This window comes from Taudactylus pleione, unplaced genomic scaffold, assembly GCF_031769625.1.
Source record: "Taudactylus pleione unplaced genomic scaffold, aTauple2 ptg000069l, whole genome shotgun sequence".
In the NCBI taxonomy this organism is placed as follows: domain Eukaryota; kingdom Metazoa; phylum Chordata; class Amphibia; order Anura; family Myobatrachidae; genus Taudactylus; species Taudactylus pleione.
In genome coordinates, this window is record NW_028284471.1 from 8,440,693 (window position 1) to 8,512,781 (window position 72,089).

A 72,089-nucleotide genomic window follows, 5' to 3' on the forward strand; every position below is an offset into this window, starting at 1 on the left:
TGTATGGAATTGGTATGAAATACCATCGGCCGCATGGCCGGCAGTTCGATTCCCGTCAGCGGCAGCCCGACAGAAGCAGAGTGCGACGCAGCGGAAGCCCGACAGCGCTGGAAATCCCGATCGTGGATAGGTAAGTATCCACTAACCTAACCTAACCCCCCTAACCCTCCTTAGGGATGCCTAACCCTAACTTCCCCCCAAGTGCCTAACCCTAATCCCCCCTCTAAGTGCCTAACCCTAACCACCCCCTTCCCCGCTGCCTAAACCTAAGTCCCCCGGGGGGGTGCCTAACCCTAAGTCCCCCCCGGGGGTGCCTAACCCTAACCCTCCCTCCCCCTAGCCTAACCCTAACCCTCCCGGGGGTGCCTAACCCTAAGTCCCCCCCGGGAGCCCTACACCTAACCCTCCCCCCCCCCGTGGCTGTCCGCTCGTGGCGCCCGGCATAACTATGATCGTGATGCCGGGTGCCGGTCTCCCGGCGTCGGGGAAATGCGGGCGTCTACATCTAGACGCCCGGCATTTCACCCTTGCCGGGATAAGACAGTCGGGAAGCCGGCTGCCGGTATTTAGGCAGTCAGCTTCCCGATTGCCTCCCCTTTGTTTGATGCATGTTAAAGCTGGATAAGTGCTAATTATGCCCTCTTCATGGACTGGCCACACTCACTCTAAAATCAAGCATTTGGAAAGTCCCCCTCTAGAAATCCTGCGTTTGCCACTTATGTTCATCCTTGTTCCTGCTCTACCAGGTAACTGACCCACTAAGAATAACAATGTATAATTTGAGAGCATGGTCTGGAACCTGACATTAGAGGAGTGGGCGGGGCCCTTAGACAGTGGGGCCCTCCGGGAATTTCCCCTGTACCGACCTTGTTGTGAACCATCTCATTTTATACTCCCTTGTTCCTGTTTTATCTCCATTTTTACCTAACGTCAGTAAAATAAAATGGTATCAAAATATCATCAGTAAAAAAAAAAGGTTAACAAAAAAATTTAAAGTAGTAATCCAGCCATTATATAAAAACTTTTATAAGGGGGGCAGAGGTGTGGGCAGTGATGGTGGGGATTTAAATTTGAATGAGCTGAGGCAATCCAACTTGCAATATTATTTTGCAACCAAATATTAATATTTTTATGTGCTCAATCCTCCCATTTGTCTCATTGCTTGAACACAGCACAATGAACTTCTCCTACTGATCATCTTTACATAGCATTACAATGCTCTTCGGTATTCCAGCTGTCTGACGTGAAAGATTTCTTGGTCTCTATTAAAATAACAGTTACACCCAGAATCACCATGCAAACATGACTCAACAGACATAATCCAAACACATTCTCCAGAAATAAGCTTCACAAAAAGCCATTAATCTCTACTACTTTGCTGGGATGCAAGGGAATTGGTAAATCGTTTTTCAGTGGTATTCTGCATTTTAAGGGGGACTATTAAACCCTGGGTTAATTACAAGGTGAGCTATTTAAAAGCCAGACACATATGAGATGCAGAAGCTACCTGCCTGCAATTGTCATTATATAGTGTAATAATACTGTAATCAGCTTCTAGTTTTTCTACATAGCTGCAATAACCTGTATTACATTAACTAGCATTATATGCTATTTTAACATCAAATAACTAAGTGAATCAATGTTATTGAAAAATAAATGGAAAAAGCATAAGCAGACTAATATAACACTGGGATTTCCCCAATTGCCCCAAATGCAGTCCTGTGTATCTGGTTTAAATGAGTAGAACAGAAGTATACTAGCGCACTGAGACGGACGGGAACAGTGGAAAAAAGCAAGCTGCCGTATGGGATCGCTGACTCTGGCCCTGATTCAGAGCCGGACGTTCTGACAGAGCGCTCGCTGTGAATCAGGGCGGTCCTTCCTGATTTTAGAGCAGCCTCCTGACCGCTCGCATACACCCACAGCTATAGCGAGCGGCCAAAAAGATGGTCGTGATCAGGGGCGCCGAGAGGGGGGGGAGCAGGTACAAATTACCCGGGCCCAGGCTTGCTGGAGGGGCCTGGCGGGGGCCCTGGTCCGGCACCGCCCCCCCCCCCCCTACATCACAGCAGCTCAGCACACGCTGCTGTGTGCTGGGCTGCAGTGGGAGACTGCTCACAGCAGCTGGAGCAGTCTCCTATGCCTATGGGGGGAGTGATCATGCTGATCGTGACCCCCATTGGCTGTGCGCCAGGCAGAGGGGCTCACAGTGCCCCCCTCCCAGTGAAGCGGCGCTGGTCAAATGTTTTTTTTTTTCTGTTTTTTTTCCCAAGGGGACGTGGTCATGCCTCCCCTGATTAGGACACGCCCCGTCACCCGGGCCCGCCGCGGCTCTTGGCGGCCCTGGTCGTGATGGTCAAGACAATCGCGACCATCGGGCTTGCGACAAGACCCTTGTGGTATGGTCTCGTCTGCCGCAAGCCCTGGAGTGCTTTTGGCTCTATCAGAGCCAAAAGCACTCCCACTGATATCACTTGTGATGTCAGTGGGGCCGGCCCCAGACGGTAGGCGTTCCCATGGGAACGCCTACGTCTGGCCAGCCACGCCCCCAGCACGCCCACCAAAGGGGACGTGCTGTCACTCAACATCGACAGCACGCCCCCTTTGTAGCGAGACCCATAGTGACGGCTTGCCCGTCGCTATCCGGGTCTCGCGCATACGTACGACGGAGCCGGGTCACCATTGACCCGGTTGCAAGTGCTCAGCGCTTGCGACCAGGTCTGAATCAGGCCCTCTATCCCTAGGTCATGCACAAAAGAAATAGATATACTGCGCATATATACTGTATATGTATATACTGTACATATATAATAGAATACCTAACATGGAAAAAAATATATAAATATGTTTTTCCATATTAGGTATTCTATTATATAAATCCGAGTAAAACCGAGCCTGCACATCCCTATGTACAATATATTTATTAGTACCATTTCACCACAGCTACTGGTACTACCTATATATTTTTCTACTATATACTATTGCCGCCACCATATATATTCATAAACAGGACACATCTCATCTATAGCTGAGCGCAGTATATCTATTTCTTTTGTATCTGGTTTTAAATAACTGACCTAAAAACTCCAGTGTAATTGCTTCCTCCTAACCAACATCTGCAGAATGGAATGGATGCTGCTGTCACTAAAGCCTCTGTCTTTGTGTCATTTATGTAGTGGGTCTGAACAATCCTTAAAGGGGACCAAGAAGTCACTGGTAAGTCTGTACAAAATGTAAAAGTGGAGAATGATAAGGAATATAAATTCCCTCTAGCATGCAATGCTCAGAAATAGGGAGTTTCCTCTGTAAAGGTTAGCTACTTCTCAAATAATAAAAAAGGATACTTTACTTCAAATAAATATGGTCATTTGTCATTTCCCCCTGCTACTGTCTCTTTAACAAGTTTCAAGCATGAGACAGCAGGCGGATATAGCTATTGGTTGCTGTTGGGAAAGGTGCATGCTGCCCATTCTGAACCAGTAGAACTGGCTGGGGCACCAGGAGGAGTGGCATTGTGAGCAATTCATCTGGTCTCTCATTTCCTTTGCTTAGTGTGCTGATGGGGTGTGTGGCTACTGCATCTGAGGGCAGAGGACGTTGATACGCCCTTGCTTACACTGTACATGGTGATACACTACATTCTGCTGCACTGTCCCTGGAAGGGTAACCTGAGTCACTGCCTGCATCTCTCTGTTACCTGAGAGGGTGGGAGGACTACGTCAGCCAGCACGGTCTCTGCCACATCAGCTGCCCTATAACCTCCTGTACAATAGCTCTCTGTGCTGGGACTACCCCATCCCCGCTGATACAGGGCAATGGCTGCTGGCTGTGACACCCCTGGTTATGACCTCTCCGGTCCCTGCTGGGCGCTGTGACCGCTGTTGTGTGCATTATCCCGGGGATCAGCATGCTGCAGGCCATGGCGAGTAGCCGCTGTGTGCGGCTGATGGACAGGAACCGTCCGGTTTGGTACTTCGCCTTCCTCATGCTCAGCTACGTCCTATACCTGCTGGTAGGGGCTGCAGTGTTCTCCTCGGTGGAGCTGCCCTATGAAGACAAGCTCCGACAGGACTTAGTGGAGCTGAAGCGTCGCTTCCTCAGTGAGCATGAGTGTCTGTCCGAGCGGCAGCTGGAGGACTTTTTGGAACGTGTGCTAGAAGCCAACAACTACGGGGTCTCTATACTGAACAATGCGTCAACGAACTGGAACTGGGACTTCACCTCGTCACTGTTCTTCGCCAGCACAGTGCTCTCCACCACAGGTAAGTAACGCTGGACGGCAGCACAAGCATAGGAGAGGGCCAAATACGCTTATTATTGGGGGGGTGACCATGTTCTAAATAAAGAGTTCTCCCACCTGCAATAGGATGGGGTAAATTTAGCCAGAATGTGCAGAGGTCAGGAGTCTGGACTCTCTATAACACCTTACGGAGAGGACCACTGTTTCCATTCAGGAATATGTCGGCGTTGGTATTCATCTGGGGTATCTACTTTGTTAAATAGCTCTGCTACCTAAATGTGAGACAGCCGTTTCCGAGTGAAAATTGGGTAAGAAAAGTTGAGTAAAGTGTAAGGAAAAGCAGTTGATCGCAACTTCTAGTATGAGTATAGCAGGCCTGGCTAGCTGTTAGCCACAGGGGTTAGGGTTAGGTTGCGGGCAGGGGGAGTTAGGTTTAGGCACTTCTGGGGGGGGGGGGGGGGGGGGGAGGATTAGGTTTAGCACTAAGGGGAAGGGATAGGGTGGGGGGGAGGGTTAGGATGCAGGAATGGAGGGTTAGCAAGTGAAGGAGGGAGGGTAACTATACTTACTAAGCCCCTGTCGGGGTTCTCAGCATTGGGATGTAGCTGTCGGTATTTTGACAGACAGCATCCCGACTACCAGTCTCCCATACCCAACTCCATGGGTGTAGTGTTTTGTATGTGACATATAGATTTCTGGTATGTTTACATTTTATTAGTATGTTTTTTTTAAATTTACTGTATAAGGTGCAATACAGTGTCCATAGCACATACATGGAATATATATAGTTACAGTGCAATTTGACATCATAAGGGGTTGGGTACGGGATGACGGCGCTCAGGATCCCGGAAGTCAGAATCCCGACACCGGTATCCCGACAGGGTTAGGATATCGACACCCTGGTGATAAGTACCCTAAACCTAACCCTCCCTCACCACATCCTAAACCTGACCTTCCTCTCACCCGCTGCCAATACTTTCCACCAGGATGCCAGCGGCCGAGATGCTGGTGCCAGGATTCTGACTGATGTTGGGATTCCTGCGCCGGCATCCTGACAGCTGGCATGTCAACTATATCCCATCATAAGTACAGTAATGTAAGTTCACATATCGAAGGTGGTGACAAAAAAGAGTGAAGTGGCTGGAGGGTGTGTGGTCAAAATGAGGGTATAGATGCAGTAGGGGTCAGAGTGTTTAAGAACTTTAGTATTTGAGTGCAAGGAGTTTGAACAGGATCCTGAGGAGGATAGGGAGCCAGTAAAATAGGTTGCAGCAGGAAGATGCCAATGCAGAGTGGTTAGAGAGGAAATTTAAACAAGCAGCATTGTTTACTATAGAATGAAGTGGGGAAAGGCGAATAAGGGAGTGGCCATAGAGGAGGAGTTTACAGTAGTCAAGGTGGGAGATGATGATCGCGTGGAAAAAGTTATGGCGGCATTAGCAGTGAGAAAGGGCTTGACCTGGAGATGTTGTGTAGGTGGAAACAGCAGCAGTGAGAAATATTGAAGGACGGTATCCGGATTAAGGGTCGAAACCAAATGGTCGACAGATACAAAACATTGACACACCAAAAATCGACACAAAAAAAGGTTGAAATATTTTTTTTCCAACATTTTTAAGGTTAGGCACCTGGGGGAAGGTTGGGCTGTTAGAGGGCACAGTTAGGTTTAGGCACTAAGTAGGGTTAGGCGTTGTCGACCTTTGTCTGTCATCTCCTGCTGACACATGAGAGTGAACGAGGAACAATTTTCTCTCCCTAAGGGGCCTATTCATCAACACTAAATTAAAGTTTTTAAGGACATTTTCCTTAAATAACGTTATTTTAGTATTCATGAAGCCACTTAGCACAGGAGATATTACTGATATCTCCTTGCTAAGTCCCCCTGCGTTCATTTCCACACTCCCCATACATTAGTATGTGGATGTGGAAGTTATGGTATTCATCAAATTCCGAAAATTATGAATTTTCGGAATTTGATGGAGGTACTATCCGCCACTGTGAGGTGGCGAATAGCAGGTGAAACTTACCTGCTTCCAGCTGGACAGGTCCCCCGGCGTCTTCCTTCGGCGGTCTGGTGCGTCCTCTGGCTCCGGAGGCTGGTCGGACACTGTGGTCTAACAACTTTTTTTTTGTTTTCTAATCTGTACTGTGGTCTGCTGGGAGACCATGTGACAGACCAGCAGGACGGAGCCGGAGGCTGTTGCGCGGGCAGGTAAGTGCTGAAGGGGGGGAAGGTGAGCGGGGGGGAGGGGGGTCAGGTGAGCGGAGGGGGGGGGACACAAACTTACCGCATGTGTAGGCAGTGCTGCGCATGCGCTGGGTTACCAAATTTAACAGCGCATGCGCAGCACTGTTTCCAGCTGCGGTAAGTTAGAGTAGTGAGGGATAACTATCTATTTCCTGAAAAGCTGTCATCGCAAAAATGACAGCTTTTCGGAATAGATAGTTACGGAGAGGAGGAATGATGAATTCCTCTGGTAATTAGGTAGAACTCCATGCGAGTTCTAAACCTAATTATCTCCAGGGAAAGTTTAGATATGATGAATAGGCCCCTAAATCACATCGAAGTACTTATGATCAGAGAAGTGCAGTCATATGACTGGAGATGAGCCTTCAACTGAATGTGGGCCTGATTCAGAGACTGACACAAAAGCGATCGCAGCTTTGATTTCATACACTATGCAGCAGCGAAAATATGCTAATATTAGCAAGGATCACCCGAGCATAAAGACCTATTGCACACCTTACTGCGTGCGATGACGCATACCTGCGTAAATATCGTTAACATTGACGCACATCGGTGGCCATCTTACCCTTGCAGCAGGTCTGACCTACCACAGCCTTGGGATCTCTTCTTACACGCAGAGCTGTGTATGCAATAGCAGTGGCTAATTTATGCACGCACATGTAACAGCGTTCAAACGGACAGGCACGTCTGTGTTTTTCTGACCACTCCCCGTTACCACCCCCAAACGCTGGCAACCTGTCACTCATTTTGTGATGGGATCCCCTGTGCATCCATAATCTCAATGCGATTGCTGCGCATACGCAGTGCGGCTTATACACATGTGCGATGTTAAACAATTGCTCGACCTGCGTGAAAATCGCATTAGTGTCCATCTCTGAATCAGGCCCTGTGTCAGGATGAGAGCCCTTTAGTAGCTGTAAACCCATCAGTGTTCAAGCTACCAGTGTGATACCACCCTAAAGATTTGTTTCTGCATTCAGAATTGAATAGAATTGAATTCCACCCCTGATACATTATGTAGATATTTTGAGCTATAAGTCATCATGTACGGAAAGTATTTTGTGGGTGATTTAAGATCTGTCATGAAACTTCTGTTCTGTAAGATATGAATCTGCTTGAATCAGGATATAAGTAATAAGAGCTGACAGTGGCATGGAAAGTTGATATCTTTTTTTGTTATTCTAGAGAGATTTATATCCGTAGTGTTTTTAGTGCAATTTACTACAAAGGTTTCACTTCACAGTGACTGTAATGCTGGGCATACACTCTACAATTATCTGTCAGATATCTGTCAAATCTGTCTGGTGGGAAGGAAAATCTGGTCCGTTTTCACCAGGTTTTCATTCCAACCAGCCAGATTGGACAGACATCTGATGGATACTTGTATAGTGTATGCCCAGCATAAGATTTTCTTCTCTAAACAGTTGTCTCAGAGATGCTACTACTTTCTAGAGAATTTAACAACTGATTGGACTCTCTATGATGACCCTTCACATTTTATCAATATTAAGTACAATTTCCTTTTGCAGCAATAAATAATTTTCAGTTGCAATTTATCAATAATTTTCTGCCGGGACAGCAACTCACATAACAGCCTGTTCTGGCAAAGAATATGGTGTAAAATATTAACTTTTGGTATAACTTTACTGCTGAGCTCCAACCTAACTACTTACTACACATATAAGACCATCAGGCCACACATGCTGAAACAAAGTAGAGGGCGGACATGAGCAATGAAGGCTTCCTGGAAGGTGGTTAGAGGCTCACTCTCTACCCGGACTCCCCCGATAGGCCTGACATGCTAATGCCATCTTCGCTATGCTGAGCTTGTGTGTGTTTGTGTGTGTGTGTGTGTGTGTGTGTATTTGTGTATGCTCTATGTAAGTATGCCTATGCGTGTGTATATACTGTGTGTAAGTACGCAACGGAATATGCTGCGCTATATAAGAAACTGTTAATAAATAAATAAGTATGCTTATGTCTGTGTGTATGTATGCTGTGTGTTAGTATGCTTGTGTGTGTGTGTATGTATATGTTTTCTGTGTGTAAGTATGCTTATGTGTGTATGCTATGTGTGTGTATGCATGCTTGTGTGTATATGCTATGTGTGTGCGTGTGTGTATATGTATATATATGTGTGTATGTATGTGTGTGTGTGTGTGTGTGTATATATATATATATATATATATATATATAGCGAGATGCATGACGCATTGTTCGGGATGCATCCAACCACTTTTCGTATGCATGAAGGAATGCGCAAATGATCGCTTTCTCAGTTTGTGTGTATATATATATATATATATATACACACACAGTCGAGTCACATTATTATGACCACCTCTTACATTTGACGTCGGTAGCGCATAGCCCATGAAGTACGTCACGTGCTGTGCGCTGGCTTGGTGGGTATATAAGGTGTGCAATAGGCCGTCTGCACACATATCACTCATTGCTGTCATGGGTAAGAGGGGCGATTTAGCTGAGTTGCAAAAAGAGATGATTATTGGCTTTTGGGCCAAGGGTGGTTGTATTTCTGAAATAGTGCAGTTTGTGAACTGTTTGCATGCCGCTGTGGTGAAGGTGTATCGTAACTTGACAAATGGCACCATTGCGAATGGCAGACTTAGAAACTACAGAGCACCACGTGCCACTGATGTGAGAATTGAACGTCGGCTACGGAAGTGCGTGAGGGCCGACCGACATGCTACATCGGAGCAGCTCACCGTTAAAATGAACCTGGGGGCCACCAGATGTGTGTCTAAAATGTCAGTTCAACAAATCCTGCTACATATGGGGCCCCGAAGCAAACAGATGGTCACTGCACCTATGCTAACTAAGGTGCATCGGCGGAAAAGGCTTAAATTTTCATGCCTGTATCGGAATTGGCCCTACGCTGATTGGTGAAGGATTGCTTTCTCTGATGAGTCACGTTTTCTGCTTCATCGAACTGATGGATGTTGGCGTGTCAGACGAGAAACATTGGAGAACAAACACCCTGCAACCATTGCTGGAAGAACACAAGCTGATGGTGGCAGCGTTATGGTCTAGGGAATGTTTTCATGGCATTCTTTGGGCCCACTCATCCATGTGGAAGGCAACCTCAACCGATTTGGTTATGAATCCATCCTTGCAGAGCACGTACACCCATACATGCTGATTGTCTTCCCTGAGACGGATGGGATCTTCCAGTAAGACAATGCGACATGTCACATGGCCAGAAATGTCCGACCAAGACTTCCGAGTACTTCTCTAGCCCCCTAATTCCCCGGACTTGAACCCAAATGAGCATCTGTGGGACCATTCTAGGTCCAGCGCCGGGCAGGGGACCTAGAAAGGGGCGCTCCTGCGCACTCTTGGGGGTGTGCCTGGCTGCTCCCAAGCGCTCCTGTCTTAGTGAATAGCCTGGCATCCATTCACCGGCAGTGACTGCTGCACAGCTATTTCCCACACACACGGAACATTGCGGCTGTTTTAGCGGGGCACCGCCAAGAGGGGTAGGGCACATTCTACCTTTTAGAAATCGTATAATTTCTATATATATAGAAACCCCACCCTTAAAAATCCTGCGTTTGCCCCTGTAATCCCTATCACAACTACCTATAAGTAGTTAATTCTCTGTCTGTTACTTTGTTTCAATCTTGTTTAATTGTAAATCACACAGATTTGTTAAAACAGCAGCTTTTGTCTTTGACCAGTACCCTAGGTTTTTTTCCTTATATGAATATTGAACATTAGTTTGGTTGAAGGAGGAGATACCTGTGCTATCTCCTGCATTAGCCTATTATTAACAAGCCCCAATTGTAATATTTGCCTTAATCATGTGGAAATGGAATGCAAAATGGAAACCTCTGCTATGTGTAGGTGAGAGGTCCACTTTGTATCTATTGTATTGCATACGCATGTGCTTCCACACCCAAGATAAGAAACGTTTTATAGTTCATGTTAAGCAGATCATTTGTGCAGACTTTAACCTGAAACACGTTAGGAAATGACACAATAGGCCAGGACTATACTGGAGGTAGTTTCCTGCAGTGAGTCTCTGGGACTTTTCTCCCCTTCTGTAAATGGTGGTTGCTATGGTACTGCCTACACCTGATGCTGACTTGCATTATACTCTGAAAGTTACAGGCTTCGTAACCACTGGCATGTTACATGCATTTTGCTAGTAGTTTTGTCACTAGTAAAACACATATAAATAGGATTGACACTAGAAATCATTGTTTCTGTTGTCAACATACCCTCTACTCAGTTACAAGCTTTTATTAACATTGCTAAACAATACATATGGATTCTGCACTTCTACATAAATATGGATTGCAATAGAGCAGAGAATGAAAAGGTTAAAAACTCGATCTTAAACAATGTACATTTAATGACAAGTAGAATTAAACTAAACAATACCAATAATTGACACATATAAAATTACAATGAATATAAACATGTGATATCAGACATCCATACTTATATATATGGACTTGTAGTAGCCTTATCTCCAGCACCTGCTGCAAATGTCACAGCTGAGGAGGGAGACACCGTTAGAACTTGCAGGACAGGTAGGTGATGTTAAATTCCGGTGATATAACAGTATCACTGCGAGATGCAGTGAAACTATACAAAAATATACTGCCGGCAACTACTTACAATGTTAAATGGAGCCTCGAGTACCTGGCTGTTTCTCTGTTACGCTTTTGGAGTAGAGTATAACAGCCACAAGCACAGGTGATCCCATTTAGGTACTGTCAGTTGCTATTGATCTGAGATATTACACGCCCTGGGATCACAAGTGACAAATACATACTGCAGCTGTATTGGCATTTTAGGTAACATTTTAGATCTCTTTTTACAGTCTGGTTGCTGCTATGACTTTTGCTATTTTAATTAAAATATTTCCTGAACTAGCCACGGTCCAACTCCTCTGTTAAAGTAATTTTCTATATAGGAATTGCATTCCAAGTGCATGTGATGAGTAGAATTTTCATAGCAAGAAAATATTGCTGGGCAGCTGAGCGATACTCGACTGCCTTGTCGATATATGACCGGAGCAGTAATGATTAACTTGCTGCATTGCAGTCCCAAGTTCAGCATATATGTACATAAACATTATCAAAGAACTTCCGCAAAGTTGCATGGAGAGGGATCTGTAGGCCGCTCACACACGCATGGTCTTATGATCAAACATGCGTAGTAGTGCGACCGACCCAAGAACCAGAAAGTAAAGTGAACGCATTATGCTGCTTGTAGTTTTTAATACATCTGGGCAAACCATCATTTCTTATTTGACGCAGCAAGTGGCAATAAGAATTTATAATTATCAAGTCTAAAACCCAATAAATAATAAGTAGGCACCTTAGACTTTCACTTAATGTAATGCGGATAAAATATAATAAAAAATAGTTTCAGTCTAACTTGCAGACTACAAAAGTCATGGTGATGTCTCTCAAAGTAGTGTTTTCTGTGCAGTATATGCTGATAGTAAAGAAGACACTTCCATATCAAAAAACAAATATACTTTGCCTGATTATTATTATTATTGTATTAATGCTTGTAAAGAATAAAATATAGTCTGCCATAGTACATTGCTGCAAACAGGATGGTAGCTTTCACCCACCTGCTGTTTTCATTAAATGTTTTCAAGTTTTCTTCCTCTTAAAATTTAAATTTAACAACAAAACAATAAAAGTGAAAGTGGTAAGTGGGAAACATATACTGAGCTACGTAAGTAATTGGATTGTGGTGACTGTGACCTGGCATGATTATACAGGAAAATCTGCACCCACTTGCAAAAAACAAGATCCTGGAATAAGAATAAATCCTATCTATGTAAACATATAGTATAAGGAATGATTCTGAGAATTGCCAATGATACTGTTGTCAATTTAGAGTAGAACATGTTTATTTCCCAGGAAATTGAGGAGATTTGGCCGCTACGCTATACATACAGGTGCAAGAGATACAGTTGTGATACTGCTGCTGCTACTACTGCTCTCAGGGAAATGTTTTTATACATTTTAATCAGTGATTTGAGATTAGGGTCTAGCTTTCACAGATATATGGCAGCATGAAATGAGCAACTTACAATTTTTAGAATAGATGGTACACTGGATCTCATTCAGACCCGCTCGCTATGCTGTGCTCTCTCGCAGCCGTCATGGAGCGGATATGCAAATTCTGCGATCACACATCCAGCCTTAAGGACGCCCTCTATGTCTTAGAGAGTGACAGCAAAGTGATCGCACAGCGGTGTAATGACGCTCACTTTTCATTCTAAGCACACATCATGTCCAGGAAGTGTATGATTAATCAGTAACATCGAGAGCCATCGGCGCTGCTCACAGCCTTTGAGGGAGACCCTACACCGCCGCAAGCACTGTGATCACTGCAAGCTGAAATACAACCAGGTGACGTGTACTATGACGCTTCCATGTTAATTATGTATGCCCAAAGAACGGCGTTTTGAAGCTCAGACATGCCTGCGTTCACACATCCACTCCCCCATTTTCAACGACCTTCCCCTGTTACCACCAACAAACAGCACTATCTGAATTACTGGCAGCATCTTATACTGGGACTTGTAGTATCCTGGCAGCTGTTGGGCCACATGTTGTCCATCTCTGAGGTAGATGAATAGAGGGTTCAGAAAGTCTTCTATGAATCAACTACCCTTACATTTCTTTTAGTTCTCGGATTATCTATTCCCTGTGCTGTACATGCTTCTTGCTCTGTGTTTCCATTCCCCAGTCCAGAGACTGTAACACACAGCAGTTTGTTATGTTAGCGTTGGCAGTTCTCACAGCCAAGGTTCTTTTACAGAGTATGTGACCTTTACTGTATGAGCATCCAAAACAATGTTGAGTCTTTGAACATTTTGTAGTGTTAGGAGGATATTTGCCTCTGTCCCCTGCAACATCCAGCCTGTTCAGTCTAGAACAATGCAAAGCAAACTCTGCATTCTCCCAAATAGCCCTCTGCAACCGGATGAATATCTTGTGGTATATGTACTAACGGTCAATTGTGTAGTTAATTTAAATTGACTGAAATCAACTTTCTATTTCACTGTCCAAATCGAACATTTACTAACATTCGATTTTGAATTTGATTTCAAAATCGACCTCGATGTTCGTCGGATTTGGCAGGTGTAACTGCATTCGGTTTTGAACTTTCAGTTCAAAACTGAATGCAAATAGAACCTAAAATACGAATACAAATGCAGGTTTCTACTTCAGGGTCCATAGGGTATCCACAGGATACCTTGAGGGTATAGGTGTGACGTCAGTCGCTGGGCACCATAGAGTTAAGCTTTTCAGCCTCCCAGGATGCACTAGGGTCCCCCTCCTATACCCCGCCCCCGAGCCAAGGCACCTCAGTTTAGTTTGGTGCCCGGCCGGCGTCGGGTGCACCTGTCGGAGTGGGGGGCTAGAAGAGCCCCTGAAGCTTTCTTCAGTGCAGCTGTGGCTGCACATCTGGATGTACAGCATGGACAGTCAGTCCTGACGTCCATGCTGTCTTCCCTACACCCCCGCCGGTACCAGAACGCCGGTACCGATCCGGGGATGCTGGTGAGCATCTGGGGTCACAGCTAGCGGTGACCCCAGATGTTCCGGACCATGGCCGGATCCAAGGGGGACAAAGGTAAGCAGCGGGGTCCCGCGGTGGGTCCCCGCTGGTCACATGGTCCTAAGTCCCCAGGCAGGGGGCTCCCTGGGGACTGGCTGCAGCGTGGAGCCAGGCGACCAACCTGCGCTTTCCACTACCCCCTGGGACAGCGGACCGCAGCAGAGCGGTAGCGCTGCGGCGTCCCAGGGGTTAAATGCATGCCAGGGGAGTGCGCCTTCCCTGTCTCACAGCCGGCGCCTCCCCCGCTGCACACAGCCCTCTCTGCATGCTGCCGACTGGTCCTGTGGCAGCGCTCCTCCCCCAGGCCAGCCTCCTCTCTATGGAAGCATCGTGGTCTGGGTCCCCCCGCATACCTCTCCTCCGCTGTGGCTCAGGTCTGTGTATGCAGCGCTGTGTCCTACCAGGCCCTGTGTCTGTGTAGTTGAGTGATCAGCGCTGTTAGTGCAGGAATTGTTATTTCTCTGCATTGTATGTGACTGTGCTAGCGCTGCCTGTAACTTTTCTTCTCTAAACTGTCAGCTTTATTACTGTCCCTGTTCTTCTGCTAAAGCCCTTGCGGTGCGGTTCTGCAGGGTGGTCTCTCGCCTATTTAATACTTAATTGGTGAGAGAGGTCACATACGTGGTGCCATCATGTCTGAAAGTGATTTTCCCCTCCGGCTACAGTGTACCACGTGCAAAGTACCGTTAGCGGAGGGGGAGGGTAGCGCGGAGGGCCTTTGCCGGCAGTGTTTGTCCATGGCACGGCCTATTACGGTTACAGTACCGGTACAGGAGCCGCCCTGGGCTTGTTTCGCTCAGGCGTTAACAGCTTTAGTGGGCCAGTTAGCTCCGCAGCCCGCGTTTACTCCGATGGGTTTGTCCCAGCAGTCTGTGGTGTCGTCACCCATGCAAGGGTTCCCACGACAATTGGTGGTACCCCACAGTCTCCCTATTTCCCCGCTCCCGGGTTCTCAGGAGCCAGCGTGGGTTAACTCCCTGACGAGTTCTGTACAGCACTTGTCGGATGTGTTGCAAGGGGAGTCTGTGATGCGGCCTCATAAAAAGCCGGTGGCGTCTCTGTCCGCTCCTTATGAGGATGACGAAGGGACGTCTGATGATGGGGAGATTCTGGATCCTTACGATCAGGAACCTCTCCATACTAAGGACGCTGATGCTAAGTCCAAAGTATATATTCCTGGACTTATTCGGGCGGTCCGCACAGCCTTGGTGATTGAGGACGAAGTTCCCCCAGCGGCTAAATCTAAGTATGCCTTTTTCAAAGATGTGAAGGGCGATGCCACAGTCTTTCCTCTTTCGGGTCAGTTGGTGGACCATTTAGAGGAGGCGTGGAAACAACCTGGCAAAAGATACCAGCCGCAGAGACGCCTGGCGGTGGCTTATCCGTTCGCGGATAATTATTTTGCTAAGTGGGAATCCCCTCCACAGGTGGATTCTCACGTGACCCGTCTTGTCCGTAGTGCCACATTGCCGATGCCATCCATGTCCTCCCTTAAGGATGCTACGGACCGCAAGGTAGAAATCTGCCTGAAGTCCACTTATTCCCTTGCAGGGGGGGCAGCACGGCCGGCTATGGCCATTTGCTGGGTTGCCAGAGCGATGGAGCGCTGGGCGGATTCATTAGAGGCTTCTTTTGAATCCGACTGTCCGGCCGAACAGGCGGAGTTGATTGGCAATCTCCGTGATTCGGCCACCTACATCAACGAGGCGGCTCTAGACATTAGTACTCTGGTGTCTAGAATTTCTTCAGCAGCGGTAGCTGCTCGTCGCACCTTGTGGCTGCGATCCTGGAAGGCGGACGCAGATTCCAAGAAAGGTCTGGAAGCGTTGCCGTTTACCGGAGAAGTTCTCTTCGGTCCGGATCTGGATAAGATTGTGGCCACGCTGGCGGCAGCCAAATCTGCTTGTCTCCCGTCGGCCGCTGCTCCTTCTGGTTCGGGACCATCGTCCTTTCGGTCATCTAGGGCCCAGGGCAGGCCCAAACCACAGTCGTTTCCTCGACAGGCTGGCCCTAAGAAATCGGTCAAGCCCCGGAAGCAGGCATGGAGTACCAGACGTCCGGCCCCCAAGCCAGATGACAAGCCTGCGGCCTGACGGTCCGGGCCTCCCTTTGGGGGATCCCAGGGTGGGAGGCCGCCTGCTACAGTTCGCCCAGTGTTGGTCGACCACTATGACAGACACTTGGGTTCTGGAGGTGGTTTCCCACGGATACGCCCTCTCCTTCCGGCACAGACCCCCGGCTCGCTTCTTCACCACGGGTCTCCCATCAGACCGGAACAAGGCTACGGAGCTGCGGAAGGTATTGCACACTATGCTCCAGGCTGGAGTTATAGTGCCTGTTCCATTCTCCCAGAGGGGCCAGGGTTTCTATTCAAATCTATTTTTGGTACAGAAACCCAATGGGTCATATCGTCCGATTCTCAACCTCAAAGCACTCAACAAGTCTTTGCGGGTCCCGAAGTTTCGGATGGAGACCCTACGGTCCATCATTCTGGCGCTGGAACCTGGGGACTACTTGGTGTCATTGGACATACAGGACGCTTACCTGCATGTCCCTATTCTTTTGTGCCATCAACAGTTCCTCAGGTTTGCAATCCGCAGCGACCACTTCCAGTTTCGGGCGTTACCTTTTGGCCTGGCAACAACACCACGTGTTTTCACCAAGGTGATGGCGGTCATGGCGGCTTCTCTGCGGCTGCAGGGAGTCCGCATGTTGCCGTATTTGGACGACCTGTTATTGGTGGCAGGATCTCCAGAGCTCCTGTTACGCCACTTGGACCTGACCATTGCACTGCTGCAACGGCACGGCTGGCTAATCAACTGGCAGAAGTCCACTCTAATCCTGTCTCGGAGGATTCTGCATCTTGGAGCCTTATTGGACTCGGGACAGCAAAGGATCTTCGTGACGGAGGACAAGATCTCTGCTTTACAGTCAAGGGTGCGCAGTTGCCTGCACAGCCGCCGGGTGTCCTTACACTCGGCGATGAGGTTACTGGGCTCCATGGTGTCGGTGTTCGACATGGTGGAATACGCCCAGTTTCACTCCAGACCTCTGCAGCACCTGATCCTGTCCAAGTGGAACGGGCTGCCTCAGTCTCTGAAGTCCCAGACGATTGTGCTCACCCAGGAGGTTCGCCTGTCCCTTGCGTGGTGGTTACAGACGACCCACCTCAACAAGGGACGTCCGTTCTGGGTTCCAAATTGGGTCCTGTTGACAATGGACGCCAGTCTTCGGGGCTGGGGAGCAGTTTCGGGTCCACACTTGTTCCAGGGCAGGTGGACGCCGACAGAAGCGGAGCTTCCAATAAATATCTTGGAACTCCGTGCGGTCTTCAATGCTCTCCAGCAGGCACAGCGGTTTCTCCAGGGTCGCCCGGTGCAGGTCCAGTCGGACAACGCTACCACCGTGGCCTACATAAACAGGCAAGGAGGAACTCGCAGTCGGGCGGCTCTCGTAGAGGTCTCTCGGATCCTGGTTTGGGCGGAGCGCAATCTTCCGGCCATATCAGCGGTCTTCATCCCGGGAGTGCTAAATTGGGAGGCGGACTTTCTAAGTCGCCAGGACGTTCACCCGGGGGAATGGTCCCTGCACCCGGACGTTTTTCAACTACTGGTGGACAGGTGGGGTCTTCCAGAAATCGACCTCATGGCGTCCCGGCACAACAACAAGTTGCCGGTGTACGGGTCTCGCACAAGAGACGAAGGGGCGTCTCTGGTGGATGCTCTGTCCGTCCGGTGGACGTTCCGGTTCGCATACCTGTTCCCTCCGGTCTCCCTTCTTCCACGGGTAATCCGGAAATTCAAACAGGAAGGAGGGACGCTCCTGTTGATAGCTCCCGCGTGGCCCAGACGGCACTGGTTCTCAGACCTTCAGGGTCTGTCCGTGGACAGTCCTCTGCGGTTGCCGCTACGACCGGACCTTCTGTCTCAGGGTCCTTGCCTTCACCCGGACCTGACTCGGCTGTCTTTGACGGCGTGGCTGTTGAGACGGCCATGCTGAGGTCCCGGGGGTTTTCCAGCTCTGTGGTGCGTACCATGTTACGAGCTCGGAAACCGTCTTCCGCGAGGATATACCATCGCGTGTGGCATACGTTCTTCCAGTGGTGTCGACCGAGAGGTTATGCACCGCGGGAGTTTCGTCTGTCTCGGATTCTCGCCTTCCTGCAAGCGGGACTAGATTCTTCTTTGAAGGTACAGGTTTCGGCCCTATCTGTCTGGTTTCACCGTAGGATTGCTACAATCCCGGATGTGCGCACCTTTATGCAGGGTGTTCTCCGCATTCAGCCGCCCTTTGTTCCACCTGTGGCGCCTTGGGATTTGGCTGTGGTCCTGAGGGCTCTCCAAGGACCGCCGTTTGAACCACTGGGCTCAGTGGATCTTAAATGGCTAACAGCTAAGACTGTTTTCCTTCTGGCCATTGCTTCGGCCAGACGTGTTTCTGAGTTAGGGGCTCTTTCTTGTAGACCCCCTTTCTTGGTTTTTTATGGGAACAGGGCAGTGCTCCGCACTCGGCCCGAGTTTCTTCCCAAAGTTGTTTCCCAGTTTCATGTTAACGAGGAAATAGTTGTTCCGGCCTTTAACTCACCGGGTCTTTCCGTGGGTGAGGCCTCTTTGGATGTTGTGCGGGCCTTAAGGACTTATGTTGACCGCACTTCTTCGTTTAGGAAGTCGGACGCTTTGTTTGTCCTCTATGGCTTCCGTAAAAAGGGTTGGCCTGCTTCAAAGCAAACTTTGGCAGCCTGGATCCGTATGGCTATTTCTGAAGCTTATCTTCATGAAGGCCTACCGGTCCCTCCTTCTCTGAAGGCTCATTCCACTAGGTCTGTGGGTCCTTCGTGGGCAGCTCGACGTGGTGCCTCGGCAGTTCAGATCTGCAAGGCTGCTACGTGGTCCTCTGTCCATACCTTCGTGAGGTATTACAGGTTTGACACCTTCGCCTCTCAGGATGCTTCCTTCGGGCGGCGGATTCTCCTTTCTGCACAGGAGCGTCCCCACCCTTAAAGGATACTGCTTTGGGACATCCCCAAGGTATCCTGTGGATACCCTATGGACCCTGAAGTAGAAAATATGAGATATGGTGAGAACTTACCCTTGTTATCTCTATTTCTACGAAGTCCATAGGGTTCCACAGGACTCCCGCCCTGTCGCACCTGTGCTGCAGATGGGCTTTGCTCTGGTCACCGGTTTTCCGTCTCCCTCTGGTGAGAATGTGATTCTTGTATGTGTCCAGATCTTTTTTCTCTCTCTTCCTTCTCCTCCTCCGGCCTATGGCTTGATAACTAACTGAGGTGCCTTGGCTCGGGGGCGGGGTATAGGAGGGGGACCCTAGTGCATCCTGGGAGGCTGAAAAGCTTAACTCTATGGTGCCCAGCGACTGACGTCACACCTATACCCCCAAGGTATCCTGTGGAACCCTATGGACTTCGTAGAAATAGAGATAACAAGGGTAAGTTCTTACCATATCTCATATTTTCTTAAGATTAAAAGCCATTTAATACATGAAAAAAAAAAAGCATAACCAGCCCTGGATTTCTGAGCACGTTCTGCTAAAGAAAAATCGGGGGGAAACCCGGCGTGGGCTTCCTCCAATATTCTTGTAACCAGCATCGGGCTGAACTAGTCGATGTGGTAATGCCATAGCAGTGGGACAGCAAGGGCTGGTTGATCCTTGGGAGGGGGGTCCCAATTTTATTTTTGGGGTCTCCACTTATGAGGATTGCCATTCCTGGGATGGCCAGTCTGGGGCTGGTTAATGCATTGTAAACAATAGGTAGGTGTGTTAATGGTTGGCGCTTAATTGTGCCCTACAGGAAATTAAATAAACCTTAATTACCCACAAGGTAAATGTGATTGTAAAAATTGGGTTTATTGCATAATAGACAAACATAAAGATACTAATATTCAATGCAGGAGTATGGTTCTATAAATCAGCCTCGCCTCCTCACCAGAATTCGGCGTTACGGTGGGCTGCTGCTAAATGATTAGCATGAGGTCCCGGGCTCAGCAGCTCGGCACCACCGCAGTGGGCTTTCAAAGTCCAAGGTAAGCTGTCTTCACTGGACTCCCTCTGGTTCACATGTAAAAGTTGCTGATTTATGGAACCATACTCCTGCATTGAATATTTGTATCTTTATGTTTGTCTATTATGCAATAAACCCAATTGTTACATTCCCATTTACCTTGTGGGTAATTAAGGTTTATTTGATCTCCTGTAGGGCACAATTAAGCACCAACCATTAACACACCTGCCTATTGTTTACTTTGAATTATTGGAGTTGGATGTTACTGAATTTTGTGTTAGACCAGGCTGCACAATTATTTCATGCACACAGAGTATTATTAATAATATTTGAAGGCTGGTTAATGCATTGGCAGGGGGATTCCACGCTGTGTATCCTCCTGCTATGGCATTTCCACCCCGATTGGTTCAGCCTGATGCTGTTATAAGAATATAGAGGGAACCCTGATTTTCTAGTACCAGAATGGGCTCAGAGGTCCAGGGCTGGTTATGCTTTTTTGGGGGTAACCCCACGCTGTTTTATTTTTATATTTTAAATTATTAAATTGCTTTTAACCCTAAAAAGCCTGCACAGATCATAGTGATCTGTGCAGTGCTTCTCCCAAACACAACTGCCTCAGGCAGGTCTATTGTTTGGGTAATTTATGAGTTGGTTTTTAGTACCATTTTTGTTCATTTTTAAAACCGACTGTTAGTAAATCCGGGGATCCTGTAGTTGTCCATGTGAAAGTACTGATGTCTGGTCGTGATTCAGCTTTATTATCAGTTTTACCTTTAGTAAATCTCCAATTTGCAAAAAACTAACTACACATAGAACAAAAACCCAAAATCGACCTTTAGTAAATATGGCCCCTTGTCTCTAACTAGTTAAAGGTCTCTTACGTTGTGCATTAGTGTGGGGAACTAGTATGCCCATAGTTAATCATAGGTGGGGCAATCAAAATTACTTTTTCGCACACGGAAATACAAGTATCACATATGAAATTAATCAGCACAGTCTCCTGGTGCATCCTAGTCCCATCGCATTGCGACTGAGATGCATTTTCGTCAAAAAAGACACCCGGTGCTAGCAAAGTCTCACGGGATCAGACGTTTCAAGAGGGTCTGTTTGACACGACTACAGCAAAGACGAGTGAGCAGGGACATTTCTAGAGAGGAGGGGGCTCGTGTGCAGTCTCCAACACGGCCCCCTCCTCTCTGTCCTGTGGCCGGCAGCACACTGAGCTGAGCGTGGCCAGCTCCGGAGTTGTAGACTTTGGGCACTAGAGTGCGCACAGAGTCTATAGAGTATGCGCAGGTCACCGGGAAAATGGCCGTGGCAGCCATTTTCCCTGTACTGCGCATGCGCAAACAACGGGAAAATGGCAGCGGCGGCCATTTTCCAGTAGTTTTTACAGCGCCAGACCCTCAGTCCGACGTGGGACTCCGGACAGGTAAGTAATACTATGGGAGCATGTGTGCGGTGTGGGGCCCTCCTGGACCGAGGGGCCTGTGTGCCACGCACACCCTGCACCTATTATAGATACGTCTCTGCGAGTGAGGACACATCTTTGCATCATGTACATTTTGTACTACAATGGAGTGTATTATTTTATGAAGCCATCAGTCATTTTAGTAAAGGTTTGATAGCCCAGGCCACACTCGGCAGAGCAGCCCTCTTGGCAAATGCCATAGGTGCTTGGCTGCCAATCTGGGTTTAGGTATCGTCATGGGCCCACTCCTCTCACTCCAGCAATCGACTGACGCGGCTGGCCGGCCACCGCAGAATCAATAGACTCTGGATACTAGAGTGTGCCCAGAGTCTATTGCACATGCGCAGATCGCCAGGGAAATGGCGCAGCGCCAATTTCCCGGCGATTTCCTCACATCGCATGTGCAAAACGCCGGAAAAATGGCCGAGATGGCCATTTTCCAGCATTTGAGCAGCGCTGGGAGACCCGACGCAGGACCTTGGAGAGGTAAGTTTTACATAATATGGGTGCAGGGTGTTCGGTGCGGCCTCTCCCTTTATACAGGGGCCCGTGTGCACCGCACACACCCTGCACCCATTATAGATACGCCCCTGTCTGTGTACTGATATGAAAAGTAGTAAGGATAGCTCTGAGTGAGGCTGGCTGCTAAGATATGGTGTAATGCGTAAGAGCTGTGTAGGAGGGAATCTATAAATTCTATACATGTCGACGACATGATACATTTCAAAGTAAGATATTTGTTTACTGCCAAGTTTAGCACTAACTGTCTGATTTAAATTAGCGTGGGCTCAATTAAGTAATTAATGTAGCTCTTTTTCTATATGTATTCATTAATGCAGCCTTGATAAATATTAATAAAAATATGTCTAAATCCCGGCAGCTGTATTGAAAGCCACATTTGTAAGTGCTGAATTTCAACCATAGGTAGAAAACTATATGATCCAAGTACTTGAGTCTTATGTTTGTATGTTTTTTATCCTCATTGTGTGTCATCTAAACCATTCCCAATGTACATGTATTACCTATGGTTCTGCTCCATATCATATGTATGCATGAAAGTAGTATAAGAGGTTTGGTGTCCAAATCCATTTTCTTGGAGGGTACTTACAGCAAAGGTGTTCCATAAATGTTACACTTATATGTGTGTGTGTCATGTGGAAAGAGGCATCATACTGTAGCATGTGATTGCTGTGGATGCCAGGACTCCTTGGGACTTTGCGTCCAACAGGCTGGCGGGGTGGGAGGTTAAGGGGGCCCCTGTTTGTTACATGTACACTGGGACCCACAATTTTCTGATGGCAGCCCTAAACATCCACCGATTCCCAACCCAGGTGTTACCAGCACACTTTGTTGCGTAGGCGCTGGATACATATGCGGATCTTCCACCTGCTGATATATGCTGCATATACAATACAAGTAGCACTCTTTCTATACCTCGGTGATCTACACTGCCGGCTCTAGGCTAGTACATGGCTGTTCTGATGGACAAATCGTGAATTTAGAGCTGATGAGTTATACAGCAAAATTATTGTGTATCATCACTACATCCATTGGATTCACACTGTATTTGTCTGTGACACCAGGATAACAGTGGTACATGGGGATCGATACCCCTTCATCATCGTACAGAATAAATAAAATTTGTCATGCCCCCTCCCCTTGAGACCACTCCTAAGTTTTGGGTGCATGTCTTATGTCCCTACTTGAAAAATTGGTGGGGCTGGTGGCGCCAATGCTCTCTCTGGCCCAGGGCACCAAAATAATCTAGTTACGGTTCTGGGTATACTAGAGATGATTGTGCATTGATGCCATAACTTATTTACAATACAATGGGAGCATTATTATACATATAAGCAGCATCTATATATTAGGGGTGAGCGGGTTCGGATTTCTGAAATCCGAACCCCCCCGAGCCCCCCCGATCCGAGGCCGATCCGAGTCAGGCTCGACTTTTCCCGCCTGACTCGGATCTGAAATCGAGGCAAAACGTCATCATCCCGCGTTCCGGGTCTCGCGGGTTTTGGATTCTATATAAGGTACCCGCGTCGGCGCCATTTTCTCACTCGGCTGTGGACAGTGAAGAGGGAGGGTGGGAGTTAGGGCTGGCTGGACTGTGTAGTGTAGTGTAGTTTAGTGTTGTGCTGTGCTGCTGTTGTCCATAGGGGCTGTGTCCACTCCCCCAAAGTCCATAGGGGCTGGCTGTGTTGTGCTGTGCTGCTGTTGTCCATAGGGGCTGTGTCCACTCCCCCAAAGTCCATAGGGGCTGGCTGTGTTGTGCTGTGCTGCTGTTGTACATAGGGGTTGTATCCACTCCTCCAAAGTCCATAGAGGCTGGCTTGACTGTGTTGTGCAGTCAGTTGTCCATAGGGGCTGTGTCCACTCCAAAGTCCTGTGCAGTGTCCCAGTCCTAAAGGGGTGCTGTAGTGTTGTCCAGGGGGTGCTCTGTCCATCAGGGGTGCTCCCCCCAAGTGCAAAAAAAATAAATATTTTTTCTGTGTTTGTGAATTGTGTGCGCAGTAGCCGCACGTGCATCAACAAAGTAGTGCCAAGCGTGCGCCTGTGTCATTAGTAAAGGGCCGGCTGGCTTGACCGTTAAAGGGTGCTGTAACCCCAAAGTGCACTTCAAACAAAATAAAAAAATATTTTCTGTGTTTGTGAATTGTGTGCACTGTGGCTGCACGTGCATCAACAAAGGAGCAGCGCCAAGTGTGCGCCTGTGTCCCATAAGTAAAGGGCCGGCTGGCTTGTCTGTTAAAGGGTGCTGTAACCCCCAAAGGGCACTCCAAACAAAATAATAAAATATTTTCTGTGTTTGTGAATTGTGTGCACTGTGGCTGCACGTGCATCAACAAAGGAGCAGCGCCAAGCGTGCACCTGTGTCCCATAAGTAAAGGGCCGGCTGGCTTGTCCGTTAAAGGGTGCTGTAACCCCCAAAGGGCACTCCAAACAAAATTAAAAAATATATTTTTTTGTGTTTGTGAATTGTGTGCGCAGTAGCCGCACGTGCATCAACAAAGTAGCGCCAAGCGTGCGCCTGTGTCATAGGTAAAGGGCCGGCTGGCTTGACCGTTAAAGGGTGCTGTAACCCCCAAAGTGCACTCCAAACAAAATAAAAAAATATTTTCTGTGTTTGTGAATTGTGGGGGTCATTCAGACCCGCGCGTGAGCGGCAGTACGCTCGCAAGCGGGTCGATGTTCCCCCACTGCGCATGCACACGACGGAGGGAGCTCCGTCGTGCGCATGCGCGAGACCCAGCCAGCGACGGGTTCTCCATCGCTCCGGGTCTCGCACCAAAGGGGGCGTGCTGTCGATGTTGATTGACAGCATGCCCCTTTTGGTGGGCGTGCCTGCCAGACGGAGGCGTTCCCATGGGAACGCCTACCGTCTCAAGCCGGCCCCACTGACATCACTAGTGATGTCAGTGGGAGTGATTTTGGCTCTGATAGAGCCAAAATCACTCCAGGGCTTGTGGCAGCGAGACCCTACCGCAGGGTCTCCGTCGCAAGCCCGATGGTCGCGATGGTCAAAACTTAGGTACCCTAAGCAACCCTCTGGCAGTGATGCAGGGCAGGCAGGACCAAGTTTGGACATCTGGTCCGGACTGAAGGACCTGGCAACAATTTCTGACATGTCTACTGTCACTGCATATGATACTGTCACCATTGACAGAATGGTGGAGGATTACATCGGTGACAGCATCCAAGTAGGCATGTCAGACAGTCCGTACCTGTACTGGCAGAAAAAGAGGCAATTTTTTAGGCCCCTGTACAAACTGGCTCTATTTTACCTGAGTTGCCCCCCCTCCAGTGTGTACTCCGAAAGAGTGTTTAGTGCAGCCGGGAACCTTGTCAGCGAAAGGCGTAGGAGGTTGCTTCCACAAAATGTGGAGAAGATGATGTTCATAAAAATGAATTACCAACTCTTCCAGGGAGACCAGCCTCCAGAACGTACAGAGGGACCTGTGGTGGTGGATTCCAGTGGGGACGAGTTAATAGTCTGTGAGGATGAGGATGTACACAACACTGAAGAGGGTGAGGAATCGGTGGTTGAGGAGGATGAGGATGACATCTTGCCTCCGTAGAGCCAGTTTGTGCAAGGACAGATTAATTGCCAGCTTGTTTTTGAAGGGCCCAAACGAACCAATCATTTCAGCCACAGTCGTGTGGCAGACCCTGGCGCTGAAATGATTGGTTTGTTAAAGTGTGCATGTCCTGTTTATACAACATAAGGGTGGGTGGGAGGGCCAAAGGACAATTCAATCTTGCACCTCTTTTTTTTCTTTGCATTATGTACTGTTTGGGGCCTAGTTTTTCAAACTGCCATCCTGTCTGCCACTGCAGTGCCACTCCTAGATGGGCCACGTGTTTGTGCTGCCCACTCGTGTCGCTTAGCATAGCCTTTTAGACATAAAAACACTATTGTGAGGTGTTCAGAATAGACTGGAAATGAATGGAAATTAAGGTTATTGAGGTTAATAATAGCATAGGAGCAGAAAAACCAACACATTCTGTGATTTTAGCTGTTTTTATTCTTTTTTTTTTTTAAAATACAGATCCAAAACACAAAACCCAGAACCCAAAACACGGAAGGGTGGTTTTGGCAAAACCAATCCAGATCCAAAACACGAAGAAAGATGCAGATCCAAAACCAAAACACAAAACACGAAAAGTGGCCGGTGCACACCCCTACTATATATAGATGTAGTAACAAAAATTCCTGATGTTTGATTGTATATGATTTTAGCAGGTTTGTATGGCCTGGTACACGTGGACGTTAAAATGTAGCTCTGAATATGTTTGATATGCTTCAACAAAGCCAAACAACCATCTGTGATATGAGGGCTCCTAAAATAATGCAAGTGAATGGATCTGTATACAAATAATTTTACATATGGCTGCTTCACTATTCTGTGCATAATTATCTTAATTTATTAAGCGACACAAGGTTTATGCAGTGCAGTGCATGGATTCATCATAAAGACAAATCAAGTAAATATAAATGTAATGCACAACAATGACTGATCACATGAGTTCATAGTATAAATATAGGACATTGCAGTAAAGTCACGGACAGGGAGAGATAAGTTCAAGGTGCAGGCCCGCCAAGAGCCGCGCCGGGACCAGGTAAAAGGGGCATGGCCTAATCGCGGAAGGTGTGGCCACGTCCCCTTAGGTAAAAGAAAAAAAAGTGCAGTGAGCCCCCTCAGCCCGGCGCATAACCAGTGGGGGGCACGATCAGGCATAGGAGACTGCTGTGGCTGCTTCTTAGCAGCCGTGAGCAGTCTCCCAATGCAGCCCAGCACACAGCAGTGTGTTCTGGGCTGCTGTGATGGAAGGGGAGGGGGGGCGATGCCGGACAACTAGTACCCCCCCATCTCGGCGCCCCGTCAAGGTGGAGGATACGGCAATGCACTGTAATTAGCAGGAGCAGCCAATGGTGAGTGGTGAGTTGCAATGGTAAGGCACAACGGTATGCAGTTGGGAAGCCGGCGGACCTAATCCCGACAGCCGGCTTCCAGACTGTCATATCACGGCTGTAAATCATACTGATTCCCTTTGAGGACATGCTTCTAATGCTGTGTTAAAAGCAGGTTTTGTGTTCACTAGTGTTGTTTTTCAACAACTATGAGTATGAGCCCTAATACTTGTCAGACCGGTTGTAAAAGGATAGTTTTATTGTAATATATTTAATCCAGGGGATTATTTTGTTTGTCTAGACACTTAATACTTAGAAACATTGTTCTATTGTTTGACCAATGGATTATTCCTTTTCTAATGAAATGATTTGTTTCTGGTTTTTGGCATCTTGTGAGTAAAGATGAACCTGAACCAGATGAAACTATAACTAAAATATGTTGTGGAAATTTTTGAAAGGATACTTTTTCTGATTGTTCTTTGTTATCTAGATTATTAAAATATTTATTTATAAAATAAAAAAATTACCCCCTTTTTTATTTTTTTATGTATACTTATTTATTTATTGCTTATTATTATTTATTATTATATATTTGTCCATTCACATCAGTCCCTGCCCCACTGGAGTTTACAACCTATATTCCCTGCTACAATAAGGCCCTCTCTCTTTCCCCTATCATACTTACTAAGGGCCTCATTTATCAATGAGTTTTACCATTCACAGCAAGTGATAAAACTTGTTGAGTATGATAATGGTGCTCCAGCCAATCAGCTCCCAACTGTCATCTGTTTGAAAAATGACAGTTAGGAGCTGATTGGCCGGAGCACCATTTATCATACGCAAAAAGTTTTATTACTCTCTGTGAATGATAAAACTTGTTGATAAATGAGGCCCTAAATAAGCATGGGAAGTCTTCAATATCAGGGTTATCACTGTCGATTCTAATGTTATTGTAGGTAGTAATTTTTTGTTGTGTGGATCCATAACAACCCCTATCAGCAGCAAAAACACCTGTAGCCCTTCCACAGCACTCCTGTGTTCCATTTGTATCACTCTTCTCCTGCTTGTGTGGTCCCCTCCATGGCCAAGCCCACCAGCCTCTAGCCACCACTAAATAGTTCAGTGTGCCAGTATCTGGACTCCCCTATATAGAACAGTGCAACAGCCTTTTTGGCTCTGTTTATGTAGCATAGTGCATAATCCTCTAGTCCCCACTATATAATCCAGTGTACCAGCAGCAGCCTCCAGCCCACTATATAGCACATTACCCCCCGTAGCACACTAAATGCATTATGTGGCTCCCTTTGCCACATTTTAACAGCTTGTGGTCTACATAGCAGAGTGCGCCCACCTGCACCATTATGACTCTCCATAGAAGACAGCACCAAACAGCGGTCCCGCAACATCGCACGACACTAGCTTGTGACATCGATCTCTCGCAGTTCTCTGCAATACATTTGCTGAGAGCAATTACAACTATCTGACAGACAGTCCAACTCCCATGCACAGACTCCCATGTGTCATTTTGTGCAATTACAGTGGTCAGCACAGTTCTCTGACATAGTGAATTCTGGTCATGATGCTACAAGGGTGTCTGGCAAACACAAGACAGCTGTTCAGACTTGCTACAAGTTTCACACTTCTTTGAACCTGAATGTCTGCTTTCCAATTCCCTTTGTTCTCTAGATTGGTGATCATTCCATGGTTTGCTACATGTTCATATTATATAGACAATGGCCTGCCCGGGTGCTGGTCACTTAAGAGGCCAAAAATCTGTCTATCGACGCAGACCCTAGCCTAGTCCCTCCCGAAAAACGGACGATACCCCCCTTTTGTGGGAACAGTGACCATCCATTTCCCTGCTCCACCGCAGACCCAGAAACATCGGAGATGTACATTCATCATTGGATTACCGTACATCTCTCAGGCCCAACGTGCATTATGTCTATTGCCACAGTACAATGACACCCCTGGTCTCTGCATACTCTCCACCCCCCTCACAATGATGACATTATAACTGAAGAAGTGTCACTAGCGGTAACTGGACAAGATATGGTGGCACCTCACAGCTGTAATGGCAGATATATAAATGACAAGCTTGGTGCAGCCTAAGGTGGCAGTGATGCAGCATGTTCTCTACCCAGTGCCAGGACACGTCTCACTCACACTCGCCGCTGACTCTGCCATCTCACCTGCAGCTAATTCATTCATCCCTTTGTCTTTATATGGTCATTTGTGCCAGAATTAGTCTGTATTATCCATACCACCTTACCATGACTCCAGGGAAGCATTCTGGAACATTCTGGGTTTCCTCCCACACCCCAAAAATATACTTGTGGGTTAATTGGCTAATAAGAATTGTGTGTGAGCATGCGGTAGGAAATATAGATTGTAAGCTCCTCTGGGGCAGGGACGGATGTGAATGGCCAAATACTCTCTGTAAAGTGCTGCAGAATATTTGTGCGCTACATAAATAACTAGTAATAACAATAATAGCCCTAATCCTCATGGACATTTCTAACCAGCAGAAGCATATATTATCCTTTCAGAGGTTTGAATATTTGCTCCAATTTCCTCAGCAACGTGTAAAATACAGAAGCAGACAGTAGCCCTGCCCCTCACCCAGATCCATATATACACACTTCCATGTAATGCCATGCAGACTTTCTGGTAGGCCATGCCCCTTGGTCTGAAAATCATTAACAGTCCCACGAAAACTGGGACTATTAGAGAGAATGCGCCTACAAGTAATTTTAATTAAGTATATCCGTTGCAGGGAAAAATGAGAATTTCAGTGTATTGCAGCCTTTAAGAATATTATCATTTATTTAATGTAAAATAATATTTATACCTTACTCTGTTTCATTTTATCTGGTTTCAGGATATGGACACACTGTTCCCTTGTCTGATGGAGGCAAAGTGTTCTGTATTGTTTTTTCCGTCATTGGGATCCCATTCACTCTACTTCTGTTTACAGCGCTGGTACAAAGGATTATTACTTACGTCACCCGACAGCCCATACACTACATTCACCTCCACTGGGGATACCCCCAGCACATTGTCGCTGTAGTTCACGCACTGGTTTTGGGATTCGTCATAGTCATGTGCTTCTTTTTCATCCCTGCCGCTGTATTTTCTGTCCTGGAAGAAGACTGGAATTTCCTAGAGTCTTTTTATTTTTGCTTCATATCCCTGAGTACCATTGGGCTGGGGGATTATGTTCCCGGAGAGGGGTACAACCAGAAATTCCGCCACCTCTACAAGCTGGGAATCACCTGTAAGTATTTTTTATATTTTATTATTTAGAATAATTGTTAAGACCATTTGAATGTAGTATGTTTTTTTTTATTGTATAGATGCAGATTATTATACATCACACCATTTATAGAATCTTTATAGCTTTGCAGCTACGTTCAATGTGAAATACACAGAGACCCTGATTCAGAGCCGGACGCTCTGACAGAGCGCTTGCTCTGAATCAGGGCCGTCCCTGCTCCTTTTTGGAGCGGCCTCCTGGCCGCTCGCAGAGCTGTGGGTGACCACCCACAGCTATAGCGAGCGGCCAAAATGATGGTCGCGATGGTCAAGACCATCACGACAATCGGGCTTGCGACGAGACCCTGCGGTAGGGTCTCGCTGCCGCAAGCCCAGGAGTGCTTTTGGCTCTATCAGAGCCAAAAGCACTCCCACTGACATCACTAGTGATGTCAGTGGGGCCGGCCCCAGACGGTAGGCGTTCCCATGGTGCGAGACCCTTAACGATGGCTTGGCCGTCGTTATTCGGGTCTTGCGCATGCGCACGACGGAGGCGCGCCATCATGCGCATGCGCACTTGGGCACCATCGACCCGCTTGCGAGCGCTCAGCATCCCGAGCGGGTCTGAATCAGGCCCAGAGATCACTTTGTACACAGCCTGTTGCTAGCCACATTAACACAGTCTAAAGCTGCGTATCCACTTGCCGATTAAAATGAGCGATTGAAAGATAACAATATCGTTATCGTTCAATCGCTTATTAATCGTGCATGAATCGGGCATGAAAATTACGAAAACGACCAGCGATAACGTGCTCCCACTTGTTGTTTTCAACATCAATCATCACCTGAACATCCTGGTCAATCTGTCGTTATCGGCGATGAGGGAGGGTGCCTACACTTAACGACATATTGTTCAGTGTAGGCAGTGCAGGGGAAGAGGAACGACTCTACGATTACAATGTTGTAATCGTACTGTCGTTCCACTATCTGCTAGTAGATACGCACCTTACAGTTGCATACACACGGTACGATCAGAACCACCAATAACTTGAAAGGTATCTTTCAGTGAAGTCATGCTGCCACATCTCTGAACAGTCAAAGTTGACAATATCGTGCAAGTTGGCCTGCATGTACGGACGATCATAGATATCATTATTGTTCATGCGGCAACGCGCATTGTTGGTAGTTCACTGCATAAAAATAAACGATATGAATGATATATCCTTTAATGATATCGTTATCATTCATATGGTTCATAGATATCGTACCGTGTGTACGCACCTTTAAATGCCAACAACACTTATCTGCTTCAAAGCAAAGTGGAAAGGGCCCAAGTAACTATGTGTATGTGAGTGGTGCCATAGTGCAGGGTCCTGGGGGCAGCACCATCTCTGCTCCACCGCACCTGCATGTGGCTTGCTGGGTGCCTGGAATGGCACTCTGCAGCCTGTAGCACAGCCCATGGGGTATACAATCAGGAAGCTTCCCGACTGCTTTATCCCGCCGTGGGATAAATAACCGGTGTGTATATCTAGACGCCGCTCATTTCCCCGACGCCGGGAGACCGGTGGCCTGCATCCCGATCGAGCGGATGCTGGGCGCCACAAGCGGACAGCATGGAGGAGGGAGGGTTAGGTTTAGGGCACCCGGGGGGGCTTAGGGTTAGGCACCCCCCGGGAGGGTTAGGGTAGGAGGAGGGAGGGTTAGGGTTAGGCACCCCTGGGGGGGACTTAGGGTTAGGCATCCCCCCCGGGGACTTAGGTTTAGGCAGCGGCGAAGGGGGGGTTAGGGTTAGGCACTTAGAGGGGGGATTAGGGTTAGGCACAGGGGGGGAGGTTAGGGTTAGGCACCCCTAAGGAGGGTTAGGGTTAGGAGGGTTAGGTTAGATTAGTAGATACTTACCTTACCACGATCGGGATTTCCAGCGCTGTCGGGCTTCCGCTGCCCGGCTCTGCTGTTTTGTCGGGCTGCCGCTGCCGGGGTTCGAACTACCGGCCATGCGGCTGCCGGGATATTATACCGATTCCGCCCATGGAGCTGCTCTGAGCATCCTTATTACGCTTCAGGCAGTGTTCTACTTCCCCGAGCTGGGGACCCGCCCCCTGGGCCAGTGCTGGATTTCCCACTAAGCACATGAGGCACATACCTAGGGGCGCCACTATCTAGGGGTGGCACAGCAGGCCCCACGCATCAGAGCTTTCCTGTGTCTCAATACAGCAACAGTTATTTTGACATAGAAAAAAGACTTCATCCCCCAAGATACATCAGGGGGAGTCTCAGAAGTGGGTGCATGTGCTGTCCAGGAACCTGGAAGATTAGATTTGTGTCAGGGAGAGTCTCAGGAGCGTTCATATGTGAAATCCAGGAGCCCAGAGGAGGAGATTCTTAGCCCGCAAGCCGCCCCCCCTCCCCCCAAAAAAATAAATACAGGTAGCTGGAGGGGGCAGAGTCTTGCCAGATTCCCAAGGGGTGATGTAATGCCTAATGTTTAGGGGGCTGCCCGTGGAACCTTGCAATGTATAATTATGTGTAACATTGTGATGTCAGTGGATATTTCTGTATAACAGTACTAGCACACACACTGCATATAGTTGTCTGATACTGCACCATGTGACGACAGCCATACATTGCAGTGGAAATTTGTGACCTACTTTGTAGTTACATCCTGTTAGGGGAATATACAGCATATTATGTTATATTCCCCTTACTGCTTACTTTGTTTTATATATTTAATTTTTATGTAGGCAGGGCATGCTAGGACTTGTAGTTCCCCAATATTTGGAAAGCCAAAGATTGTCTGTCACTGATCATTTATAGCAGGGGTGGGGAATCTTTTTTTCTGCCAAGGGCCATTTTGATATATTGATACATTATTTGCGGGGATGGTGCAGGCCACGCCCCCTCCATGTGATGTCACAGTCGCTGGTGATTACAGCAATGCCCAGAGCATCCTGAGGATGCTCCAGGGACCTGTATGGGCAGCAGTGTGACCATCTGAAGCATCCTAAGGACGCTCCAGACGGCACTGCTGCATAAATTCTGGCTGCAGGGTGCCATTCTAGGCACTTTGCTAGCCAGATGAGGCTAGCAGAAAAAAGCTCAGATGGCTAGACCAAATAATTCCGTGGTCCTTATACGGTCTCCGGGCCTGAGGTTCCCATCCCTGCTTTATAGGATATCATCAGATTTGCTAAAATAACCTTTAATACCTGCTACATTGTTTTCACTCAATGACAAACGTGTCTTACTATTTTAGTTCCAATGTCTAAAGTGTTATATAAATAGTGGACAGTAGAGCTGCTTGTTGTATAAACAATTTGCAGCTGATGTTTTCACTAAAGAGGCCAAATTTGTCACTGCTTGTACTGGACTGTGCAAGTGACAGCTTTTCCATCAATCTCTCTCCATCTGCGTTAACCCTGCAGACCTGTTTAAGCCATTTTAAATCATAGTTCCATTGAACTTACTTTTACTACAAATATTCATTTAGAGTATTTGGTAATATGTGATATATTTTATTAGGTATCAAACATTTTATACTGTAATACCAACTGTATTTGTTACCTATCTACATATTTTCATATTTTCCATTTGTATTCTATAAGTATTAAAAGTGTATATAATTATATTTAGTGTCAGGGGCGTCTTTAGAGAGGAGGGGGCTCGAGTGCAGGTTCCATCTGGGTCCCCTCCTCTCATCCCAGCAGCGCACAAGGGGCCTGATTCAGACCCGTTTGCTAGGCTGCGTTTGCACGTAGTCTGCTGATGTTTGCAATCTGCACATGTGTATAAGACGCAGTGCGCATGCGCGAACCAGTCCTTACGATCGCAAAGCACTCGCATCCTGTACACAGATGCCCCACTAGAATGAGTGACAGGACGTGCCGTTTGTGGGTGGTGACGGGGTTGTCGAGGGTGTGATGTTGTGAACGCAGGCGTGTCTGTGCGTTGGAACGCTATTTCAGGGGTGTGTATAATTAAGATGAAGAGTCAGCATACACGTCACATGGCTGAATTACACACAGCAGCACTCACAGTGCTTGCGGTACGGTATGGGCAGACACAAGTGGACGTCTTGTGTCAGGCTGGTGGGCGTCTAAAAACATACCGCGATCGCACGCGAAGACAGTCTTGCTATCGATCGCGGGATTTGCATACTTTGGTAGCTGACGGCTGCATGTGAACGCATCCTAGCGAACGGGTCTGAATCGGGCCCTAAGTGCAGTAGACTCTGAGCACTAGAAGCATTTGTAGACTTTAGCGCTGTGCCAGAGTCTGCTGTGCATTAATCCCAATAACATTAATTTCTAGTCATTTACAGTCAATTTAGAGTTTTAGACCACCTCACAGCTCACAATATTGTTTTCACCATTATTGGCCAAAGGCTGCAGTGACCTGGCTGGTTACTAAACGACAGAACAGCAGCACAGACACCGCAGTTTAAAGCACATCTATGAAACATTGCCACACAGCAGTGGCATAAATGAAAGGTAATGCAAGATGGAATTGTCCTTGGGCCCTCCCACTCACCCAGTGGGTACGGCCAGCAGAGTCACAGTACTTGTATACACAGTGGGCTACGGCCCAAGGAGTCACAGTGCTTGCATACACAGTGGGGTACTGCCAGCAGAGTCACAGTGCTTGTATACACAGTGGGCTACGACCCAAGGAGTCACAGTGCTTGTATACACAGTGGGGTACTGCCAGCAGGGTAACAGTACTTGTTTATACAGTGGGCTACGGCCCAAGGAGTCACAGTGCTTGTATACACAGTGGGCAACGGCCCAAGGAGTCACAGTGCTTGTATACACAGTGGGGTACTGCCCAAGGAGTCACAGTGCTTGTATACACAGATGGCTATTGCCCAAGGAGTCACGGTGCTTATACACACAGATGGCTACTGCCCAAAGAGTCATGGTGCCTATCTACAAAGAGGGCTACTGCACTGCCCAAGGAGTCACTTTAGCGCAGCATCAGCGTGCATGTGTACAATCACTTAACAGCACAGCCAGTAGCCACTAGTCTGGAGTCTGGACACAGCCTACTTCTTTGCAGAGCTCTGTGCAGCGTGCATGCCAAGTGAGTCCGACTAACAAATGGCGCCTCATATAGAGGCCGAACGTTATCCAGGTCTCGTGAAAATCCGACGTCGGGAGGATGATGTTCGGCCTTGAAGTGGGATCCGAGTCAGGTGGGAACACCCGAGCCGCCAATTAACATGTTAGCGAGATGAGTCATATGGCCCTCATACACCAGTGACGGATTTCCAATCAGTATCCTGGGCTCGCAAGCCGGCCAGGTTTAGTAAGCTGAGGCTTACTCAGCTGCCCGGCGCCATCCACCACCGCGACCATCGACGACCGATGGTCGAGATGGTGATCCCAGCACTACGGCCTCCGTCACATTGGGATAGCAAATTCATCAGGGGGTGTAATACACATCTTGCTGCATTTGCATTATTCATAGGACAAAAGAAAAAAGTATTGTCTCTTTGTTGGCGCACGGGAAAAGGAAAGAAATATATATAAAATTAAACTTTTATTGTATCAATAATTAAAATTCACTTCGCCTTATTAGTGAAATATTTAAAAATATAATAAAAATGAAGCAAAATAGTATTTTGAATGTCGTCATTTGTATTAAATTATTAGCAGTACTTTTGTCTCTGTGTCCTTTATTTGTTGTATTTATAATAAATCTACCAATCTTTGGGATTTATAACATTGATGCACTATTCGTTAATTTTTAAATAAACAATATTACCACAATTAGTTTGTTTCTCACTGATGATATTCTCATATATTCATACAATCTTCAGCATCATGCTGCCCTCTATTGGATGTTTTCCATAATTACAACATAGGTTGTGTATTGCAAGAAAAAGTTTCTAGTTAGTTTTAATGTGGTTAACAGAGCGCCCTCTATAGGGGGGTTTTGTCTACCACAGGTTATTGTCACAAGGGAACATGTGTACAGTATCCAATGCGGAAAACGTTGTACTCCCTTTTGAGATAACATATAATCATCCCTGTATTTAAGTATTCCAAATACTGGATTCTAATATAAAGGGAGTGTATAAAATTCACTCATAAGTTATATAGTGAGTATAAAGGAATTAGTTACATGCTACATAGTCATCTGTGTAGACATATATTCCTATTATAGCATTGTCCTTGGCAGCAACCCCATAGATTTATTATCCATTGATATATGCCATTCATTTGAGGCGATCATAAAAATAACCACTTGTTTAATTAAAACCTAGTGCAGAGGTGTCTACCAATCCCTCATCCCCAATTAAGTAGGTGCATTTGCATTATTCCAAGGATGCAATTGCATTTCTTGCTGAATCAGGCCCAAAGTCACTTATCTCATCACAGAAATAAAGCAGTGAGCAGGCAAAGCGATTGCACATACAATGCCCATGTTTCTTATTCCCTGCACAGAATAAGAAACTTTTTTAAGTTACAGTCTCTTTTAATGGCTCCTGCTTTTTGACATTCTCCATTGGGGGGGAGCTCAATTCTTTGTAATGGCCAAAAAGTGCACCTATAATGTTGGATGAAAGCACTTCACATCCAGTGTTCTTGCTAGTTTGTCCTCGCACCCCATAGAAGGGTGCAGGAAAATTTGTGAAAATTGTCTACAATAATAGTAGTTTGGGCGGAATCGGTATGAATGACCGCCGGACATATGCCCGGTGGTTCAAATACTGACAGTGGATGCCCGACGGAGGAGATCCCAACAAGGTAAGAATTTAACCTATCCCTAACCCTCTTCCTCCCCCTAACCCTCGCTGCCTAACCGAAATCCCCCCTGTAAGTGCCTATACCTAACCCCCCTTCTCTGCAGACTTTACCTAATCCTCGGGGGGTGGTGTCTAACCCTAACCCCCCCTTCCCCTAGCCTAATCCTAATCTCCCGGGGGGTGCCTAACCCTAAAGCCTAAGCCTCCGCGGCGGCTGTCCGTGCCCGGCGCCCAGCTTACCTTCGTTCGGTATGCTGGTCGTCGGGCTCCCAGTGTAGGGATAATGACAGGCGTCGGTATTTCGATGCCTGTCATTAGTCCCCTGCTGGGATAAGACAGTCGGGAAGCTGGCGGTAGGCATTGCAACCGTCGGCTTCCTGACTGCATCCCGTTTGTGCACCTGGATCATTGAAAAGAATAGGGTTACATTATACAGCCTCTAGCAGGCAAATGGTGCAGCCTTTAATTTCTCCAGTCACTGCTGTCTGGGTTGATATAAGCTGAAGCTGGCAAGTATTTCCATAAACAATTACACTATACTATATTTCTTCTATTCATACAGATGGCAGTAGAATAAAGAAAGTAGAATTGTAATTTTGAATTCTAAATTTTATTTGAAAAATAAAAACTTGCTTATATTCATTTGAACTTTGTGTTTCAACAGGTTACTTGTTACTGGGTCTCATTGCGATGCTTGTTGTCCTAGAAACATTTTGTGAACTGCAGCAGTTAAAAACTTTCCGTAAACTCTTCTACGTGAAGAAAACCAAGGGCGAGGATCAACAGAACATAGTTGAACATGACCAGTTGGCTTTCTCTTCCATTTCAGACCAGGCTGCATCTTTAAAAGATGAACAGAAGCTAAGCGAGCCATTTGTGGCTCTTCATCCGGTGGTTAATTACACTAGAGAGAGTTCTGTAAACGAAGATCAGTAGAAAAGAAATGTTAGAAGCACTGATGGCCTGATTCAGCAGTGTTCTCAAATGCAACTATGTATGGAGATCGAGCGATTGTTAGCCATTGCGCATGCGTATATGCCGCACTGCGCCTGCTCTGCGATCGCATTGTGATTATGTATGCACAGAGGAATCCATCGCAGAGTGAGTGACAGGCTGTGAGCGTTTGAGGGTGTAGAAAAAATACGCAGGCGTGCCTGTCCGTTTTAACGCCGTTGCTTGCGCGTGCATAAATTAGCCACTGTGATTGCATATGCAGCTTTAGAGCCCACTGCGCGTGAAGAGCCTTGCAGTGTCTGTGGCAGGTCAGACCTGCTGTAAGTGCTGCGCGAGTGGTCGTTGTTACCGATGTTTACAGAAGAGTGAGAGTGGACGGATGTGAGAAAGCAGCAGTGGGCGTCTTTATGTCAGCGTTGCTTTTGCGAGCATTAGCATATTTTCGTAGCTGCGTTCCGTGCGAATTCGCAGCTGCTTATAGCGATCCTTACTGAATCAGGCCCTGAGTTTCTACTGAGTGTATACCTGTATTAAATGCTATCACAAATATTGCACAAACGGGTCTATTTATCAAAGTCCTGATATTTGGGGAGACATTTGTATATATCCTCCCTCCATGAAAGCAGAATTGCCACCTATTAGATAGATGGTACTAACCTGATCCATTTCTTCCTCATGGGTCTGCTGGATACAGGTTTTCCCCCCCCCCCCAGGGTTTCTGTTAAATTAATGGGAAAATATATCAAGCCTTCTAAAGAATTGGAGCAACCAATCAGCTTCTAGCTAGCATTTATAAAGTACAGTCTATAAAATAATAGGTAGAAGCTGATTGGCACTTTCTCTACTTGCTCATTTCTCTACTCTTCAGAATGCTTCATGCTATACATCTTCCCCCACATAAATATTTAAGAGTTCTAGTTCAAAATGGCTGCAGAGATTAGTGTGAGCAGGAAGACCAGGTTTGGTCCTGTCACTCACACACTCTCCCCACCAGTGTCACAGCTCCAGTTTTCTGCCTGTAGACAAAAGGTTACATGGCGCAGCCCCTAGAGTTAGGCTAGTATAAGAAGCTGATGATAATAATTAACATTGGATGTTAGTGCGGTTTAGAGGGAAAAAAAAGTGTCAAATTGACAAACTGGAAAAAAATAGACATTCACATTTTTTACTGCAAGCCTAACAGAAAATCCTACACACACATTTAGCATAACAATATGTTTACCATTAATGTTTAACACTGTATTATTTTTTGTGACCATGACAGTTGAGCTTTAAAAGGGAATCAAATGATGTTTCATCGGAACCATCAATGGTTTGCCTCCAATGGCCATCCCTGCATTGGTGAGCATATAGTGTTTCCTTTCCATCTCACGTTTTATTTCCAATGTTCTACTAATGCACAGGTTCTCAAACTCGGCTCTCAGGATCTTCAACAGTGCATGTTTTTCAGGTCTCCTCACAGAATCACAAGTGAAATAATTAGCTTCACCTGTAGATCTTTTAAAAAATGTTTCAGTGAGTAATGACTACACCATACTTACCTATTCTCCCGAAATGACATGGAGCCTCCCAAAAATCTTGTGCTGCTCCCAGCACCCCGTTTCAGTGGGTAAGTGTCTCGGCTGGCGCCACCCATCCGCACCCTCCTGCACACCCCACCAGTGTCCACCTTCACCATGCATAAGTGGCTGGCTCGGGGGGAGCTGATGTTGCCATTCGTGCTGAATTGCGTCATCGTGGCCCAGCCCCTGGCTACACAATGCAGGTAATCTCGACATTGTGTTACTGGGGTGGAGCTGTGATGACCTGACCAGGAAAACATGACATGCGTGGGATCCTAAAGTCTGAGTTTGAGAACCACTCTACTAATGTATTGGAGGGCAGGGGGAAGGCATGCTCTCGTCTGTACAGAAAATATGTGTACTTTCAGTTACATTCCTCTGTATTTAAAACACACTACTTGTAGGCTCAGCACCCCACACATAAAATCATATACCACAGTTGGACGCTTAACACATGAGCTATTTGCTATTGTAGTTTATACCTTTGTATCTAAGCAGATATATATAGAGAGATTTGTCCTCGTACACTATTGCTGTAGTCGCACCAAAAATCCATTCTTGGCTTGCATTGAGCAGCTTTTATTGTGACTTTTTTCACTGGAATGTGCATCTTAGAGCCGTATTCAATTTGAGCCGAGCCGTGTTGAGTTAACGCGGCCCGGACTTAACGCCGACTTCGCCTGTTTTGTAGCCGTTAAAGTATCGCGAGCGTGCACGCTTTACCCCATATTCAATTTCATGGTATGCGTAAACTGCACCCGGCGATACTGTAACAAGCGGAAAGTACTGTCATTTTTGGGGAAATCAGCCTGTCACCCCCCAAATGATGCTCTGACATGGGGGTTCACTATGGTCCCCCCCGATTTGGCTTGCTTAAGGTATTTGGTGTTTTTAAATGGGCTCAATAGCTGCTAAATAGCGTTTTTCTGTACCTGATGCAGAATAGTATTTAGGAGTATTTTTTCCAGAAAATAAATTATCCCAGCAAATTTGGGGTACTTGAAAATGGGGATCAGCATATTTAAAGTTGAAAAAAATGAAGTTGAAAAAATTGTGAAAAATCCATCTGCCGCAAACACCTGCAATCAAAAAAACATTTGGGGCATACTTGGGGACCCCCCCAGAGTCAAGTTCGCTAGTTTTTAAGTTTGTACCCCAACATTTTGTTATTCGCCCCCTTTTTCAAAGTAAATTTTTAGGGTGTCCTTTAGTTTTTATTTTATTTTTTTGACACAGATTACCTTTCGGGGACTGTCTGAAGGCTGCACTGGGGTTCCCGCAACATTGCACCCCAAAAACCCAATTCTGCACTTTTTTCTGCCTGCCATTCATAGGCGATACTTTACCGCCTATTACATTGCATTGACTTTCCGCCTAGGCGGAAAGTCTTTCAAATTGAATACGGGGTAAAACCAAAACAGGCGATAATGACGTAATCGGCAGTAACTTAACACGGATCCGGACTTAACGCTTCAAATTGAATACGGGCCTTAGTCGCAATCGGATGTGACAAAACCACTTAAGACCTCACTGAGTACTTTGATATGAGACATTTGTATATCTGTGTGCGACAGAGTCTGAATTTGTATACAAGGTGCTACCATGCAGCGGCTGGTTTTTTTCCAAGCCAATTTCCTTTGTGCTTTGTATACAGTTGCACACAGATATACTGTACATATTTATATTTTTTATTTTTAATGCGTTGATTATTTACATTAGTACACTAAGAAGCGATCTCTTTCTAGCAGAATGACTTACGAAACCAGCAATTGTCTTTATCAATAATTTGTGTACAAACCTTCCATCATATCTCCATCCACTGTGATCAGCCCATTGTTATACGATCACAGGAGAAGCTTCTGAGATAAAGGGGCATATGTATCAAAGCTTGATGTGAGATATAACTGTGAAATATATATCACCAACCAATCAGCTCCAAACTATCATTTCTTAAACACAGCCTGCAAAATGTAAGTTAGAAGCTGATTGGTTGGTGATATATATCTGACAATTTTATCTCACATCAAGCTTTGATACATATGCCCCAGAGTGTGAATCACCAATTATTATATTAGAATCATTATTCTTAATGTTTACCTGTAACAACTGTTCACATTGAACGTTTACTACCCAATCCTTTATTGTTTACAAATTTCTTAACTGCGTCTTTAATAAAATGACCCATTTCAAAACAATTTGAAAAAATACTTTAATAAATGCTATTTTAGATACTGCAGATAGAGAGGGAAATTATTTTAAATATAAAGATAGATTGATTTTGGCAGATATATTTTGTAAGTCAAAAGTCTCCATTGTCCATTGTGTGTCTGAGAGCTTGGCATACAAAATAACTTGTTTGAATGAATCCTTGTATATTTTTAATAGAATTTCTTTTTTAATGCACATTATTTATCAAGTATTTTTGTAGATAAAAAAAACAGAGAAAAGCATTATTGTATATATGAATATGTTTAGCAATATGCTGTATATTAATGAGAGACAAGCCGCATAACTAAAGGTTTTGTGGTCTGTCTAGCAAGCCTCTTCCTGCAATGGAGACAGCCGAGCAATAAACTGATCACCAGAGGTCGCGGTTATAGGACATTGTCTGAACTCTGCTAAATACAGTTCACAGTGAAAACCTCCACCTACTGTATGTAATATTATAGGGAAAGTGAACACCCCCATTAACATTAAGGGGTCTATTCATTATCACTTCATTTCTACAAAAGCAAGTAAAAATGCACATTTTCACCTGATTTTGTAGAAATGAAATTTTGGGGCCATTCATCAAAAATGGAAAGCAGGAGATATCACAGATACAGTATTTCCTCCTTACCTTTCCCTCATGATCTGGCCACATACACTAGTATGGGGACCTAAATTCATCAAGCTCCAAAAAAACAATATTTGCGGAGCTTGACTGCGAGAGCTTTTGCCATCTTCAGATGCCGTTTGCTCCTGCTCTCAGCGCACACTACGCTCCTTCCCTATGGAAAGGAGTCCCGGTTTGCAAAGAAGGATCCTTTCGCATCTCTCCGCCCATGTCCGGCTCCATCCGCTGGGGCTTTGTGCGCCTGCGTAAACTGTACTAGTGAGTCAGACTTCGGGGAGACAGCTGAATTTTGGCAAGTTGGAATGTTAATTATCGGGGTCCACTCAGACCCCGATAATTAACATAATCAATAGACCCCAAAGTGAATTATCTTTATGGATTTAAAAATACATAATATAAAAATATCATACAAGTCTAAAGCAGGGTACACGCGAGACGATTGTTTAAACAATTCGCTGATTTTGACAAATTGTTCAAATGCCCAGTGTGTACGCACTATGGGCCTGATTCAGAGCTGGACGCTATTTGCGGTCGTTCGTCCAGAAAATAGGGGTGGCTATTCAAATGAACCGTTCGCTCTTTGCGGTCTGTTCACGCCGCTATGTCTGAACGAGCGAACAAAACTTGCGGTCCTTTTTTTAAAAAATACGCCCCCTGGCCGCTCGCATCCTACGTCATGTCCGCTATTTATTAGATTAATCGAGTACATCGACCAGCGTATGAACTGTTCGCTATTCTTGTGGTTGGTTTTTGCTACCACAATCTTGCGAGCAGTTCTGGCTATAAAATAACCTAGTGACGTGGTCAATGACGCTGCTGTATTAATTATGCACACCCTTAAAACGCCCGTTTTGACCTTTAAGCACGCCTGCGTTCTGATCTCCACTCCCCGTTTTCAAGCACCTTCCCCTGTTACCACCCACAAACGCCTCATTCTGTCACTCAAAGTAGCAGGCATTCGCTATTTAGCGAACAAATGATTTTCGGCCGCACTGACTGGTTCGCGCATGCGTATTACGATCCGTACGCATGCGCAGTTGGGCAAACATCGCTCGGAGCGAACGAGCGGCCACTTACGAGCGGCTCTGAATCAGGTCCAATGTGCACTCCCGCTGGGTCGTCCGTCACATCCTCAGATCTGCTGTACCTGCTGCTCAATATGAGGATCTGACTGCCGACCCAATGCATTTGGATGTGGTGAGGAAACGACATATCGTGTGGTATGTACAGACCGCACGATATGTCGTTTCGTCGCATCTGCCGTCGGCCAGGTACACAGGTCATCTACTGTGTACCCAGCTTAATACATAAAGCTGAAAGGTGACGGCTGTTTACCCACTTTTGGAGACTGCTTTAGAAACTTATTTCCGTTGTACCTCACAATAATTTGCACTGTATTCTGTGATTATTAAATCATGTAAATATTTGTATGCAATAATTTGTGACATTCTGTCTCCCTTGAATTTTCTCAGAAACTTGAATGATATATAAATAAATAAACTTGATGGTGTTATGTAGATAATATAGTTTATACTTTGTAACTTACATGTAGAGATGTGCAACACCACCATGACTTGATATGTGGAGTATTTTTGTTTCCTGAGCCCATTAATGGGCCAAGAGAGTTGGAGAATCCTACCATGTCATGCACTATGGGCTCAATCCATTTAGACGTGATGATCTCGTGGGTGCGAGTCATCGCGGCAATGGCCACGCTTTACGGTGACCCCAGTTTCGCATAAAATTGCTTGCAGCATCATAGGGCACCGAGCAAAATTATGCGAATTCGGGCTCGGAGCGGGCCGCGAGGGGTGCTAGATGTGGTGCAGTTACCATCGTTTTAATGCTGTGACAACGCCACATCGCACCTTTCGCAAACAATTGGATTGAGCCCTATGTCTGGAACAGTTGATGTAGTAGTGTAGTAGTTTCATCTACCAACACAACATTGTTTGTTCCACATTCTTGAAAGGGACCATATGACTTTCCAGCTTCTACTGTGTTCAATGTAAGCAAAAGATGTTCAGTAATCCAGATAAAAACATAAATAACATATAGTCATGAATAAAATGTTGGACATTAAAAAATATTACTTAAATACACAATGCTTCTATTTCTTAAAGTGCTAGCTGTAGGTTCACTGTGCAATAAAGTGTCCGTGCATATGGAATAAACAACTTTCAATTTTGAATAAAAAGGAAGAATGTTTCACCATCAAAAATACTTTTTCTTTTCAGTATTATTTGCAGTAGGTCCATTTTATAAGTAAAGTGTCCGTGCATATAAGATAAAACATCAATTAACTAGATTCATACCATCAAGAAAAGAGTGGGGCCACTTGACCTTCCGGACCTAGGAACTCCGGAGGGCTGGACAAGGGGAAAGATGTAATGGGCCCCAAAGCTTATACCAGATGGTTTCAATCCTCAGTCACTGCAGCCAACGCGTTCTGACTGTCTCCTGGGTCTTTATCAAGGCTTAACTGACCTGTGACTGAAGTGGGTTTAAATACCCTCAAAATAGCTCACTTCCTGCTTGGGATATTCCCACCGGAAGTGGTGTTAAAACACATAAATCTAATCTATGACGTCCCTCTATCTATGGCATCCTATATGGGCCCCATATACAGGATAAATACATGTTGTGTTTATGTAAAAACAATACTTATAAACTTAAATAAATCAAAACCGTGTTAGTCCGTTCCTGAAAGGATCCCCTCTTATATCCTCATGTGGCTTGCGGACCACCGGATCTCCATGGTGATGGGGAAAACGGCTTGTCTTCCCTAAGTGGGACTCCTCTCTTCCTGTTCACTGCCGCCCAACTGAAAATGACGTGCGCTTCCAATCACGTGGTCCCGTTGCTCACCGAACTTCCAGTGTCCACCGGAAGTGACATTATATCCTGTTGCTCAATGGATTTAAAGGGATGGATCGCCATATTGCTTATGGGCAGATTGTAGTTTGATGATTCTTCTCCAAAAGCAAAAAAGATAATAAGATAAAAAAGGAATTAATGCAGATAATAATTAAAGGATATTAAGGACAATAAGATGGTACTGCCTTCATAAACATCAAAAAAATAATAATTGGAAGGGACTTATATCAACATATGAATTCATAAAAGTAGAATGTACCAGAACTAAAAACACTTAAAAATTCCACAATCTAAAAAGAGAGGATCATATATATGAAAGTAAAATGATAAAATTACAGAAACCACTTGAGTTCAAAATCGGCATTGAGGCCCCCCGGTATCAAAGTTTTTAAATTGAAAATCCAGCGCATTTCGGCTTTAGCTAGCCTCATTTCCGTATTTTTATATCTCCAATTTGGTCTAATATTGTCAATACCAATAAAATATTTTATTCTTCCAGATGAACAATTATGCATTTTTTTTAAATGTTCAGGTATTGAGTGTGGTACTGTTCCCTTTTTTACATTTTTTATGTTCCCCCATACGGATTTTTAGCAGTCTTGTGGTTCTGCCCACATACCTAAGACCGCATTTTCATTCTAGTAAATAAATTACATTATTGGTGTTACACGTGATAAACTGGTTGATTTTATATAATTTATTGTCAACAGTGAATTCTTCAGTTTTTGTTCCTTCTCCTTTAATAGAACATAAGTGCCGTCCGCACTACACTACCAGGAACAAACACACAGCTGCTGGCGCCGGCAGCTGTGTGTTTGTTTTGGCTGCTGATGAGAGTCAGACAGACTCTCATCGGCTGCTGCGCCCACTGCCGGAGCCGTGCTTCCATCTTCCGGCTCCCCCAGTGGCTGATGGGAGAGACGTCATGACTTCTCTCCCATCATGCAGAGCGGGCCGGTCTGGGAGGACGCATGCCGGAGCGGGGATTAAGGTAAGTGGAGGTTTTTTTTTTCTTGTGTGTGTGTCTGGCGGGGGGGGGGGAGACTACTGCTGGGGTACTACTAGGGGCACTGTTGGAGGCACTACTAGGGGCACTGTTGGGGACACTACTAGGGGCACTGATGAGGGTACTACTAGGGGCACTGATGGGGGCACTGTTGGGGGCACTGATGGGGTTACTACTAGGGGCACTGCTGGGGTTACTGCTGGGGGGACTACTGGGGCACTGCATAGAGGGGGATTACTACTAGGGGTACTGTTGGGGGGAACTGCTGCTGGGGGCCCTGCTGGGGCAGACTGCTACTAGGGGCACTGCTGGGGGGACTTCTACTGGGGTTACTATATAGGGAGGATTATTGCTGGGGGGGCTACTACTGGGGTTACTGCATAGGGAGGGATTGCTGCTGGGGGAGGCCTGCTACTGGGGGGATTACTACTGGGGGCACTACTGGGGGGAGACTAATATTTGGGGGCACTGCATAGGGAGGGTTACTACTGGGGCCACTATATAAGGGGCATTGCATAGGTGGGGGACTACTACTGGGAGCAATGTATAATGGGAATTATATAGGGGCACTGCATGGGGGACCACTACTGAGGGCACTGCATAGGGGGGACCACTACTGGGGGCACTGCATAGGGGGGGCACTGGTTAAGGGCTTGTGTAGCTATCAAGGGAGGGGGCGTAAGGCTGAAGAAATGCCTAGGGTACCAAGAAACCTTGCATCGGCCCTGCAAAAACCTAAACAAAGGTCTCAATGTATACACAGTACAATATAACACAACTATGCAGTAACCCATATATATTTCATTACAGATAGTTAAAGTTAACTTCTCAATGCTTGCTATAAGTTATTTCATACTTAGGCCTTTAAGTTTTTACAGCCACTACTTCCATTCATTACATGGTGTTTACACACAGTATTATGTGGTACCCCCAGAAATTACAGGTGCATGACAGCCCACAGTATATACATTAAAAAAATATATATATTATCATATAGCCTGGGAGAACTCACATAGCCCTCCCTGTGCCACTAAAATATGAGTGGTGTGCCCCTGGACTGACAGGCACACAAGCACAAAGCCCTCAACCTAGTCTTCCTCCCCCCTCCTCTTTGGAAACTTGGCTGCAGCAGGGGGAGGTGTAAATGAGGGAACAGCCAGCACTCCTCACCTTATTGGATGGAGCAGCAGCAGAGACAAGAAGGAGAACACTGAGGCAGACTGGGGAGAGCAGCCATTGCTGGTGTGTTCTGTGCAGTGAGAGCAGCAGTGATCCCAGCAGCAAGAAAAGCAGGCTGCAGACTGAAGTGTGCTGATTTCTTCAGTGCTATTCCAGAGACCTGGGCAGACACAGGAGGGAAATTCCTTATTGAGAGGAAACAGGCAGAGCAGCCAGAGTAAAGCTTCCCCATCCCCAGTGACACCCTGCTGCCCATATATGGAGGACTAGGGGCAGTTGCAGCAAGAAAAAGCTCTGAGAGGGCAAGAAACAAATACAGAGTCAGCACAGTGTTTTCAGCAGCCTGTGACAACCGTTGGAGGTGGGTTGGCATGCTTCCAAGGAAAACCCTATACAAGTAAGAAGGGACACTATTCATGCATCTCTTACACACACCTCAGTTGAATTGTTCTGGAGTGTAGGAAGCTCTCATTTTACGCTAAGGCACAGGGTAGCTTATTGTCAGCCAGTAATATTCTTCTGCTATGTCCCAGGACCCAACCTTAGCTAAGGAATAGACCAACTCCAGTACAACCCCTTGTCTGCCTGTGACACCCTACAGATCAGTGATCTTTTGGAGTTAGACCAGCAGGAGAAACCTGTAAGAATCCACATGAACACAGTAAACCCAGCAGTGGCAGGGAAGCTAAAACATACAAACTCTCTTTCAACGGTATATATATATATACATATGCAGTTGACAGTGTGATAACTGGCCAGGAGCAACTCCATGTTTATGAAGGACGGTGCTCTAAAATGTGCTAGAAAGAGTGATGTAAGAAAAGTGTGGAGGATAGCACCACCTATCAGCCAAAACTAGGATTGCATGTTGAATAATTGTACTGAGCCTTACTCTGCATAACAGCTGTGATAGATCACCTCTTGGGTTCAAAGAATAGCGTATCGCCCCAAAGTAGTGGAATTATACACAGTTAATACACTGTGTTTCTGGAGTAGCCTTCTCCACTCAGCGTGACCACTGCCAGGACAGGAACTTACCCCCACTACGGTGACACATTTAAAAGGGTCTAGAATTAAATATATAAGCATATATATCCATACCAGTACACACGAAAGAGGGACTCCAAACCTGTGCACAGGTACATGGACTTGCTCTGAGTTAATGTTGATTTACTGAATATATTATTTTCTTGAGTCAGAGAAAGTAAGTAAGAGTATTGAGTTATTCAGTAATTTTTGTGTATTCACATATGTCAAATATGTCCACAAGTTAACCTGACAACTGAAGTGTATACTTGAGTATAGGCGCATTGTTGGTAAGTTGTTCATAAGTGTGTTATTTAGCATATTGATGTCATGTAACCTTGTGCAATAATTGTGTCTAACCGTGACAGACGACGTTGGGACCCACAGTTCCTGTATAATAATATTTTTTTTTGTCTTTAAAGTTGTTTATTGAGTGAAAAATATTTGCTTGTAATGAGATTTTAATTTACAGTAATGTACCTTGAATCTATAAGGTATTGATTTACTATACCCACTGGTTCCACTAAATCAGCCGGAGCTTGAGACTGCTCCCTGAACAATCATTGGTCGTGACCTGTATTCCTTACCTCTCCGAAGTAGCCTAATCGAACCTCAAATCAGGAACTGGAGCTAAGCTATCAGGTAAAAAGAAACATACCTGCCGTGCATACTCACACTGTGACACACCTAGACGCATAAGTACCTGGGGGATATTACATTTGGCGTCACAAACAGGATTCGGAGTCCAAAGTAAGGAAATCAACGACCACAGAAAAACATGTCGACAGAACAACCTCCCTCGGGGGGGAGTCCAGCGCCGAATGCAACAGATCAGAACAAGCTACACCTGCAATGGAATCAACACAACATAAAGTAATCGGCGCTCATAGATGGGGAGATGTTGATCTACCACTAGCAGCTCTTTCTGGAAGTATCCCCACTTCCTAAACAGACACAAACAATAATAAGATAAAGCGCTCTGTGGTAATTGGTCTACTGTATAAAGTTAATTGACTTTCTGTAGTCCTGTATAATATATATGTCAGTGCTTCGTACAAAGACTGGTTAGCAAAAACTTGGGGCTGTGTGTTCAAAATGAATTGATTTGGTGGGAGGTGTCTAAGCAGAAAGACAGCTCTCTAATATATAAGTGTATATATATACATATATATATATATATATATATATATAACAGTCTGCTTATGTTATCAAGCTGGTGGGCAATAACTTGAGGCTGGATTTTCAGGACTAGAATTTTATACGTCTGGAGTTCAAGTTTGGCATGAATACCAATATGATGTAGTCAGGATTTGTCTCTCCAATGAATGTAATATAACAATCAACAAGTAATATGCGTATCAGGTGGGCAAAAGCTGTTGGCAGGATATTCAAAAATTCTTATAGCATTAAGCTAATTGCAGATAGGCAAAAACTGTAGGCAGGTATTTGTATGCAAAAGAGACCTTTAACCAGGGTATGGTGAGAACGTGAACTCCTCTCCTCCACTGCACTCTCCACCTCAGGAAAGGAACGTAGTATCAGAGAGACATGCGACACTAGAATTGCAGTGACTTTAGGTATGGAATGTTTGCTTATCTGACCATGAAGTCTGCTGGTCCTGTGTCAATCTGTATCCGCAATCCCTGTGTGTGAGTATGCAGGGGGAGGCTATGGTACTATAAATGACTGATCGTCAGATAATACAACACTGTTTTATTGAACAGTATTGAAATGGTACAAAATAGAAAAAAGAAATAGAAAAAAAAAAAATGGCAAAATACCCTTCAAACAGGGATTAAGGTTAAAAGTACATATGCTAATATATATGTCCCAACGCGTTTCATCTCTTCCAGAGACTTTATCAAGGGCAAGTGATGTTCCTAGTGTGCAATCCATCTTTTATAGGCATCCTCTTTGATCATCAGTCCCCATGTGAAGCGGCGACGCACTTCCGGTTTAATCACTTCCGGGTCGTGCGCGCCGCGTGTGTGGGGGCGGGAGTTGAATATGATTGTTGTTACCAGCGTCTGCCTGGGTGTCAGGTGATGTGACCATACACGCGGCAGCACAGAACGCCGCACCGCCCTCCGTTTGCTCACATCAGAGGTACCATAGAAGCTTGGCTTCTATGTCCTCAGATGTGGCGGCGGCCATTTTTGGTTGGGTTTGTCTTAAATGTAAACTAGTGAGAACGAAACAGGGCATCCATATAGTTATATGCACACCTTGGAGGTACCATATTTAACATAGAAGCCTGGCTTCTCTGTCCTCAAGTGTTGCAGCGGCCATTTTGGGTTGGATTTATTCGGGATATACATTTATTGTAGGTGAATGGTCCATCCACATAGCATGAATCGCCAATGTTTAATGATATATTTAGACATTAATAATATGTAAGGTGTATCCATTAAGGATTAAACTATAAGAAATCTATATGCTAATGGTTATACTTGACTATGGATCAATTGATGTAGGTGGGTCTTAATAGACAATATGATAGGAAACTAGCTGAAAGTGTTTCCCAGATAGGCCACATTAAAAATGATAGTGAAGTAAAGTGATAAAGTAATCAAGTAGAGATAAGTATTTTATATGTACAATGTGCTTATAAGGATAGATTGGACCATTAAGATAGGTGTATGTTGGGGGTAATGGTTCACTACAATCAGGGGTCTATGTTGAGGCCCTCAGGGTGTAGGGTCTGCAGATCAAATATCCATCTGCTCTCTTTACGGTTGATAACTTCTAATTTATTTCCTCCCCTCCAGTTGTAAGTGACTTTGTCAATCCCTATGAACTTCAAACCTTTGGGGTCACACTTATGGGTATTTTTAAAATGTTCTGAAACACTATGGGTCTCCAAACCCCTTTGGATGTTCCGACAGTGTTCATAAATCCTTTGTCTTAGAGTTCTTATGGTACGTCCCACATATTGTAACCCACATGGGCATTCGAGTAAGTATATTAGGTTATCACTGTCACATGATAGTGTACCTCTAATCCTATACTCTTTGTCAGTTTGGTTAGATTTTATGACACATATGGGTCTCGTGCTTGTGTACCCCAATAATCTGCAGTTGGAGCACCTTCCACAATGATAGAATCCCTCTTTCACATTATTCCCATTGATGGTCTTCTGTCTTTTAATATTAGCAGTGTCTCGGAGATGGTTATGGACTATTTTTTGTTTTATGTCTGGTGCTTTCCGAAACACCACATTTGGTTTGTCTTGAATCACATTTTTAAGTTTCTCATCCAGACTCAGAATATGCCAATGTTTCTTGAGTATGTTCTGTACTTTGCTGGAGGCACCTGAATATTTGGTCACAAAGTACACCTTCTTATGTTGTTCAATACTACTTACTGATTCCGTTTTTGAATACTTAAGTAATGTCTCTCTCGGTCTCTCTTTCAATTCCCTATAAGCTCCTTCCACTGCCTCCATATTATATTTCTTCTCTTTAAATTTTTGTTTTAGATCAAAACCTTGTTCAGTATAATCCTCTATTCTAGTACAATTACATCTCAGGCATGTGAACTGGCCTTTGGGGATCCCCTTTATCCAACTCGGGTGGTGATTGCTTTGTGCCAGTATGTAACTATTTACGTCTACAGCCTTGTGATGTGTTTTAGTGTGCAGTCTGTCATCTTCAACAAAGATCTCCAAATCTAGGAATACGATCTTATCCTTACTGAATGTAGAAGTAAATTGTAGATTGAGGTTGTTGTCATTGATGTAGGATAGAAATTGTAATAACGAGTGTTCATCACCTCGCCAAATACATAACACATCATCTATGTAGCGTCTCCATAGGACCAAGTTCGCCCCAAACCTCTCATTGGACCAGATCTTATTAAGTTCCCAATGGCTCATGAATAGGTTCGCATAACTAGGGGCGAACTTGGTCCCCATGGCTGTCCCTTTACGTTGTAGGTAAAAGTCTCCCCCAAACCACATGTAATTATGTGTCAAAATGTATTTAATACCTTGGAGTATAAAGATTCTTTGCTCCTCATCCATATCCTGATCTTGCTCGAGGAAGTGTTGTATACTGTCTAGACCTAAGTCGTGATCGATTTCCGTAATTACGCTATCTTCAATGGATGATTGACTGTTTACAGTCAATCATCCATTGAAGATAGCGTAATTACGGAAACTAGTTTCTCTATCCACTCTATACATGAATTAGAGGAAGAAGGGGATCATTTGTCAACATTGGCCCGACAGTCCTTTGAGAAAGGCTGGCAGGATTTGTTGGATACCACAGGTAAAACATTGAAATCCACTATCCAGTCTAGCTCCAACATAACAACTGCAACTACCCCCGACACAATCTCCACTTCAACATTTCCAGAGGTACCAAAATGGGGGGATTCTTTTTTAGACATAGGCACCACACAAACAGCCATGAAAAGAAAGTTAGACGTACTAGAAGAGGTTGTCGGGGAGGGGAAAAGTTCGCCCCTAGTTATGCAAACCTATTCATGAGCCATTGGGAACTTAATAAGATCTGGTCCAATGAGAGGTTTGGGGCGAACTTGGTCCTATGGAGACGCTACATAGATGATGTGTTATGTATTTGGCGAGGTGATGAACACTCGTTATTACAATTTCTATCCTACATCAATGACAACAACCTCAATCTACAATTTACTTCTACATTCAGTAAGGATAAGATCGTATTCCTAGATTTGGAGATCTTTGTTGAAGATGACAGACTGCACACTAAAACACATCACAAGGCTGTAGACGTAAATAGTTACATACTGGCACAAAGCAATCACCACCCGAGTTGGATAAAGGGGATCCCCAAAGGCCAGTTCACACGCCTGAGATGTAATTGTACTAGAATAGAGGATTATACTGAACAAGGTTTTGATCTAAAACAAAAATTTAAAGAGAAGAAATATAATATGGAGGCAGTGGAAGGAGCTTATAGGGAATTGAAAGAGAGACCGAGAGAGACATTACTTAAGTATTCAAAAACGGAATCAGTAAGTAGTATTGAACAACATAAGAAGGTGTACTTTGTGACCAAATATTCAGGTGCCTCCAGCAAAGTACAGAACATACTCAAGAAACATTGGCATATTTTGAGTCTGGATGAGAAACTTAAAAATGTGATTCAAGACAAACCAAATGTGGTGTTTCGGAAAGCACCAGACATAAAACAAAAAATAGTCCATAACCATCTCCGAGACACTGCTAATATTAAAAGACAGAAGACCATCAATGGGAATAATGTGAAAGAGGGATTCTATCATTGTGGAAGGTGCTCCAACTGCAGATTATTGGGGTACACAAGCACGAGACCCATATGTGTCATAAAATCTAACCAAACTGACAAAGAGTATAGGATTAGAGGTACACTATCATGTGACAGTGATAACCTAATATACTTACTCGAATGCCCATGTGGGTTACAATATGTGGGACGTACCATAAGAACTCTAAGACAAAGGATTTATGAACACTGTCGGAACATCCAAAGGGGTTTGGAGACCCATAGTGTTTCAGAACATTTTAAAAATACCCATAAGTGTGACCCCAAAGGTTTGAAGTTCATAGGGATTGACAAAGTCACTTACAACTGGAGGGGAGGAAATAAATTAGAAGTTATCAACCGTAAAGAGAGCAGATGGATATTTGATCTGCAGACCCTACACCCTGAGGGCCTCAACATAGACCCCTGATTGTAGTGAACCATTACCCCCAACATACACCTATCTTAATGGTCCAATCTATCCTTATAAGCACATTGTACATATAAAATACTTATCTCTACTTGATTACTTTATCACTTTACTTCACTATCATTTTTAATGTGGCCTATCTGGGAAACACTTTCAGCTAGTTTCCTATCATATTGTCTATTAAGACCCACCTACATCAATTGATCCATAGTCAAGTATAACCATTAGCATATAGATTTCTTATAGTTTAATCCTTAATGGATACACCTTACATATTATTAATGTCTAAATATATCATTAAACATTGGCGATTCATGCTATGTGGATGGACCATTCACCTACAATAAATGTATATCCCGAATAAATCCAACCCAAAATGGCCGCTGCAACACTTGAGGACAGAGAAGCCAGGCTTCTATGTTAAATATGGTACCTCCAAGGTGTGCATATAACTATATGGATGCCCTGTTTCGTTCTCACTAGTTTACATTTAAGACAAACCCAACCAAAAATGGCCGCCGCCACATCTGAGGACATAGAAGCCAAGCTTCTATGGTACCTCTGATGTGAGCAAACGGAGGGCGGTGCGGCGTTCTGTGCTGCCGCGTGTATGGTCACATCACCTGACACCCAGGCAGACGCTGGTAACAACAATCATATTCAACTCCCGCCCCCAAACACGCGGCGCGCACGACCCGGAAGTGATTAAACCGGAAGTGCGTCGCCGCTTCACATGGGGACTGATGATCAAAGAGGATGCCTATAAAAGATGGATTGCACACTAGGAACATCACTTGCCCTTGATAAAGTCTCTGGAAGAGATGAAACGCGTTGGGACATATATATTAGCATATGTACTTTTAACCTTAATCCCTGTTTGAAGGGTATTTTGCCATTTTTTTTTTTTTCTGTTTTTTTCTATTTCTTTTTTCTATTTTGTACCATTTCAATACTGTTCAATAAAACAGTGTTGTATTATCTGACGATCAGTAATTTATAGTACCATAGCCTCCCCCTGCATACTCACACACAGGGATTGCGGATACAGATTGACACAGGACCAGCAGACTTTATGGTCAGGTAAGCAAACATTCCATACCTAAAGTCACTGCAATTCTAGTGTCGCATGTCTCTCTGATACTACGTTCCTTTCCTGAGGTGGAGAGTGCAGTGGAGGAGAGGAGTTCACGTTCTCACCATACCCTGGTTAAAGGTCTCTTTTGCATACAAATACCTGCCTACAGTTTTTGCCTATCTGCAATTAGCTTAATGCTATAAGAATTTTTGAATATCCTGCCAACAGCTTTTGCCCACCTGATACGCATATTACTTGTTGATTGTTATATTACATTCATTGGAGAGACAAATCCTGACTACATCATATTGGTATTCATGCCAAACTTGAACTCCAGACGTATAAAATTCTAGTCCTAAAAATCCAGCCTCAAGTTATTGCCCACCAGCTTGATAACATAAGCAGACTGTGTTATATATATATATATATATATATGTATATATATACACTTATATATTAGAGAGCTGTCTTTCTGCTTAGACACCTCCCACCAAATCAATTCATTTTGAACACACAGCCCCTAGTTTTTGCTAACCAGTCTTTGTACGAAGCACTGACATATATATTATACGGGACTACAGAAAGTCAATTCACTTTATACAGTAGACCAATTACCACAGAGCGCTTTATCTTATTATTGTTTGTTTACACCTGCAATGGCACAAATCAACGCAATCATCCTGCCATACTACTTTGGAGGCCCATGGCTCCCAACTTACAGTGGGGACGTCCACAGTCCAGATGGAAACACCTTAACTGAATTTAAAAATAAAATGAAATCTATGTTTCGGCTGTATCCCCTAAGTGACCAACAACAGGTAGAGATATTGATAGGCCAATTAAAAGGATCAGCCCTTAGGGAAGTGACCTCGTGGCCATTGGATGAGAGGAAAAAAGTAGATAAGGTGTTGAAAAGGCTAGCCATTACCTTCAAAACACGAACACTCCCTGAACTAAAAATTTAATTTTATGCTCTTAAGCAATGATTGGGAGAATCCCTCCGTGACTACGCATTGAACTTACAGGAAGCCATATGAGCAATACAGGCTGTCGATGCAGAGGAAGTCAGAAACACTGATGAGGCCCTAATAACTCAATACTTTCTCCCATGGACCCTTCGATAAGTTATCAGTTATTTATATAGCGCACACATATTCTGCAGTGCTTTACAGAGAATATCTTACCATTCACATCTGTCCCTGCCCCAGTGGAGCTTACATTCTATATTCCCTATGACATGCACACGCACATACACACTATGGTCAATTTTTTTTTTGTGGGGAGCCAATTAACCTAGCAGTATATTTTTGGAGTGTGGGAGGAAACCGGAGTACCCGGAGGGAACCCACGCAAGCACAGGGAGAATATACAAACTCCGCACAGTTAAGGCCATAGTGGGAATCGAACCCATGACCTCAGTGCTGTGAGGCAGTAATGCTAACCATTACACCGTCGAGCACAATTACGGTTGTTGAGACTGCAGAAGCCAGATGACTCATTCTTGGATTTCAAATAGACCGCGATCAGAGTAGTAGGCACTAATACAAACCGAAATGTGGAGTTCCCAGAGGTGCCAGGATTCCATGAGCACCCATATTCTGAGAAAACGTCAAAAAGCAAAGATACCATACTACAAGGTATTCAAGCTCTGGGCCTGATTCAGAGCCGGTCGCTATTTGCGGTCGTTCGTTCCAAAAAAAGGGGTGGCTATTCAAATGAACCGTTCGCTCTTTGCGGTCTGTTCACGCCTCTACGTCTGAACGAGCGAACAAAACTTGCGGTCGTTTTTTGGATAACTACGCCCCCTGGCCGCTCGCATCCTACGTCATGTCCGCAATTTATTAGATTAATCGAGTACATCGACCAGCGTATGAACTGCTCGCTATTCTTGTGGTTGGTTTTTACTACCACAAATTTGCGAGCAGTTCTGACTATAAAATAACCCAGTGACGTGGTCAGTGACACTGCTGTATTAATTATGCACACCCATAAAACGCGCCTTTTGGCCTGTAAGCACGCCTGCGTTCTGATCTCCACTCCCCGTTTTCAAGCACCTTCCCCTGTCACCACCCACATACGCCTCCTCCTGTCACTCATATTAGCAGGCATTCGCTATTTAGCGAACAAACGATTTTCGGCCGCACTGACTGGTTCGCGCATGCGTATTACGATCCGTACGCATGCGCAGTTGGGCAAACATCGCTCGGAACGAACGAGCGGCCGCTTACGAGCGGCTCTGAATCAGGCCCTCTGTCTACAGACCCGTTGCAAACTCTGAAGAAACAACTGGAAGACTTGATGGTGGGGATGGCAGAAATGCGAAAGGAGATATGGAACATCCCAAAACAGCAAAATACTGGTCCCACTGAACCTAGGTGGAGAACGGAACAAAGGAGGTCCTCAAGCGATTGGTGGAATCCTCCCCGAAGGGGTGGAAGGAGGTCGACTGATCAATTTGATGGGCAGGGGCGCCCGATCTGTAGGTGATGTCAGAGAGCAGGCCACATAGAGAGGAATTGTAGTCACTCAAAGGATTTAAACTCCAATTCCCCGAGGGTGGGGGCCGAACCCCGGGGAGAGCAAGCGGAGTAGACCTAGACCCTGAAAAGTGGTGGCCCCAGTATATTGGACCATGCCCGACGATACCGATACTCATCTATGGCGTAGAGACACTAGCAATGTTAGATACCGGGTCACAGATTACTACAATACAACTCAGTCTTCCGACAACACTGGGGGGACAGACAACTACTATTACCTCCACCAACTTGGCTGCAACTTATAGCTAGTAACGGCCTGGGAATTTCCTGCGTTGGTTACTGGGAAGCGGATGGAAAAATTGGAGAGACTCTTCTGCTATGGCAGGGGTGCTTGGTGACCGAAAAAAGCGATGCCAAGGTAGCTCCTATACTTTTAGGAATGAACATCCTACAGAAGTGTCCTGAAGAATTGGTGTCCACTTTGAGAGGAGTGTTGTCTAGAGTGGCTTCGCAGGGACAACGTGTCTTGCAGAAAACTATCAAGGTGCTACAAGGATATCAAAAATTTGTGCGGAGTAATGGTGAAGTCGGGAAGGTGCGGCTAACAGATGGCAAACCTATCAAACTGCAGCCAAATTTTGAGACCATCCTCTGGGGTAAAACTCGCTGCGGCCCAAGTGGGCAGAACTATGAAGCTCTGATAGAGTCATGCCTGATCCCAGCTAAACACAAAGTAGTGGTGGCGATCGCCCTAGTAACAGTTGAAAATGGAAGGGTCCCAGTGCGAATACTTAATCTCCATAATCGGTCAGTTAAGTTGTATCGGAATCAACTGATGGCCAAGTTACTCTGGACCACGTTCCAGGATGTTTTCCACCCAACTGTCCAAGCTGATCAACTCAACATGACCGCAAAGACGGACCTGGTGGGTGAACAGAAGGCTGAGTGGTGGAAGGAGATTCAAATTGGGGATGCCAGTATTTCAGAGGAACACAGGCGAGGGGCTCTCCAAGTAGTAGAGGAAAATGCTGAGACTTTCAGCCAGAGTCCAACGGATCTGGGTGTCATCGCAGATATACAGCATCGGATCCTCACTGCAGACGCACCCCCTATCAAAGAAAAACATCCACTAGCCCCAGCGTTATACCAGCCAGTGCGTCAGATGTTGGGAGGACATGAAGGCCACCGGGATCATCCAGGAGAGTCATAGCCCATGGGCGGCACCCATGGTATTGGTTCAGAAAAAAGATGGACAACTACGATCCTGTGTAGATTACAGGAAGCTGAATAACATTACTAACAAGGACGCATATCCCCTACCCAGGATCGAGGAGTCTCTCACCGCACTCAAGTCTGCTAACTACTTTTCAACCTTGGATTTGACAAGCGGATACTGGCAAGTACCAATGGCCACCACCGACCAAGAGAAGACCGCTTTCACCACCCCAATGGGATTATATGAATTTACTCGTATGCCATTTGGATTGTGTAATGCGCCTGCAACCTTCCAAAGGGTGATGGAACACTGTCTGGGGCACAGGAATTTTGAAACCATTCTCCTCTATCTAGATGATATTATCATCTTTTCAAAGACGTACTCTGAACACCTTCAACACTTGCAAGAGGTCTTTCAGCGATTGGCCAAGTACGGACTCAAATTGAAGCCCTCCAAGTGCCATTTACTGAAGCCCAAAGTTCAGTACCTGGGTCACATTATAAGCTCTGAAGGCGTCACACCTGACCCGGAGAAGATCAGAACAGTGCTAGAGTGGCCCATCCCACAGACCGTTTTTTAGGCATCGTGGGATACTATCGAAGATTCATTAAGGATTTTGCCAGAATAGCTACCCAATTAATAGAGTTACTCCGAGGGATCCCCAAAGATGGATATAGTAAAAGAATACTTATAGAGTGGCCTTCGACCGACTAAAAGGGATTTTGACAGAAGTGCCATTACTGGCTTACCCGGACTATAGTGAACCTTTTCGCCTGTATACAGACGCCAGTAAGCAGGGCCTAGGGGCAGTCCTCGCTCAAGTTCAGGACGGTCAGGAACGCGCGATAGCCTATTCCAGCCGGAGTCTTCGTAAAACCGAAAGAAATGACGCTAACTACAGCGCTTTCAAGCTGGAGTTTCTAGCTTTGGTGTGGGCCGTGACAGAGAAATTCAAGGACTATCTTGCTGCTACCCCTTTTGTTGCCTTCACTGATTGTAACCCACTGGCCTATGAAACGACTGCCCATTTAGGAGCGCTAGAACAGCAATGTCATCATGATTAGCCAATTACCGGTTCAAGGTAGAATATAGGAGTGGCCGCAGCAACCCCAACGCAGATGCCCTGTCCCGACTACCCATGGTTGAGGAAGGCTCAGAGGAGGTTGATCAGTGGAAGCAAGTGGATATACCCAATTTCAGCCCCCGCACCAAGACACCCAAGCAACCCAAGTTGTGGCTTCAACTACAACCGAGAGGTGGGGTAACCAAGGAGGGGGAACCGAGGATGATTGGATTCACTGGCAGAACGAGAGTCCATGTCAGCGACAACTGAAAGAGCAATTGATTACCCACCGGGGGTTATCTCGGACAGAGAGGCAAAAGGCAGCCCCAGAGTTTGTTCACCTGTGGCGGCAGCAGGATCGACTTTAACTACAGGGAGACCTGCTCCTGCGGCACAGTACGGATCCAAAGACCCACCTACCTGTCAAACAACTAGTGGTACCTCGGAAAAGAGTTGACACCATTTTAAGGGCTTACCATGACCAGTCTGGCCATTTCAGCTGCCAGAAGATGGAAGCCAATCTTAGGAAAAGATTCTACTGGAACCACCTGCGCCAAGATGTAGAAGACTGGTGTAAAGCCTGTCTGACTTGTGCGACACGTCAACCTGTACTGCCTGGACAGAAGGCATCGCTCCATCCCATTATTAGTCAGCAACCCTTGGAAATAGTCTCTATCGACCATGTTAAATTGGAGCCAAGTCGTACTGGGTACACTTACGCCATAACCATCATAGGGCCTGATTCAGAGCCGGACGCTATTTGCACTCGCTCATCCAGAAAAAGGGGCTGGCTATTTAAATTGACCATTCGCTGTTTGCGGTCTGTTGACGCCTCTATGTCTGAACGAGCGAACAAAACATGCGGACGTTTTTTTGTAAAAAACGCCCCCTGGCCGCTCGCATCATACGTCATCTCCGCTATTTATTTGATTAATCGAGTACATCGAAAGGCGTCTGAACTGCTTGCAGTGCTTGTGGTTAGATTTTCCTACCGCAATCATGCGAACAGTTCAGGCTAAGAAACAACCAAGTGACTTGGTCGATGACGCTGCTTTGTTAATTATGCACACCCTTAAAACGCCCATTTTGACCGTTTGGCACGCCTGCGTTCGGATCTTCACTCCCCGTTTTCAAGCACCTTGCCCTGTTACCACCCACAAACGCCTCATCCTGTCACTCAAATTAGCAGGCATTCGCTATTTTGCGAGCACACGATTTTCGGCCGCAATGACTGGTTCGCGCATGCGTACTAAAACCCATACGCATGCGCAGATGTTCGAACATCGCTCGGAGTGAACGAGCGGCCGCTTACGAACGGCTCTGTATCAGGCCCATAGACCACTATACGAAGTTCACCGTCGCGTTGCCAGTCCGAGACCTAACGGCCAAGACAACAGCCGAAATCTTCTCCTGCGAAAAAATGAACCAGACTCTGATAAATATGCTTAGGGCTGTACCACCTGCACAGAGACTTGAATGGCCTACCTTGCTGGCGGAATTGATCTTCATTTACAACAATACGACACATAGTTCAACGGGATATACTCTCTACTACTTGCTGCTTGGACGTCAGGGGAAACTCCCTGCCGATATCCAGCTGGACATACCGAGAGACACTTCATTAAAGTTCTGCCCGGAGATAACATGAGTATAAGAACACCAGAACAGACTGAAGGAGGCACGAACCATAGTCAGTCAATGAATGGATACTGTACGGGAGCTGCAGAAAAGGGATTATTACGTTGATGCTCATGCTAGTCCATTGGCTGTGGGCTGTAATGTGCTGAAGAAAAACAACCAGCGACATAGCAAATTAGACTCCCAGTGGGAACCTATTCCATACATAATTACAGCAGTGCCTATGACTGAGGTGTCTATTTACCGCATAGAGCGAGAGGATGTCAGCCACAAGAAGCTGATTCATCGGGACCAACTTAAATTATACCCCACCCATCGTGAGAAGATTGAAGTGACACAGAGGCACCAAACACAGAACTTGGATCAAGACGACCAAGCAACAGCAGGGATGCCGGATAACCCCTTGGATCTAGTGATGAGTATGCACTGGCCAGCTGTATCCATTTTCACATACCCGGAGCAAGGCAGGCAGTTGGAAACCCATGATGTGGACAATCGATTGGAAGAAACTCCTTCAAATTCTGAGATAAGGCACTCGGCAAGGAGCATGAGAGGAACTTTGCCAGTAAGATATAGACAATAGCGTGTTCCGGAATTGCGACTCCATTAAGTGAGCAAATATGTTGACTAGTTATGATAGGTAGAATTACATGTGATTGAACATGTACTAATGAATGTTGTTGCCAAGTGTATTGATGATTAACACCTAAATTGTTTAGTACTTGTAAATTAAGATATTTTATGCTGGTAAATTTATTGCTGTTATGAAGTAATAGACTTTATCAGGGAGCCACAAATCATTCAAGCGGGGATGAATGTGGTACCTCCAGAAATTATAGGGTGCATGTCAGCCCACAGTATATACATTAAAAAAATAGATATATTATCCTATAGCCTGGGAAAACTCACATAGCCCTCCCTGTGCCACTAAAATATGAGTGGTGTGCCCCTGGACTGATAGGAACACAAGCACAAAGCCCTCAACCTAGTCTTCCTCCCCCCTCCTCTTTGGAAACTTGACTGCAGCAGGAGGAGGTGTAAATGAGGGAACAGCCAGCACTCCTCACCTTATTGGATGGAGCTGCAGCAGAGACAGGAAGGAGAATGCTGAGGAAGACTGGGAAGAGCAGCCATTGCTGGTCTGTTCTGTACAATGAGAGCAGCAGTGATCCCAGCAGCAAGAAGAGCAGGCTGCAGACTGAAGTGTGCTGATTTCTTCAGTGCTATTGCAGAGACCTGGGCAGACACAGGAGGGAAATCCCCCATTATTATTATTATCCTTTATATGGCACCACAAGTGCTCCGCAGCGCCTTACAAAGTACACAAACAAATAATTTGACAACTGACTTACAGTACAAAATAGGACAAGGACATGGATAATTTACATTGATACATAAGTGACCATAACACCTAGATATGCAACAGAGCATAAGCAACCAAGTGTTAGGTGCCCTGGTGGGGGGTAAGACGTAGGTGAAAGTAAAGGAGAAACAAGAGGGTAGAGGCCCTGCTCGTAAGAGCTTACATTCTAAAGGGGAGGAAACAGGCAGAGCAGCCAGAGTAAAGCTTCCCCATCCCCAGTGACACCCTGCTGCCCATATATGGAGGACTAGGGGCAGTTGCAGCAAGAGAGAGCCCTGAGAGGGGAAGAAGTGAACACAGAGCCAGCACAGCGTGTGACAACCCTGTGAGGTGGGTTGACACGCTTCCAAGGAAAACCCTATACAAGTAAGAAGAGACACTATTCATGCATCTCTTACACACACCTCAGTTGAATTATTCTGGAGTGTAGGAAGCTCTCATTTTACGCTAAGGCACAGGGTAGCTTATTGTCAGCCAGTAGTATTCTTCTGCTATGTCCCAGCACCCAATCTTAGCAAAGGAATAGACCAACTCCAGTACAACCCTTGTCTGCCTGTGACACCCTACAGTTCAGTGATCTTTTGGAGTTAGACCAGCAGGAGAAACCTGTAAGAATCCACATGAACACAGTAAACCCAGCAGTGGCAGGGAAGCTAAAACATACAAACTCTCTTTCAACGGTATTGCATCTTATATATATATATACATATATATATATATACTGTTGACAGACAGTGTGCTAACTGGCCAGGAGCGACTCCATGTTTATGAAGGATGGTGCTCTAAAATTGTGCTAGAAAGAGTGATGTAAGAAAAGTGTGGAGGATAGCACCACCTAGCAGCCAAAACTAGGACTGCATGTTGGATAATTGTACTGAGCCTCACTCTGCATAACAGCTGTGATAGATCACCTCTTGGATTCAAAGAATAGCGTATCGCCCCAAAGTAGTGGAATTATACACAATTTATACACTGTGTCTCTGGAATAGCCTTCTCCACTCAGCGTGACCACTGCCAGCACAGGAACTTACCCCCACTACGGTGACACATTTAAAAGGGTCTAGAATTAAACATATATGCATATATATCCATACCAGTACACACGAAAGAGGGACTCCAAACCTTTGCACAGGTACATGGACATGCTCTGACTTAATGTTGATTTACTGAATGTATTATTTTCTTGAGTCAGAGAAATTAAGTAAGAGTATTGAGTTATTCAGTAATTTTTGTGTATTCACATATGTCAAGTGTGTCCACAAGTTAACCTGACAAGTTCAACTGAAGTGTATACTTGAGTATAGGCGCATTGTTGGTAAGTTGTTCATAAGTGTTATTTAGCATATTGATGTCATGTAACCTTGTCAAATAATTGCGTCTAATTAACCGTGACAGACGACGTTGGGTTCCACAGTTCCTGTATAATAAAACATTTTTTTGTCCTTAAAGTTGTTTATTGAGTGAAAAATATTTGCTTGTAATGAGATTTTAATTTACAGTAATGTACCTTGAATCTATAAGTTATTGATGTACTATACCCACTGTTTCCACTAAACCAGCTGGAACTTGAGACTGCTCCCTGAACTATCATTGGTCGGGACCTGTATTCCTTACCTCTCCGAAGTAGCCTAATGGAACCTCAAATCAGGAACCCAAGTTCGGCTATCAGGTAAAAAGAAACATAACTGCAGTGCATACTCACACTGTGACACACCTAGATGCATAAATACCTGGGGGATATTACAATTACAGTGCTGAATTAGTCAACTGAGACATCTCCAGGAAAGAGGATATAAGTGCATGTGCCAGGGAAACTCCAGAGAAGACTGTCCTCTTACTTGTAGGGGTTTTAAGTTGATACTCTCTGCAAGTCCTATATTTGATGCTGTACAGGTGAGTGCAGGTGATATACCAGTGCAGGGTTCTTACAGATTCCTCTCTACCTGCTATAAGATTACAGGCTGGGTGTATCGAGCACACAGTCAGGGGTGTGGCAGCCATTGCCTGCACTCTGCCTATACTTTATTAGAATGGAAAATATTTTTGTACATGTTTTCTAAGCATGCCTGCACACTCTAGTAAACACAAACCACACATGTAATTGTTGGTAACTAATTTTTGAAGACTGAATACAATAAAACATTTTTAAAACACAAGGTATTTGTTTGCACATTTTATTAAATAGAATTGACACACCAAACCCTAAATTTTAGCTCTTGCAAAGAATTATGGCAAATTCTTCCTGACGCTGACTATTCTTAATGAGGTATGCGTTCGGCAGCCTGGATGTCGACACTCACCAGCACCAAAATACTGATGCCGGCATTCCGACTGCCGGATTGCCAAAGGTAAGTAGCGAGTTGAGGGGAAGAGGGGGTTGAGGTTAGGTTTAGGGCATACTTGCCAACTCTGCTTGGTTGTCAGGGAGACTCCCTGGAATAGTAGCAATCTTTCTGACTTCCTGAAGAGCTGTTATATAAAAGAAAAAAACATATACATTCAAATGGGATCATTAGTATCATTTCCCTGCGTTGGTTATAAGGCACAATGATCCCTATGGCCAGTGGCATAAGTTCATCCCAGACGCCCGGAGGCAAGTTGCAATTTTGTGTCCTCATCACAGCCACTGACACTGTAATGTAGCAATTTGCATGCAGACAGGCTATAGATAGACCAAGGCAGCAGCTGATGGTCTGACACGAAGCACTCCACTGGTGTATGGTGGCTTCTCAGGTGCTGGGAAGGGGTGCCTACATGGTTACAGCCCTAAGTGGGGTGAATATGTTGTGGACAATGGAGGTGGTGCCCCTTCAGAGCTGGAGCCCGGCGGCAGGCACCTCCATTGTCTCCCATAGATCTTCCCCTGTAGGGCGCCGAAAAGGAGAGAGGGCTCTGGCTTGACTTATGCCTGATTCTGGCAAATCCGCAGAGGGAACACGACCATGCCCACCGCAAAACCATGCCCCCTTGCAACAATGTGGCTAGCTCGCATTACTGCCTCTCCACCTATTGAGCCCTCTCACTGCCTTCCGAGAGATTGATGTTGTCGGGAGGTGGGGCTTAAGTACGGCAGCAATGGGAGGCGGGGCTTAAGCACGGCAGCAACAGGGGCAGAGCTTAAGCCCAGATCCGGCCTATTACTGCACACGAACTGAGAGAGGAGTGGTGGATCTGCTGATGCCGACAAGCTGACTGCTCTTGGCATATAATTGTGTATATATTTTGTATATATATATATATATATATATAATATATGTATATGTAAACATGTGTATATGTTAATATATGCATTGTAGTTGATCGCTCTCCCCCCCAGTGCCAGATTAAGGTCCACATGGGCCTGGAGCTGAAATTTCTGAGGGTCTTATTGTGTGCCACTGCAGGGTGTGTGGTCTACACTCTGTGTGCCATGTGGTGTGAATAGCACCATGCAGGACATACCTACTGCCTAACTTCAATCACCTCAATCTCCTTTCCCTCTTCATAAGAAGCACCACATGCTATTTTATATAAAACAAGAGAAGAGCAGGAGAGGGTACCCGCAAATATTAAGTATCCCTCAATTGTATCTACAGGGGTCTACAGCAGGTATCAGAGATATATGCTGCAGTGTCCCATTTTCGATCACAAAAGCAGCCCCCACAGGTTACTATGGGGGCTGCCTTACTGCCACAGTTACCAAGCTATGGATGCTATTGCCATCCTAAGATGACATTAGCCATTGCAGTCTACAGTCAGCAAAAAGTACCAGGAAAGGAACCTGTAGTATTCCTCTCCTACACTCTCCACTCATGCATGAACGGTCAGCAGACCACACATGGGTAGTAGCGAGTTCAGCCCCAGAAACTCAAAGTAAAGAGATCGCTTAAGCTATCACATTACTTTTACACATCACAGGGACAGGCTCCTATTAAAACCCCTGCTTTAACATGTGACTCTTTATGCACCGCCTGTATGTATAATTTCTTATAGCCATGATAAATGGTGATAAGAACTGTAGAATTATTCGATCTAAAACACTCACTAATAAATGGTCCCCATAGTTCATTATGTCCACGTGTAGGTATATATAAATTAGATACCGTGTGTGAAATACCGTAAAAGGTGGAAGTGGGAGCTGCTCCCTAGGGACAGACCTTAGCTTAGTAGGAGAGGAGGTGGACCAGGATTAGGGCCGATAGGAACACGGTAAGTATGGGGATGGGATGGCATGGAGTCGAGATGGAGCGGCGGGATGTGGAGAGTGGAGAAGGCAGAAAACCGCTCTTAGATTACAAACAACCACAGACCCACATCATTCGTCACAAAAATACAACACCGACGCAGCACACACAAAGAAAATTGTCAACAAACATTGGTATTTGTTACTGAAAGACGAACAACTCGCTGGCATCCTACCCGCCAAACCCAAAGTAATTTACCAAAAAGCCCCCAATATCCACAACAAACTGGTGTTCAACCACATTCCACCCCCAAGCCTGATACAGAGCACCATAGACAACTCAAAATCACAGGGGGTTTTTTCCACTGCGGAACATGCACCAACTGCACATCCCTGAAATACAGGAACACCACACCCACCACATCATTCACATCAACACAAACAGGAGAAACATACAAAATAAAGGAACATATCACATGCAATACCACCAATGTGATCTATCTCATACAATGCCCCTGCAACAAGCAGTACATAGGAAGGACCATCAGACCACTCAAAATCAGAATCACAGAACACCTCAGAAACATCACCAAACAAACAGATAACCATAGCATACCCATACATTTCAAAGAACACCACAGCAACACTCTGGGCACTAGATTCACAAGGATAAGGCACAGGAAAAAAATACTGGAGGGGCGGTGATCACACCAGAATCCTTAACAAAGAGGTTTGCTTCAATGTTACAAGAGGAAACTGTGTCTTCAAACATGGTGGATATTATAGACTGGTTTGTGTGTGGACATATCAAGAGGCCATCAGGATATAGTGCTGCAGACTATTGAGTTTCTAAAGCTACCAGACAAGATTCTTACGGACTTCTATGCCCAGGTAATGCTTGCTTTAATATCCTAATAGTCTGTATTGTTGAGTTTAACCTAGTTTAATTGTCCTTAAAACTTAAAATAGCATCATGCTGTGTGGTGCTGCTCTGTATGGAGTGGCATTATAAAGTATGGTTGCTTTTAGTTAGTATCTTAATTAGGGATGAGCAGGTTCGAATTTCCGAAATCCAAGCCCCCCCAATATGAGCTGGTAACCGAGTCAGGCTCGGGTTTTCCCGCCTAGTTCTGAACTGAAATCGAGGTAAAACATTATCCCGCTGTCGGATTCTCGTGAGTTTTGGATTCTATGAAAGGTCCCACGATCACCGCCATTTTTCATTCCAGCTGTGGAGCGTGCAGATGGAGGGAGCTGGGATCTGGATCTGTTGTTCAGTACTTGTGTTACACACACTGTCACTTACTGTATAATATATACATTACATACTGGACTGGCTGGCTGGCTACTGTTAAGACGGAGGGAGCTGTTGCTAATGCTGACCATAGGGGCTGGCTGGCTAGCTACTGTTGTCCAATCCAAGTCCACTCCATATATACAATACTACATACATAGGGGCTGGCTATTGTGAAGAGGGAGGGAGCTGTTCCTGTTGCTGACCATAGGGGCTGGCTGTAGTGCTGTGTTGTCCAGGAGGTGATCTGTCCTTCAGGGGTGCTCTTCACCCACCCCCATTGTGAAAAAAAAAAATTCTGTGTGTCTGTTACACCTGTCATTGGCATAGCTGTGCAGGAGTGCTGTGCTGCTGTCTGTCAAGGGGCTGCTGCCCAAAAATAAAAGTAATTTTTACAGGTGCTGTTCTGTGTGTTGTCATGTAGGCCGCTGCCCTTCCTTCTTAAAAAAAAAAAAAAAACTTTTACAGGTTCTCAGTGGAAGGAGAATATGATTCTTGAATACAAAGAGTTAATCAAGCCACACAAGTAATGGCCCTGATTCAGACCCACTCGCGAGCGGCTGTCCGCTCGCAAGTGGGTCGATGGTCTGCACTGAGCATGCGCACGACGGAGGGAGCTCCGTCGTGCGCATGCGCCAGACGCGACGAGCGAAGGAAAGTCCTTCGCTCGTTGTGTCCGATCAAAGGGGGCGTGCTGTCAATGTTGATTGACAGCACGCCCCCTTTGGTGGGCGTGCCGGGGGCATGCCTCCCTGACGGGGGCGTTCCCATGGGAACGCCTCCCGTCAGAAGCCGGCCCACTGACATCACTAGTGATGTCAGTGGGAGTGATTTTGGCTCTGATAGAGCCAAAATCACTCCGGAGCTTGCGGTTGAAAACCTCAACCGCAGGCTCCGGCTCGCAATTTCGATGGTCGCGATGGTCTCGACCATCGCGGCCATCAAAAAGCACGCTCGTATAGCCTGTGGGTGGTGACCCACAGCTATACGAGCGTCCAGGAGGACGCTCCATGAAAATGGAGCCCGGCCCTCATTCAGAGCGTGCGCTCTGCTCAGAGCGTACGGCTCTGAATGAGGGCCAATATATGTTAAAAAGACATTTATTACAAAATAAAGGAAAGAATACTTGACTTGCTTTTTTGAATCTACTTAAAACATAGATGGCTTCATTCCGAGGAGCCTCTTCCTCCAACACCTTGGAGCTGGGATCTCATACATCAAGCATAGACAAAAGGCTACTGTACTGACAGGTTACCTCTTATATAGGGAAGAAACATAAGCATTTAATAAGTACAAAGGTCATATTAGGAGATATTAAGTAAAAGAAAGAGGAAAGAACAGACAGTAGGAGGCACTGCTGCCTTAATTATGAAAGTTGGACATGTTGTAGACATATGACTATGACGTGTACTCAGATAAACTGAGGTAAGACACTATTGACGGAGGCTTACATATGTATGGCCACATCTCTGGACACAATAAGACACTATTGACAGAGGCTTAGTAATGTCTGACCGCATTGGGACACTATATGCTCTTGAACTTTGGGCATTGCTAACCTTTCCTGACACATCCACTTATAATCCACATAAATGAAACTGCTGACCACAGATGTATATAGCTAAAAACACTACCTAATATCTTACACAGATATACCAAGATATCTATTACCTTTATACATTTATAAAATCACGCAACAATATGGCTTCCAGCAACCATATTCTTTACTCCTACCACACAGGTACTGTCCTGTGGGATGTCACGGTGTAGGCCGCTGCCCTTCCTTCTTAAAAGAAAAAACTTTTACAGGTGCTGTCCTGTGTGTTGTGGTGTAGGCTGCTGCCCTTCTTTGCTTATAAAACAGGTGCTGTCCTGTGTGTTGTGGTGTAGGCTGCTGCTCTTCTTTGCTTATAATACAGGTGCTGTCCTGTGGGTTGTGGTGTAGGCCGCTGCCCTTCTTTTCTTATATTACAGGTGCTGTCCTGTGGGTTGTGGTGTAGGCTGCTGCCCTTCTTTTCTTATATTACAGGTGCTGTCCTATGGGTTGTGGTGTAGGCCGCTGCCCTTCTTTTCTTATATTACAGGTGCTGTCCTATGGGTTGTGGTGTAGGCCGCTGCCCTTCTTTTCTTATATTACAGGTGCTGTCCTGTGATTTGTGGTGTAGGCCGCTGCCCTTCTTTTGTTATATTACAGGTGCTGTCCTGCGGGTTGTGGTGTAGGCCGCAGCCCTTCTTTTCTTATATTACAGGTGCTGTCCTGTGGGTTGTGGTGTAGGCCGCTGCCCTGCTTTTCTTATATTACAGGTGCTGTCCTGTGGGTTGTGGTGTAGGCCGCTGCCCTTCTTTTCTTATATTACAGGTGCTGTCCTGTGTGTTGTGGTGTAGGCCGCTGCCCTTCTTTTCTTATATTACAGGTGCTGTTCTGTGTGTTGTGGTGTAGGCTGCTGCCCTTCTTTTCTTATATTACAGGTGCTGTCCTGTGTGTTGTGGTGTAGGCTGCTGCCCTTCTTTCCTTATATTACAGGTGCTGTTCTGTGTGTTGTGGTGTAGGCTGCTGCCCTTCTTTTCTTATATTACAGGTGCTGTTCTGTGTGTTGTGGTGTAGGCTGCTGCCCTTCTTTTCTTATATTACAGGTGCTGTCCTGTGTGTTGTGGTGTAGGCTGCTGCCCTTCAAAAATAAAACACTTTTACAGGGGTTATTCACTCCATAAAAATTATGCACTCCATAAAAATAATGAAGGATAAAATAGGGAAAAGTCAAGAACTCCTCCTCCTAGTGCTAAAGCTGCTGCCACTAGTCATGACATAGACGATGATATGCCACCAATGTCGTCTGCCAAGGTCGATGCCCAATGTCATAGTAGAGGGCATGTAAAATCGAAAGAGCCAAAGTTCAGTAAAATGACCCAAAAAAATTTATTTAAATCGACTGAGGAGAAACATAAACTCGCCAGTATGCCATTTACGACACGGAGTGGCAAGGAATGGCTAAGGCCCTGGCCTATGTTCATGACGAGTGGTTCAGCTTTACATGACGATGGAAGTCCTCCTCCTTCCACTAGAAAAATGAAAAGAGTTAAGCTGGCAAAAGCACAGCAAAGAACTGCATTCTAAGAAGATATCACAAATCTCCAAGGAGAGTCCAAGTGTGTTGGCAGTTGCAATGCCTAGCCTTCCCAACACTGGACGGGAAGAGGTGGCTCCTTCCACCATTTGCACACTCTCTGCAAGTGCTGGAAGAAGCACCCACAGTCCACTTGCTGATATTCAAATTGAAGATGTTACTGTTGAAGTACAACAGGATGAGGATATTGGTGTAGCTGGCACTGAGGAGGAAGTTGACGAGGAGGTTTCTAATGGTGATGTGGTTTGTTTAAATCAGGCACCGGGGGAGACAGTTGTCCGTTGGACGAAAAAGCCCATCACGGTCATGCCTGGGCAGAAGACTAAACATTCCACCTCTTTGGTCTGGAAATATTTCTATCCAAATCCGGACACTCCTCATTCAGGATCAGAAGTAGTGCTGCAGGCCATGTCACTGGTATGACTGACTCTCCTATCCGGGATTACTCCGGAAGATCCTGCATTGCTACACCTACTGCTGCCGCTGCTGCTGTTGCTACTGGGAGTCGTTCATCATCCCAGAGAG

At 45.6% G+C, this 72,089-nt stretch overlaps 1 protein-coding gene across 1 annotated transcript; it reads left to right on the forward strand.

Moving 5' to 3' along the window:
• The first annotated feature begins 3,681 nt into the window (after positions 1 to 3,681).
• Positions 3,682 to 44,572, forward strand: KCNK1 (potassium two pore domain channel subfamily K member 1). Its single transcript, XM_088467105.1, has 3 exons — positions 3,682 to 4,262; positions 29,893 to 30,288; positions 37,679 to 44,572. Exons 1-3 carry the CDS (start codon positions 3,908 to 3,910, stop codon positions 37,948 to 37,950), a joined length of 1,023 nt encoding a protein of 340 aa, XP_088323231.1. The 5' UTR covers positions 3,682 to 3,907; the 3' UTR covers positions 37,951 to 44,572.
• Positions 44,573 to 72,089: the final 27,517 nt, after the last annotated feature.

What these genes read in the sequence shown, in the direction of transcription:
- KCNK1 (XM_088467105.1), top strand. Translation starts at nt 3,908, where the DNA reads ATGCTGCAGGCCATGGCGAGTAGCCGCTGTGTGCGGCTGATGGACAGG. An exon ending in CACAGTGCTCTCCACCACAG is followed by an intron (nt 4,263 to 29,892) that starts GTAAGTAACGCT and finishes ATCTGGTTTCAG; the next exon opens with GATATGGACACACTGTTCCC. An exon ending in CTACAAGCTGGGAATCACCT is followed by an intron (nt 30,289 to 37,678) that starts GTAAGTATTTTT and finishes GTGTTTCAACAG; the next exon opens with GTTACTTGTTACTGGGTCTC.